Source organism: Notamacropus eugenii, chromosome 2 (assembly GCF_028372415.1).
Source record: "Notamacropus eugenii isolate mMacEug1 chromosome 2, mMacEug1.pri_v2, whole genome shotgun sequence".
In the NCBI taxonomy this organism is placed as follows: Eukaryota; Metazoa; Chordata; class Mammalia; order Diprotodontia; family Macropodidae; genus Notamacropus; species Notamacropus eugenii.
Genome location: NC_092873.1, coordinates 349,643,340 through 349,714,442, shown reverse-complemented (window position 1 = coordinate 349,714,442; position 71,103 = coordinate 349,643,340). Strand labels below are relative to the sequence as shown.

Genomic DNA, 71,103 nt, shown 5'->3' with positions numbered 1-71,103 from the left:
CTAATGTGTGCCAGGCATTGTGCTATATAAGCTTTTACAAATACTATCTCATTTGATCTCATGCAGAACAGAATTCAAAAAGAGGATTACATATGAGATCATGAATGTCCATTTCCCATGCTCTCTTTATAAAAAGTATGTGATAAATCCCTCAAGTTGCTTTTAAAACTATTTATATTGTGTTTCCTTCTGAACTTCCTTCTGCTCTTTTCTATGTATTTAAAAAAATGTTTCAATGGTTTTTATTTTTGTGGCATTCATTCAACAAGTATTTTATTCATAACTTCAGCAAAGTTGCAGGATATAAAATAAACCCACATAAGTTTTTGGCATTTCTGTATATTATTAACAAAACCCACCAGGAAGAGGAAGAGGAAGAAATTCTATTTAACGTTACTACAGACAGCATAAAATATTTGGGAGTCCACCTGCTAAGAAACACATAGGAACTATATGAACACAATTGTAAAACACTTCACACAAATAAAGACATCTAAATAATTGGAGAAGTATTATTTGTTCATGAGTAGCCCAAGCCAATATAATAAAAAATAATGGTACTACCTAAATGAATTTACTTAATCAATGTCATGCCAGTCAAATTGCCAAAGAATTACTTTATAGAGCTAGGAAAAAATCATAACAAAATTCATCTGGAGGAAGAAAAGATCAGGAATATCAAGGGAGTCAATAAAAAAAGAAAAAGAAAAGCAGCTCAGCAGTAGCAGACCTCAAATTGTTTTACAAAGCGATAATCATTAAAATAATCTGGTACTGGCTAAGAAGCAGAATGGTGGATCCATGGAATAGATCAGGTACATATTACACAGAAATAAATGACTGTAGTAATCTAATGTTTGACAAATCCAAAAGTTCAATATTTTGTGACAAGAAATCATTACTCAACAAAAATTGCAGGGAAAATTGTAAAGTTTGGAAGAAACTAGGTTTAGTCTAACATCCCACGCTGTATTCAGAGATAAGGTCAAAATGGACACATGATTTAGACATAAGCAGTGATGTAATAAGTAAATTAGAGAAGCATGGAATATTTTACCTGTCAGGTTTATGGATAAGAGAAGAATTTATGATCAAACAAGAGAGAGAGAGGCCTCATGGGATATAAAATGGATAATTTTGATTACATCCAAATAAAAAGATTTTGTACAAACAAAACCAATACAGTCAAAATTAGGAAGAAAACAGGAACCTAAGGAAAATTTTTTTTGCAGCTAGTAGCTCTGATCAAGGCCTAATTTGTCAAATATATAGAGAACTGAGTCAAATTTATAAGAATATCCTTATTCTTATATTGTCATTCCCCAACTGATAAATGGTCAAAGGGTATGAACAAGCAGTTTTCAGAAGAAGAAATCAAAGCTAGCTAGGTATGGTGACATGAAAAAATGCTCTAAATCACTATTGATTAGAGAAATGCAAAGTTAAACAATTGTGAAGTACCACCTCACACCTATCACATTGGCTAATGTGATAAAAAAGGAAAATGACAAATGCTGGGAGGAATGTAGGAAAACAGGTACACTAATACATTGTTAATGAAGCTGTGAATTAATCTAGCTATTCTGGAAAGCAATTTGGAACTATACCCCCAAAAAACCTACTAAACTGTTCATACCCTTTGAACCGGTGTATGGAGTGTTCAGGGAGAACTATCACCTCTGGGGTGAAGGCTTGCTGAGCCCTCTTCAGGACTGCTCAACCATCTTTGGTGTTTACCTTACCCAGGTGTCACCTGTGACTCCAAAAAGCTGTAGCAAGTACAGTGGCCACACCTCAGTAAAACTATCTCAACAGATGGTCTAAATCAGCTTGAGTATATCCAACAGGCCTCAGACCTGTTGGTGAGTTAGGGGGATATCTACCCCAAGTATGTGAGGACTTCTCCATGGGAATGGGCAGGTGAGAGCAATGTGTTCCAACAGCTATGAAGGTGGCTGAAGCAGGCACTTGGAGCACTTAGAACTTGGTCGGAAGATGCCAAGGTCATTCACTGCATCCTGGGTCATCTCCAGTCATCCTGACTTTTATCTTGCCACTGGAACTTTGATGACTATGGAAGACAGGGTGAGGCTGATGACTTTGTGCAACTCTGCCTCACTTAAATCCAAATCACCCTCCAATGAAGACATCACCCCATGATGTCACTGATCCTTTTCAAAACCAAAGACTAACAACAACAACCCTTTGAACCAGAAATATTGCTACCAATACCTATACCCCAAGGAAAGTAAAGAAAGAGGATAAGGACTCATATATACAAAAATGTTTATAGTAGCTTTTTGTGTGTGATGGCAATGAATTGGAAACTGAGAAGATGCCCATAAATTGGAGAATGGCTAAAGAAGCTAAGGTATATAAATATGATGGAATATTACTCTACTATAAGAAATCATGAAGATAATGAAGAATGATGGAGATAAATCTAGAGAGACTTATATGAACTGATGATACAAAGTGAAGTGAGCAGAACCAGAATTAGTAATATTATTATCAACTGTGAAAGAGTTAATAACTCTCATCAACACAATGAGCGGTCACAATTTCAAAAAAATTCGTGATGAAATGTGCTTCTCACCTTCAGATAGAGAACTGATGGACTCAGTGATGATTGATGCAAATATTTTTCTCTTTCTTTCTTTTTCTTGATTTTTTTGGGGGGAGGGGAATATGGCTAATGCAGAAATTTATTTTGCAAGATATTATTATATTATATTGTATATTATATTAATATATTTATTTTTATATATTATATTTATATGTATTATATTGTGTTATAATTATTATATTTAAATATAAATATAAGATATATTTAAATATAATTATTATATTTATATTATTGCAAATACAATATTATTTTATTTGTAATAGGACTCCTCATTTCACTGTCTCCTATTAGTCTCTGAAATTAACTCTTCTTGCAACACAATAATTTTCCGTTACATTCATATACTGAAACTTGTTCAGTCAATCCCTAGTTGGTGGGTATCCCTTTTGATTTTTAGTTTGGTTCTCTTCTCCTTCTTCTTTTCTTTACCTTTCACTGCCACTTTCAAGATATTAAAGTTTATTTTGCTGATGACTATTCTCTTTCTGGTATTATCCTTCCTATTAATCCTCCACATCCACCCATGATTGCTTCCCAGTTGAGTTTCATTCTGTCAAACTGTGTATATGTATATTCAACTTTTCTTTGTCCTTTTCAGATGAGTGAAGTTCATCTGATGCTCACTCCCTTGATTTCTTCTTTCATATATGCATATTTCTTTTGTTTTCCTGGACTTTAATTATGAGAAATAGCAAGTTTCATCTTTTTTTTCCTCCTTCCTACAGTAATGTATTTTTTTAACCCTCCCTTCTCTTTCTTCTCTTAAAACCTCAGAACAAAATCCATTCCTAGGTTCTCTGTTTTTCTTAATTCCTTCAATAGCCTCTGAAGACATTAAGGTTTTGAAAGAACATTTGTTTTATATTCCTCTATCAGAATATTAGTACTACATCATCCCATTGTTTCTGCTTAGTCATTTTCAGCCATGTCTGAGTTTTCATGATTCTTTTGGGGTTTTCTTGGCAAAGACACTGCAGTGGTTTGTCATTTCTTTCTCCAGCTCCTTTTACGGATCAGGAAATTGAAGCAAACAGGGCTAAGTGCCTTGCTCAGGGTTGCACAGCTAGTAAATATCTGAGATTAGATTTGAATTCAGGTCTTCCTGACTTCGGGCTTGGAACTCTACCTACTGCACCATCTAGCTGCCTACATTTACATATAACCCTTTTCAATTGCTCAAATTTACCATTTTAGGTTTCTCTTGATCTTCATGTTTGTATTTCAATATTCTTGTTCAGTTCTTGTCTTTTTATCAGATATGTTCCAAACTCCTCTGTTCTATTAAAAATCTATTCCCCCCTCCTCCTAGCTGCAGGATTATACTCAGCTTTGCTGGAAAATTGTTCCTGATTGTAAGTCTATGCCATTTGCCTTTTAAAATATTGCATACCAAGATTTCCTTCGATTTTTAGTAGAAACTGTCAGGTCCTGACTGTGGTGTCTTGGCATTTGAATTGCTCCTTATTGAATGCTTGTAGCATTTTTCCTTTGACAAAGGAGCTTTGGATTTTGGTTATGACATTTCTGGGATTATACTTTCCAGGCTTTTATTCTGGAGGTGATTAATAGATTCTTTCTGTCTTACATTGTCCTATGGTTTTAATATATTTGGAAAGTTTTCATTTATGATTTCTTGAGAGTACAGACTTTTAAAAGTCATAGTTTTCAGGGAGTACAATTGTTCTTAGATTATCTTTTCTTTGCATCTACTTAAAACTGTGAGTAAGCAGTATCTGTAACAGGGATAAGCTAGAAGCCTTTCCAATAGGATCGGGAGTGAAACAAGGATGCCCATTATCATCAACATTTTTAAATATTGTATTAGAAATGCTAGCAATAGCAATAAGAGAGGAAAAATAAATTGAAGGTATCAGAATGGGCAATAATGTCATAAAACTATTTTTATAAATGATATACTTAGAAAATTCTAGAGATTTAACTAAAAGATTACTTGAAATAATTAATAATTTTAGCAAAGTAGCAGGATATAAAATAACCCCACATAAATCATAAGCATTTCTATGTATCACCAGCAAAACCCTGCAAGAAGAGATAGTAAAAGACATCTTTTTTAAAATAGCTATAGACAGTGTAAAATGCCTAGGAGTATACCTGCTAAGATAAACCCAAGGACTACATGAACATAATTATAAAAAACTTTTTATACAAATAAAATCAGATCTAAATAATTGGAGAAATGTTACTAGGTCATGAATACACAGAGCCAATGTAACAAAAGTGACAATTCTACCTAAACTTATCTACTTATTCAATGCCATCTCAATTACATTACCAAAAAAAATATTTTATTGAGCTAGAAAAAAACAACAAAATTCATTTAAAAGAACAAAAGATAAAAAATATTGAAATAATTTTGATAGAAAATGTATAGGAAGGAGATTTAGAAGTATTAGATCTTAAACTATATCCCACATGTACAAAAATATTTGTAGCAGCTCTTTTTTATGGTGGCCAAGAATTGAAAATCAAGGGGATGCCCATCAATTGGGGAATGGCTAAATAAGTTGTGATATATTAATGTAATGGAATACTATTGTGCTACAAGGATTGATGAGTAGGTGGATTTTTTAATATTAAAAACAAATTTTATTTTTTCATAAGAACAATTTTACTGCCAAAGTGAGTCAATGATATCAAATGAGTACTGTCATCTTCATTAAGAAAATTCTATTTCTTGGAAGAGCTGTCCGCAGGTGACCTCAGAGTATATATTAGTACCTTTATCTGGAAACAATTTATCAGACCAGAAGCCATGGGTTTCCTCTTTCTAGATGTACTCTTGGAGAGCCTGAGCTATGAAGAGTTTGCCCAAGTTCTGTGCAGTGAGCTCTTTGATGTTTTGGTAGTAAGTATTAATTTGGCCTCCAATAAGGAGTGAATCCCTCCTAGCAGGAAGCTGAGAGGGATTGAAGAATTTGGACATGTCCTCTTCAGGGAGAGGAGGTTCTCCTCTGCTGTAGCTTCTCCTGCTGACAGCGTTGCTGCTTACTGGTGTTTCACATATAGGTGTTATATTTAACAATATCCTAGCTCATTTCATCCACTCTGTCCTTCAATAATTGCAGGCTCTTCCCCAGATGATTACTGCTGACTAGACTAAGCAATTCGTGTTTATCTGCCATAGCTGATTTCTTTTCTAGTTCCCACATTAGTACTTTGATCAGATGTGAATTTTTAGTTATAATCGGCACTTCTTCAAACATGCTCAAAGGTGATATTTGCCTTTTTCAATGCTTCAGGAGAAAAATCTTTCTCTTTACAAACTTCCATCAGTTTAGGAGTCAGCCTGTATGCCTTCAATGATAGAGACCCTTGAGCAGTTTTGATGGGATCATAAATGAGAACTACAGGCTCTTCAATTGCATGTTGGTAACTGAATTCAGAATCCAGGAAAGCACGGGTGACAAAAGAGCCATAGTATATAGACTGGTACCAACCAACATGAAGATGACCAATATTTATGCAAAGAAGACTGTGCATCATTTCCATTTGATATTGGACTGCATGAAAATCGGCATCATCCTCTGCATGTTGGGGAAAGGGAAAACAATTGGTGATTTCAAGTCTGTCTTCCACCACCAGACCCAGAAGTACTCCCTGGACAACTTCATTCCCCTAACCTTCATCTTAGTAATGTTTAATTATTTTCAAAACAGCCAGGCTGTCTATCTGCACTTACTTTACAGTAGACTCTCCCAGGCTCCCTTTGCCTTTTCCTTTGCCCGAGGATGTGCCAGTTGTAGGAATCAAACTGGTGGAACCAGAGTTGGTACTTTCTTTATGGGATGCTATCTTAGTGGAAGGACCAGAGGAAAGAGTGAGCAGGTGGATTTTAGAAAAACATGGAAAGACATAAACTAATGCTAAGTGAAGTGAGCAGAACCAGGAGAACATTGTACACAGTAGCAGCAATACTGTACAATGATCAACTTTGATAGACTTAGCTCTTCTCAGCAGTACAATGATCTTAGACAATTCCAAGAGACTCATGATGGAAAATACTATCCACATGCAGGGAAAGAATTGATGGAGTCTGAATGCAGATCAAAGCACATTATTTTCACCATTTTTTTTTCCTTTCTCGCATTTTTTCCCTTTTGTTCTGATTCTTCCTTCACAACGTGACTAATATAGAAATGTTTAATATTGTTGTACTGTATAGCTTATATCAGATATCTTGGGGAGGGAGGGAGAAAAAAATTTGGAACTCAAAATCTTATAAAGTGAATGTTGAAAACTTTACATGTAATTGGAAAAAAATTAAATACTATTAAGTGTGTGTGGGGGAAATGAGTTGGTTGATTTTAGAAAAACATGGAAAGACTTGCAAGAAAAATGAGCAGAACTAAGAGAGCACTGTATACAGTTACAGCAATATTGTTCAAAGAATAACTGTGAATGACTAAGTTATTCTTAGTATTTTGAATGCTCAAGTCAACTACAAAGGACCTATGAAGGAAGATGCAATTCACCTCCAGAGAAAGAATTGATAAATAGAAGTATACATAGAATGGTTTTATACACACACGTGCACATACACACATATTTGTGCATGTGTGTGCATGTATATATACATATACACACATATACATACATATATACATTCATACATGCTTACATATGTATGTATGTGTGTGTATATATATATATATATATATATATATATATATATATATATATGTATTTGTGTCAAATGGTATCCTTCTCTATTGCAGGATGGAGAGGGAGGAAGAAGGACTGTTCAGAACTTAAAATGTAACAATAAATAAAAAAATTTTAAATTATCTTTCCTTGCTATATTTCCAAGTCAGTTATTTTTATGTCATATATCTAAGATTTTCTTCTATTTTTTCAGTCTCTTGAAATTTTCTATTATTTCTGGCTATCTCATGAATCATTGATTTCTGCTTGGTCTGTTTCTAGTTTTCAGGAATTCTTCTACTTATGCAAGGCTTACCACTTTCCCTTCTAGCTATTTATTCTCTTTCCAATTCTTTCTGCCAGAGTTTTTATTTAATTTTTAATCTCTTGTTTAATTTCTTCTAGGTATTCATGTGGTACTTGTGGAAAATCCTTGTTTTTTCCCCCTTCTCATTTTCTGCTTGTAGTTCTTATAAAGTTACTATCTCCTTTGAGACTGGATTTTATTGCTGTAGAGGACAATATCATCCTCACAGTCCCTCAGGCTTGCAACCCAGGAGTCATCCTTGCTTGACTCCTCACTATTTCTCACCTCTATATCCAATCTTGCTTAGTCCTATTGATTTCACTTTTGCAGCATCTCTCAAATATTCCCCCTTCTCACCTCTGACACTGCCACCACTGTGGTGTAGACCCTCATCATTTCAGTTCTGGACTATTGCAGTTGCCTGCTGTTGGGTCTGCCTGCCTCAAGTCTCTTCTCACTCCCATCCTGCATTCAGTCACCAAAGTGATTTTCCTAAAGTGTAGGTCTGACCATGTCAACCCCCTACTCAATAAACTCCAATAGTTCCCAATGTGAGGAACCAAAGAAGGAATTCTATTTCTATAGGATTAAAGCTACTCCCAGCTTTGAGAGATAACAGGATGTAAGTGAAAGGTGACTGGTTCTAATCAGAGCTGTGACCTAGCAGAGCCAGGTTTCTGATTAAGTAAAAGGTCAGAAGCTTATATGCATGCTGTTTGAGGGGGAACATATCAAGGAGGAAAACAAGAAGTGGGAAGTTCAGGAGGTTGCATCTAGCCAATGGAAAGCAAGGGGGAAATTTGAGTTGGGAACTGCATAAAAAGCACTGTGTTTGTCTGAGCAAGCTTCCTCCATTAGAGAGTTCCCCATTCAGAATGAATGTAAAATAAATCTAATGAGAGCTTTTCTGGCTTCACAATGAGCATTTTCTTTCTAAAGCATGCATGCTTCTCACACCAATTACCTCAAATACAAGTACAAACTCTTCTGTTTGACATTCAAAGCTCTTTATAACCCAGCTCTCTCTTACCTTTCCAGTCTCTTTATGCCTTACTCCTTGCCACATTCTCTTTGATCCAGGGATATTGACCTCCTGGCTGTTCTATGAACAGGATATTCCAGGTATTTTCTTTGCCTGTCCTCTGTACCTAGAATGCTGTCCCTTCTCAACTCTGCTTACTGACTTCCCTGGCTTCCTTTAAGGGCCAACTAAAATGCCATCTTTACAGGAAATCTTTCCCAACCCCTCTAAATTATAGTGTCTTCTCTCTTTTAATTATGTATTTACTATTTATTCTTTACATAGATTATTTGTATATATTTGTTTTTGCTTTGTCTCCCCTATTAGATTATGAGCTCATTGAGGGTAGGAACTGTCTTCTGCTTCTTTCTGCATCACTTGCGCTTAGCATTGTGTCTGCCACATTTTGAGCATGTAATAAATGTTTATTGATTGATTGATTGATTTGGGGGAATCTTTAGAGCTACAATACCTTTGGTGCTGCTTGGTATTCTTCCTCCTCCTCTTCTTCCTCCTCCTCTCTTCTTCTTCCTCCTCTTCTTCTTCCCCTTGAGAGAACTTTCAACCATTCAGTCAGTCAGCCACCTGGGAGACAATTGCACTAACCTGTCTTTTAGGCTCACCAGCTATGTTGTCCTGGACCTTTCTGGCTTGGTGATTTAAATTGTCTCTAAGTTCTTCTAGAGATTTCTTTAGAACTCAGTTCCTTTCCCCCTCTGGCCAGACTCCTCTACCTGTTCATCCTTCATCACTTCAGCCTTGGAACTCATACCTCATGAGACCTGCTGACCCTGTAGCCTCTCCTTCCCTCAGGTTGGAGGGTGGAGAGTTCCTCTCTTGCTGTTCATTGAAGCAGAGCACCAGGACATCTCTCTTTCTTCCTTTTCCACACTCTTCTAGACATCTCCATCATGCCTCCCACCAAAATTCTTTCTGAGTGTTGTCTCCTCCTATTAAAGATCCTTGAGTGCAAGAACTGTCTTTTGTCTTTCTTTATATCCTCAGCACAACCCTCCGGTGCTGCCCTGTCCTTGCTAGGACCAGATGCTTTTGTACTGCTCAAGAGAGTCACTCCCAGCTTTTGCTATTGTTGTTCAGTCATTTCAGTCCTATCTGATTGTTCTCCATTTGGAATTTTTCTCAGCAAACAGAGAGTGGTTTGCCCTTTTCTTCTCCAGCTCATTATTACAGATAAGGAAACTGAGAAATATAGGATTAAATGACTTGTCAGGGTCATACAGCTAGTAAGTGTCGGATGTCAGATTTGAACTCAGGTCTTCCTTACTTCAGTCTTAGCTCTCTATCCACTGCTCCACCTAGCTGCCTCAGCTTTAAGGGATTTGTATTTGTGTATGAATGAAGAAATGACTGTTTGGTTTTGAATGACTTTTTGGAAATAACAGAGCAGCTGAACCAACAATCCTCAGTCCTATAATTGTATATGGAAATAGACAATCTGTTGAGAGCTAGCATGAGGCCACCATAAGAGAATGCAAACCAATCAGTCAGCAAACATTTATTAAGTGTGTACTATGTGGCAGGCACTATAGTAAGCACTGGAGATACAAAGAAAGGTAAAAGACAGTTCCAGTTCTGAAGGTGCTCTCAGTCTAATGTGGAGGACAATATGCAAAAATCTAGGTCCAAGCAAGCTGTATGCATGATAAATTTGAAATAACCAACAGAGGGAAGGCCCTAGAATTAGGAGGGAGACTTCTTGTAGAAGGTGGGATTTTAGCTGAGACTTGAATAAACCAGGGAATACAGGAGTGGAAATGAAAAGGGAAAGCATTTCAGGTCAGAGAAAATAACCCCGAGTCAGGAGCTGTATCCTGTTTGGGTTTTGTTTATTGTTTGTTTATTTGTTTATTTTTTAATTTAGCATTTGAAAAGTCAATCAGAATTTTGCCACATGGACTCTGTTGTGGTTTTTTGGTGCTAGCCTTTGGAGGAGGCACTTGGAAGGTCAATACTTAATTCTTCTCAGGAGCGCAATTTGCTGAGGATAGGCAAGCATGCTACATTATTTTAAAATGTTTCCACTCTCACTTTAAACTGAACTATAACTCTTAATTTCAATCTCTCTCTGTGTCTCTGTCTCTCTGTCTCTATCTCTCTGTCTCTGTCTCTGTCTCTCTCTTTCTCTCTCTCCCACTCCAAGCTCAGATCCCAGGCACATTCTCCAGCCTCAGGTTTTGTCATTGTTGGGTGGGGTTTTTGGTTGTTTTTGTTGTTTTTATATCCTGAGGATAAGTGGGCACCCCTGAGCTGGTCATCTCTAGACTTTGTGGCAGCCTTGTGAGTTCAAGTCATCAGCAAATCTTGGACCCCTCAGTGGTTACTGACTAGCCAAAAGAGGAATTTCTTGCATTGGAGAGGATGATCCTTGACAAGAAGGGAATCCTGAGCCCTGACATGATTGTCCAAAATCTTTTGGAGTTGCCAGATCCATCCATTGTGGTAGGTCCTGACTTCATACACACAGGTGGAACAGCTAAATGCAATGACACCCTGGCCCACTTGGACCCAGCACAAGAGGGCAGAGTCTTAGCTGCACCCATAGTACTTCTGCCAAGCACAGGACAGCAGTCTTTTTTAAAAATTAATTTTTATTTTTTCTTCAATTACATGTAAAAGCAATTTTAAACATTTTTTTTAAATTTTGAGTTCCAAATTCTGTCCCTCTTTCTTCTCCCCTCCCTGAGACAATAAGCAATCTGATATAAGTTATATATGTGCAAATAAGTAAAACATATTTCTATATTAGTCATTTTATGGAAGAAAACTTGAACCAAAAAAAAAAAAAGAAAGAAAGAAAAAGGGAAAGAAAGATAGTATGCTGTGGTCTGTATTCACATTCCATCAGTTCTTTCTCTGGAGATGGATAGGATTTTTCATTATGAGTTCTTTGGAATTGCCTGTGTTGCCAATATAATGGATCATTATATTGCTGAGAAAAGCTAAATTATTCATGGTTGATCATTGTACAATATTGCTGTTACTGTGTATAGCTTTCTCCTTCTTCTGCTCACTTCACTCTGGATCAGTTCATATAAATCTTCCCAGATTTTTCTGAAACCATCCTGCTCATCATTTCTTATAAAACAATAGTATGCCATCACAATTATATACCACAGCATTTTCGGCCATTCCCCCATTGACGAGCATTGCCTCAATTTCCAAATCTTTGCCCCCACAAAAAGAGCTACTAGAAATATTTTTGGACATGTAGGTCCTTTTGGAGAGCAGAGTCTAAGCAGTGCCCACAACACTCCTGCAAAGCACAAGGGGGCAGCCACACTGCTGCAACCATCTGTATAAGAGGACAGAATCAGGTTCCAATAGTGACCACACATGGTGCTCAGGTCTTCAGAAACACTCTAACAATGGCAGTTGTTCTATCCTGACACATAGGGTAACAATTGACCTTGACAGAGGCAGGGATGCAGGCCTTAGTGGTAATAGCAGGGGAGATGGGGGTTGGAGGTAGGGAGACAGTGAGTAGGGATATGGACCTCAATGGCAGGAGACAGTTGAGGAAATAGCTTCCAGTGGCAGACCAGGGGCAGAAGAGGGAACACCAGCTTGTGCAGTGACAAAAAGCAGGCCCATTGTAATCCATTGATTCGTATAATGTACAATTGATGGGCCTCTCCACAAGACTTCCAATACAACAAGCAGGGATCATTGAACAATTCCTCCCCAGGGAGGACCAAAAGGTGGCATTGTTGGGAAGATGTTTGCTTTGTGGCAACAAGGAGTGATGGAAACATCTAACCAGTCCCCACAGATGAAGGGAGGGCATTCTCTCAGAAGCCTCTCGTTGAACAAAGAGATGTGCGCTCTCCCTCCCTTTACTTCCCCCCTCCTTGATTCCATGGGGTTTCCTGGAAGGGGAAGGCCCTGGCTGGTGAGCCAGTGAAACTAAGCAGGTGGCAGTCTGGGGCAATTCTCTCTGCTCCTTCATAGTGACCAGGCAGGAAGTGTCATCATCTATGCTGTAGCCTTAATGTCCCTGGTGCTGTTTCTAGTAATGGTCACTTTTTTTACGTTGAGACCCACTGTGAACTGCAGAAATTTGGCATCACCTACCTTATGGACCTAAATATTTAGACTTAAGATTTGACCCTTTCTGAAACTTTGGTCTCTTTGTTTTGGGTTTTGCCATATATATGTCTTAGTTTTTCTTTTTCTCTTTTTCCTTTCCTGACTATATTTTATACTTTTGAATATCAGGCATTTGGGTTGACCAATAATAGTCCTAAAGTCATTCAATTGGTAGAAGTTCCACAAGAAGACCCTAAGGACTCTACTATCAAGCAATAGATGAACCCATTTTTTCCCTTAAAATATATTGAGATCATCCTTGAGATTTGTGATTGGTTCAACCCAGACTGTTGATACCATGGCCTGAGGGAGCCAGGACATGGTACAAAATAGGCAGAGGTAGCTCCCAGAATCCTCTTGGATGCCTGGCTGGTGGATCATAAAGGGCAACTTAAGCAAGGGAATTTCTCTCAGCTGAATAACCTGAGGTGGCCTCAGTACCTATCCTTGTCACATAGCCTTCTACTTTGACCAAAGTGAATGTCCTTTTGTTAATTGTTCAACTACAAATGCCTTGTTTTATTTCAATTCTGAATCTACCTTATCAGTGGATTGATCTGAGTTCAACCTACTCTGCTCTTGCTTTTCTCTCTCACAACTTTCCCAACTTGGGATTCTAAGATTTTGGATGTGTAGAAAAGTGGGAAAGCAGACTGAAGGAATATTCATTCTTTCTGGTATCCACTATTGCCAAAGGGGATAAAGAAAGAGGAAACAGACTTACTTTGCAGCAAGAGAGAATTAGGTCATATACGTCAGGTACTATTAGAACTAGAATGGGAGATGAGTATATTTGCTCTTGAAGAATATGATGACAGACCCCAGCTGTAAGTCTAAAAGCAGAAGTACTTCCTAGGGTGAGTTAGGAGTTAAGAAAGGTAAGGAGATTGGGAGGCCAGGCAGGATCTTGGGTTTGAAACCTGGAGTCAGTAAAGAACAAAATCTAAGAACAAAAATTCTTTCTGGCCATAATCATAGAATCATAAAAAGGAGCAGGGTTGGGGGCAGTGCACAAATTGGAGTAGAACATTGAGGTGGAACAGAGAGACACTTCTCTTCTCCCTCAATCAAAGTTTCTTGGAGGACAGAAGTACCAGGCAATCAGTGAGCTAGGGGAAAAAATGGGGGAAGAGAATGAAGTTTCTGGGTGAGCGAGAAGGCAGGAAGGTGGTGGGTAGATGGGAACAAGGGTAATGTGAAAGCTGTTTAGAGAGAAGGTTGTGGTGTCATGGAAGGAGTGTGGGGAGGCGGAGAGTTGGGGAGGAAGTCAGGTTTGTGCTTTAATTTCCTCACATCCCTGGGTGAGGGAGACTATGATCAGCTGGCTGGGGCCCATGTGACAGGAAGGGCCCAAGTGGCTCTGTGCCCAGTTTATGGCCTTACTCAGAGCTGGCAGATGGCACGGGGAGGCACACTCTGGCAGTGGAAGGGTTAATGCCAGTCCCCATCTGGACAGTTGGCCCTGCCTTCCATTGGGGATGCTGGGGGTGTGGGTGGGTGGGGGAGTCAGAGAAGCTGGTATCTAGGCTGGCACCCTCTGCAGATATCCCAACACGTAACTAGCTCAAGAATGACCATGACCTCCCCCACCCCCGTGTTTCTCTGGCTTCCTCCTGCAAACTGCAGGGACTTGGATCTAGTGCTATCCTTCATCCAGAGACCAACAAACAGATCCGGCTTCTGCGTTTCCTTGGGACAGACAGGTAGGGAGAGATCAGATAGAAAGATGTAATATACGAAAGGGTATCAGGTCTCCTGGTCAAGGTTCAGAGGCCGAGAGATGCTCAAGGTCAGGTGGTAGAGATTAGAGGAGCTAGAGATACCAACTCAGAGACTGGAGATCACAGATCGTCCCCGGGTTAGGATGTGGGTTGTGGCCATTAGGCTCCTCCCCTCTTCTGCCCTCTCCCCATCCCCCTCTTCGCCCCCCCCCCCCCCCACTCCCCCTTTCCCGGGCCGGGTGAATTGGCTACGTAGCTTTCCAGTCTTTTCAAGGGCCCTCTCCATGCTCGGCCCTGGGCCTCCCTTCTTCCCTAACACCCAAACCCTGCACCCCTCCTCGGATTGGACCCTAGCCTGTCGGAGGGCGGGTCCTGGGGGCCCTTACGTCATCGAGGGAGGAAAGAGGTGGAGCGGGGACCGGGAGGGTTGGGGGTGGGGAGGGGGAGAACAGGGCGCAGGCAGGCTCAGCACCACGGAGAGCTCCCTCCCCGGACCTTGTTTTGCTGCGGAGCTTCAGTCACTTGGGGAGAGAGGGGGTGGGGTGCCGGGGGCTCTCAGTGTGGAATCAGGGGGATGGCTAGGGAGGGGAAGGGGGATTGGGGCCGGCTGAGAGCCCAGCCCTGAGCCGGTAGGGCTGCCAGGGAACGGGGTAAAGGTAGGGGCGGAGGGCCTGGGAAGCAGGGAGGCGGGGGACAGCGGAGGCAACACACAACTGGATGGAATCCAGCTGCGTGCAGTCCACCATGGCTCTGGGACTGTCCTCTAAGAAAGCGTCTTCTCGAAACGTGGCCGTGGAGCGGAGGAATCTGATCACCGTTTGCAGGTGAGGAAAGGCGAGGGGAGGGTGGTTGCTAGGGCCTAAGGGGAGAAAATTAGACCATGCAGGGACAAGATAAATGGAAAGAGCTGGGGTGGAGAGAACTGGCGGTGGGGGGTGGGGGAGAGCAAGGCTGTTCTATTCTGGGATTTATTCTGAGTACAGGCTGGGCTCCTAGGATCGGGGCAGTTGTGGACATAAAGCATTCGACCGAAAGCAAAATACTTGAAGTAAATACCAAGCTTGCTTACTGGTCAGCCAAAGTGAGGAAGGAAATGGAAGAGGCCTGTCCCTCACCCTTTTAGATGTTTTCCAGGGTCGGTGCCCAGCTTGGGGACAAAGGGAGATTCCTCATTTGGCGTTAAAGCTTCCTGTAAAGACAAGAAAGTGCCATTATAGCTGGAGAGAACTGGAGGGGGAGGGATGGGAAGAGTTGGCACCCTGGGGAGGGTGGGTATAAGGAACAGTTACATACTAAGAGTGTCAGCCTGATGGATGGTGCCTATCACACCCTCAGCACAATCCTTCCCCTCCTACATGACTTCCTTTCACTTCAAGAACAGAGAAAGAGGGAGACACTTTTCCTTGCTGGCCTAGACATCTCAAGCAGACTCATCTGTGGTGGGAGCATGGACTTGCAAACTCTCCTCACTAACATCCCAGGATATGAACAGTGCCCCATCATCCTTGTTCACATATTCTACAGTCTGGGCTGATTGCTTTGAATGATAGGGGAAACTGGGCACCTAAATCTTTTCAAGTCCTGAAGGATGTCAAAGGGCACCAGTAAGAACTGTCTGCCTGTGAGACCCAAGCCTAGGGTGGAAGGAAGGTTAGAGTATGCCCATTCTCAGATCATGAGGGTCTCTCTCAATCCATTTCATGCTAGGAGGAGGAAAGAACATGTTGGTAATTTTGAAAAAAGTATTTCTTCCCAAGATACTGTGGTTTTGAATGTCGGAGGCCTAAGTGTGGAGGTGGGAGGTGGGTGAGGGGGAGAGAGAATGGAGAGGGGAATGAGGCTGATTAAATTGGAGGAGACCTAGAGACCTAAGAGTCATAGGGGAAGTGCTGCTACTGGTCTGAAGGGATGTTACCTCCTCTCAGAGCTTCCCTTCTTGCCCTAGTGTCCAGGGAATGCCCCCTGCACAGGCCTAGCATTTTGGTGACTCAAATACTTCTGACTCCATGCCCAAAATAAACCCTGCCACCAGCACCAATTTCACACTTTGGGAAACAGAAAAGGCTTAGAAGTGAGCCACCTTCTCCATCCTCACATCCTACCCCAGTTTCCCTCCTTAGATCTCTTCTTATCTGTTTTCCCATCACACTTATGCCTGCAAGAAGCCTCAAGATACCATTCTGGAGAAGAAAGCATATCTGAGGAGAGATGTGGCTCCCCTAAGGCAAATCTACTGCCATGTCCAGGAGTCAAGGCTATCCCCTGCCACACACACTATTGACATCTTTCTAAATACAGGCCTTGGTTAGAATTGGAATCTATGGTGACCAGCTAACTGGGCTTCAGTCTCTGTTGACATTGTCCTGGGGCCTTGACATTTATGCAAATTCACTCATGAGCCCCAAAGTACAGGCCCCTGTCCCCCCAGTCCAAATACTTTCTGCCTCTCTAAATGTGCTTGTCCCTATACCCCATGGTCTTCTCATCCACCTCCTAGGTTCCCTTCTCATTCCCTTTCCTCTTACCTGTCATGTGACTATCCACTTTTAGCTTCATCTTTTCCCCTTCTCTACATCTCAAAATCTGTCTTCATGATCCCCCATTCTCTCTTACTTAGCTCTAGTCTCTAATGAAGAGGTAGACGTTCTCCTTGCTAAGACCAAAACCTGTTTTGGATTCCGTTATCTTCCAGAAAAAACTTACGATCTCAATCATCCCCTCTCTCTCATCTTCCATTTCTCTATCCACTAGCTGCCTCTTTGCCACCTGCAGACATATCCACATCTCCTCTTTTGCATCCCTCCAAATGACTGTCTTTTCATTTCAAAGCCAAACTCCTAGAAAGGCTTGTCTGCATTCAAGCTTTTATGTCCTCACCTCTTCCTTGCTTCCTTCCAGTCTGTCTTCTGCTCCCACCACTCTCCCAAAGGTTGTCCTTGATCTAACACTCCTGTGAGACCTTGGACAGGTTACTTAACCTCTCTGGGTCTCTGTAAAATCAAGGTGGGGGGAGAGCTCACATTAGGTGACCACTAAGCTCCCTTTTGGTTCTACATCTATGATCCTATAATCTCAACTACTAAATCCCATACTTGGCCTCTCTGGAGTCTTTGACACTGTCCACCACCCCCTTCTCTTGACTACTCTCCTCTCCCTGGGCTTCCATGATGCTCTTCTCTCTTGGTTCTCCTCCTACTTGTCTGACTATTTTTTTTCTTTGCTGGATCATTCTATAGCTCCCACTAAATGTGGGCATCCCCCAAGGCTATATTTGAGTTCTCTTCTCTCAGTAAAACCTCTCAGTGATTTCATTGGCTCCCATGGGTTCAATTACCATTTCTACAGATGACTCAGAAATCTAGGTATCCAGAGCTAATCTCCCTCTTGAACACCAGTTCCTTATTGCTACCTGGACTTCTTCAGCTGATTGTCTCATAGGTGTCTCAAACTCAACATATAGAAAACAGCTCAATTTCTATTCCCCCCTCCCCAAACCCATCCTCCTTCAAACTTCCCAGTTTCTGCTGAGGGCATCACCACTCTTTCCACTTACCCATTTTTGAGTTATCCTTTATTCTTGCCTTTTCATCACGGCCCCCACCCACTATATCCAATCAGTTGCCAAGGCTTGTAAGTTTTACTTCGACAATATTTTCCACATTAATCCCCTCCTTTCTTCTGAACACAACCACACCCCCTCCCCAGCTCAGGCAGGCCCCCATCACCTCTTACTTGGACTATTACAAAAGACTCTGAATTGGCCTGTTTTCTAAACCCATCTGTTACATGTCTGTCAAATTGATGTCCCTAAAACACCAATCTGACCACATCACTCTTCTACTCAAAAATCTTCATTAGCTCCTGGTTGCCTCTAAAATAAGATGCAAAATCCTCAGCTTAACATTTGAAACCTGCCGCAATCTGGCTCCCACCTCTTTTTTCTGTCTTGTTTCATATTATACACTCTCTGTTCTAGTAAAACTAGCCTGCCAACTGTTCCCCTTGCATGAAATTCCATCTCTCACCTCCTACCTTTGCATGGACTAGCTGTCCTCTATTTTGGGAAGGCACTACCTCCTCATTTTTTCCTCTTAGATTCCCTAATTTCCTTCAAATCACAATTGAGGTGCTACTTCCTGGTCCATTCAGTTGCTAGTACTCTTTGCCCAAATCCTTTTCCCCCAAATTATTTCATCTGTATGTTGTTGTTGTTCAGTCATTTTAGTTGTGGCCAACTCTTTGTGATCCCATTTGGGGTTTTCTTGGCAAAGATACTGGAGTGGTTGGCCATTTCCTTCAACAGCTCATTTTACAAGTGAGGAAACTGAGGCAAATAGAGTTAAGGGACTTGTCCAGGGTCACACAGCTTAGTAAGTGTCTGAATCTGGATTTGACTTCCTGACTCTAGGCCCAATGCTCTATCCACTGCACCACTTAGCTATCCCATATATGGGATATCTCTTCCCTCCTCTAGAAGAGCATTATCTTCCTGAGAGCAAGGGCTTTTTTCACTTTTGTTTTTGTATTCCTAGCACCTAGTACCTTGTTCATTTCAAAGAATTGTGAAATAATTATGAAATAAGAAGTGAGTGTTGAGTTGAATGTGGACAAAAATTACAAGAGGTGGGAATTGGGTGGGGTCTCCCTACCTCACTTGAAACCTCCATATAGTTAAAGAGATAATAAGGATGAAGAGCTGGGAAAATGGGGTCAGGAGACTAGTAGACACTGACTATATGGGCTTGAAAACCAGTATGGTTCCTGAAACTCCATTATTGTAATGGAGTTAATTTATATTCTTAACCTCCCTTAGTAGGGCTTCATTTTCTCCATGGCCTCCAGTGCTCCACAGTCTCATAAACTGCCATTTTATCTAAGCTTTTTAAAAAACATCTATTATGGTTTCTTTTGTGGGTGGAAACCATTCTGTTTGTATCTTGGGCCTGGCAGTTCCCATGGAAATTTATGTGCTTGGGAGAAATTTGTCACTGTGGTTGCCATATTGACCCCAACCCTAACTGTATACTCAATCCCATTTATTCAGCTTCAACTAAGACCCTTCTGCCTCAACTAGAAATCTTCATTTTTAAATTTAAATTTTAAATTCAAAATTTCATTCAAGAAACCCAGTCCCATGAAAAGTAAGAGAGTAACAAGAAACAAAGGGGACATGAAAGTCCAGTTAGAGATCTATACTCATAACCCGAGCCTCAGAGCCAACTCCAACCATGCTTTCCTTGGTAAAGTGAACTCCCAGATGAAGGAACACCCTTCAACTGGACTTTTAAAAACAATCATCCTTAATCCTCAAAGAGAAAGCTTGGCATGGTGGATAGTAAGCCAGGAAGACTTCAGGTCCTTCCAGTGACACATCTGTGACTGTGTCATCCTGTCCTGGAAGCTCCCTATTCCAATGAAACAACAAATCCAGTCCCTCTAAATTCCTAATAAAATCTTGATCGATCAGAAAATCCTAATCCTAGCCCCAATTATTTTTCCCCAAGAAGAGAGTGACATGGCAGAACTTGGGACACTGCAGTGCAGTGAAAATACACTGTGTCTGTAGTTAGAGAACCTGGGTTCAAAGCCCACCTTTAACATATGCTACCTATGTGTACCTAAATTAGTTAATTAAGCTCCTTGGATTTTGGTTTTGTAATCCATAACAGGAAAGGTTTGGACTAGATGATCTTGAAAGTCCCTTCTGGCTCTAAATCTGAACCAGAATTGGCTTTGAGTCCTGACTTTGTCCCTTATTAGCTGGGCAAACTTAAAAGAAGTCATACAGCTTTTCAGGTCCTCAGTTGTCTTATCCTAAAATCAAGGTTTAGACTAAAGACTTTCTAAGCTCCGACATTCAGTGATTCTTTGAAAGTCCTGATTCAAGCCCAATGCTTGTTCAGCTCTGCAGTCGGTCTAGATCTTGACCACAAAACAACTCAAACTCTAAACCAGTCTTAATGCCACTCTTACCGACGTTTGTGCCAGTCTTTTTTGCAACTTTTATCCTAAGCAATCACCCAAAACCCAACCTTTACCCAGCTCAATGTCTTATCTCAACCTCAAATTTTACCCCAATTAACTCTACCCTATCTAAACAGTGATATTCTCATGCAACAATGTCAGTCATTATCAGTTAGCCAGGTGACTCTTGTGGGCTCCACAGAGTCAGGCACAATATAATAATTGTGATACAGGAATCGGGCACTGGGGAACTACAGGTTCACTCAGTTCAATTCATTACAACAAACATATTGAATCTCTACCAAGTGGAAACCAGAGTGCTGTGGACAGAAAAGGAATATCTTATCACCCACCACAGAATCTTTACACAAGTTATCCACCACATCTAGAGTGCATTTCCTTCTTATCTCTACCACTTAGAGTCCCCTATCAAAACACAACTTTGGAGTCACCTCAGACAGGAGGCCTTTCCTGATCCACCCACTTGCTCATACTCTCTCCTTCCTAAGATTTACTTTTGTTATCAATTGATCGACAAAATTTAATCAACATTAAATGCCTACTGTTTGCCAGGTACTATAGTAGACACTGATTATACAAAGAGAAAAATGAAATCCCTTGCCTTAAGGAACTGACACAGTACTAAGTGAGGCAAGTAAGAAGGCAAGCCACAGAAAATAAGAGCTGGCCCCGGAATCCAAGAAGGCCCTGGTTAAAGACCCAACTCTGGATGACTATGCCAATGGGGTCAAATCACTTAGCCTCTCAGTGCTCTAGGCCAGTATTGACTGCAGGCTGCATATTGATTCAGAAAACCACAAAATAGCATTATCTCTGTTGTATTGTATATTTATTTTGTTAGCATTTCCCAATTACATTTTAATCTAGTTTCAGCAAAACTCAGGAGTTTTGCTGGCTGCTTGAGGTTGATACCTCTGCTCCACTCTTCTACTCCCTAAGACAATAAATTTCAGAAAAGGCATTCCTCTGCACCAGTAAAGGGTGTTTCCTCACCTGGGAGTTCAGTCTACTAAGGAAAGCACATATCTAGTTCCTATCCTTATGTGTGTGTATATACATATATATATGCATATAGAAGATAAATAAAGGTAATTTGGGGGGATGGCACTAGCATCTGGGGGAAGATTTCAAAAAAGAACTCAGAGAGGGTGATGCTTGAGTTGGGCATTGAAGGAATCAAAGGATTGTAAGAGGCAGAGGTGTATCAACTTTGTATTTACTTTTCTGTCCATATTATATATTACACATATTGCATTGCCACAAGAAAATCAAACTCATCGACAGCAGAAATTTTTTTCATTTGTCTTTGCATCCCCATCACCTAGCACAGTGCCTGGCATACAAATGGTTGTTGAATAGAATTGACCAGAGGGTATGTGACACCTACACACATACCTTGTGGTAAATGGAAAGTCATTGCAATGAGAAATATGAAGTGGGCATAAGACAAGAGACGGTAGATTAGAATGAAGGACATTCAGTTGGTTGGAAAGTCAAGTATGTGAAGGGGAGAATGGCAAGATAAAGATCATGGAATCATAGATTCAAAGCAGGAAGGTCATTAAATTCAATCACTTCCTTTTACCAATGAGGGAACCAAGGCACAGAGAGGTTAAGCTATTTGCTCAAGGTCCCAAAGCTAGTAAGTGTCCCAGGTAGGATTTGAACACAGGTCTCACACCAAGTCCAGTGCCCTATCCACCAGACCACACTTTCACTTGAGACAGGAAAGCTAGAGGGCCTTGAGTGCTAGGATGAGGAAATGTGTATTTTGATTGGTAGGAGGCTCCATTGGAAAATCCACCTGCTGCTCAAAGGCTTCCAGCTGACCATCAGTGTGGCAGCCTGACCCCAGTAGCTCATGCTCTTGGTCCGGCCCACTTGGCACACCCCTGAAAGCGCTAGCCCTATTGTCCACTCCAGGAATTAGAGCTACAACCTTCACCCCGTGTGGCCCTGAATTTTTTTGGTTTCCTCATCCTTCCTGAGGGAGGATGGTGAGGTCCTAAGGCTCCCCACCCTTTATCTTCCCCTCTCCAGAGCAATCAAGTGCCCATTCTTCTTGATTTCACTCCAACAGGTCCTCAGTGCCTCCCCCCTCCTTTTCTTGCTTGTTTCATACCCCACATCCCTCTCCCCCACTCAAATTGGCACCACTGGGGTGCAGGGCAGCTGGTGTGTAGGTGGTTGGAGCAGCGCCCAGAGAGAAAAGAGGCAAGGGATGTGGGAGGGGAGGGGAGAGTAGCCTCTGAGGAAAGAAGGGGAAGCTGGGCCATGGAGCTCCTGATCTCTGCCCTTAGAATGAATAATAGGAAACCTTAAGGAGGGAGTGAACATGGGGAGTGGCTCCACCCAAGCCTGGTGTCTATGTCCCCCACATCCCACACACACACCCTCCCACCTTCCAGCCCTCCACCTGCTGGATACTCCATTTTGACACCCCCTTGACACTCCTCTCACCCGCTGCCCCTTCCCACCCACCCAATTACTGGTCTCCCTCTCCCTAGTTGCTGCTCCAAGCTTATTCTGCACCCCACTCCTCCCAGTTACCATTCTGCCTTTCCGCCTGTCGCCCTGTGTGCCTAGGTTCTCCGTGAAAACTCTGCTGGAAAAATACACGGCCGAGCCTATCGACGACTCCTCGGAGGAGTTTGTTAACTTTGCAGCCATTTTAGAACAAATCCTCAGTCACCGTTTCAAAGGTGTGCACCTCCCCTTCCCACCCAACCCCCCCCTTCCAGGTTTCAGGCTACAACCCTCCAGGCATCTTAATCCCTGGACACAATAGCCTTGGGGGCTCCTCATAGTTTTCTTACTTCTATGGTTCTAATCCTATACTCAGGAGCCCACTCCCTTGCCCCCATCCCCATCAGATCCTGGGTGGATGGATGGGGATATTGGGGGTGCATGTTTAAATGAGCAGGTAGGCTTTTACTCATACCTTCCCTAGCTCTGCTCATACGAGACACACTCCAAGTAGCACATAATCCAGAGCACAAAGTTGCGTAGTAAAAATACCCATGCATGTACGAATATTCATTCATGTCAAAATACATGCACGTGCAATTTGTAGGTGCATATTTCATATATGTATGCATTACATGTGTGAACATATTTCTATGTATGTCTGCACCTTTCATCCTCCTGGCCTTGATGGGCCTTCCCCATGGTGTCCCTGGCCCAGTCTCATCTCTTCCCTAACCCCAGGCCCTGTCAGCTGGTTCAGCTCAGATGGGCAGCGGGGTTTCTGGGACTACATCCGGCTGGCCTGTAGCAAGGTACCTAACAACTGTGTGAGCAGCATTGAGAACATGGAAAACATTAGCACAGCCCGTGCCAAGGTGAGGGGGGAGGACTCGATGACTCCATTAAGTATCTGGGACAGGGAGCCAATGCAAACTGGGTGGAGAGAAGGGAAGTTGAAGGATGGAAGCCTGCAGCAGAAAGGTGAATCTTCTTGGCTTTGTGACCTGGCATGGAGTGTGCCAGTTTAGACTAGGCACTGTGTGGTGGGGAGGGTTAGACAACTGATCATGTTAACAGCTCTCCTTCCATGGATCCAAGAGACATTCAAACTCCTGGGTTTTCCCTAGCCCTTCCACTTCCCTTTCCACAGGCCTCAGACATCTCCATTCCCAAACTTCTCAGGGTAGGTGAGTGGAGATTTGGGAAAACAACTCAGAATAGAGAAGAGAGAACATGTTCCTTTGTGGGGGAGGGGGTTACTCCTCCACTGTCCCCTTCTCCAGGGGCAGCCTATGATGAGCTATGGGTTGTAGGGCCGAGCTTGGATCCGGGTGGCACTGATGGAGAAACGGATGTCAGAGTATATCTCCACGGCCCTTCGGGATACCCGGACCACCAGGTCAGAGCCCTGCTGTGCCCTCCTACACAAGCCCCAGGCCTCCTTAGTTCTTGCTCTTTTGGAGAATGTGCATTCACTTCCCAGCTACTTTGACACACTCTGGGAGAACAAGTCCTGGGTTGCATGGATTTCCTGAAGGTTTCTGTCTCAGGTTGCAAGGGTGCTCCAGGGCAAAAAGGGAGAGTGGCTGGGGATGAAGAGGCAAGCATGCATGCATGAAGGGCTAGCCTGTGCACCCTTGCAGCTGACCTCACCCAACCTGTTATTTCATTCTCATTCCTACATCCACACCCTCCCTCAGGAGCCTGTGAGCTAGGCTTTGGGGCTGGCAGCTTAGAGACTTAGAGGATACATCATCCCTGCATTCAGGGAACCCCTGGACTGATGGGAGTGGGTGGTGGAAGGGGACACATTCTCTACTGCCCAGTATTGAGGAGTGCACTTGTGCAGGGGCAGCCAGACAGGAAAGGCATCCTTCAATAGGGTAAGGTGGGGGTGGAGGTGAGGAGATGCCCAGGGCCTTAGTTTCATCAGCTGGAAAATGGGAATACACTACCTACTTCACAAAGTGATGAAGAAAGCCCTTTGCAAACCTTAAAGCCCTAAGTGAAGAGCTATTCTCAGAGCCTGAGGTGAAACAATTGTGGAGGAGACAAAGGGGGTGGTTAGAGCTCTTTGGGAGGAAGGGCAGGAGTCTTTACAGAGCCTTCCCCACCCCCAGAAGGTTCTATGACGCTGGGGCCATCATGCTTCGAGAGGAGTCTGCAGTGCTCACAGGGATGCTGATTGGACTCAGCGCCATCGATTTCAGGTGGGCCTGGCCAGACACCCCCCCCCCCCAACCTGTGCTGACCTCCCTCTCCTCTTCCCTGCCTCCGTGTCCATCCCTCTCCTCTAGCCCCTCCAAACACATACACCCCTCCACCCACCCTGGGATTTCTTTGTCTCAGCTTCTGTCTGAAGGGAGAAGTGATGGATGGGAAGACTCCAGTTGTGATTGATTACACCCCCTACTTGAAGTTCACCCAGAGGTGAGACATCTCCCTGCCACCTGCCAGGGATCCTGCCCATTCAATCAACCCAGGGCTGGGGGCAAGAGAAAGAGGGTGAACCAAGGCAATCAAGTCATCCCAATGGGATACAACCTTGGGCTGAGCGCCTGTCCTCTTGAGCTGCACAATCTCTCCCACGGAAAGGAGACAGATCTCAAGTAGTAAGCTCTGCCCTACCTGTAGGTGCCAAAAGTTTGTGTGTGTGTGTGTGGGGAGGGGGGGGGTGATGATGATGCCAAAGCTTTGTCCTTAGCCCTGCCAGAGGTGTGGGTATAAGGGAGGGGGAGGTACATAGCTCTCAGTCCCTTTCCTTCCAGTTACGACTACTTGACAGATGAAGAGGAGAGACGCAGCGTGGAGAGCAGCACCAGCGAGGACAACTCCCCGGAACATCCTTATATGCCCCTGGTGACAGATGAAGACAGCTGGTACAGCAAGTGGCACAAAATGGAGCAGAAATTTCGAATCGTTTATGCCCAGAAGGTGCCCAGGCATTGGGATGTGGATGAACAAGGGGGGTGGGGGGCACAGGCCTGCCTCAATTCCTCTCCCAAAACTGGCCTGAAGCAAACCGGGCAGGGTCCTGTACTGCCCTCAGGGCCCAGACTGAGCAGGTCTCCCGGGTCCCTTCTCTCCCAGGGTTACCTGGAGGAGCTTGTACGACTTAGAGAATCGCAGCTAAAGGACCTGGAAGCAGAAAACAAGCGGCTGCAGCTGCAGCTGGAGGAGGCCACCGTGCAGAATCAGTTAGAGAAGCGGGAGCTGGAAGGGGTTATCCTAGAGCTGCAGGAGCAACTGTGAGTGTCCTCTGGTCCACACCCTGCCTGTGATGACTTCCACTAACCCCTTCTGCCTCCAACCTGGCTACTGATCATCATGTTCACCCACGTTAACGACGCCTACCCAGCAGCCCTCTGATTTTCACTGCCGCCAACACTCTAACCTACGAGGGATCAGACACTAAGAACATCCCTTACCTTCCACCATCACTTTTCATCCCTGTCCCTCTCAAATCTCTTTTCACACATACAATAACTCCCAGGTGTCACATCTAACTCTGAACTCATTCTTTTATCTCTAGCCTATTTCTTTCAAGCCTCAACACCTTCCTGACCCATTCTACTAATCCTAAACTCTTCAACTTGATTCTTGACTTTGACCTGACTGCCCTCTAAGTCTGATTCTCTTTCTCCCCCAGGACAGGCCTGATCCCTTGTGAAAATGCTCCGCTAGTCCAGGTCTCCAAAGACCTCACTTCATCACCACAGTGGCCATCACTGGGGACGCTCAATGGGAACGAGGCAGGCAATGACCCCAAGATCTACCGGAGGTAACAGTATGGCCAGGTTTTCTCCCTACCTCTGGGGTTCTGGGGAAGGGTCCCTTCTTAGAACACAGGCCTGAGCATTTAGACAGCTGAGAAGGGGAGGGACAGATGACGCTGGCTGCTCCTGGTGGCCCTTCTGTAGGGCAGAGGTGGAAGTTCCTGGGTGTGAATCCTATCCACCTATCTGCCCACCCGACAGACACAGCTTTATGAGCACTGAGCAGCTGTCTGCTGAGGCCAGCCTGAGCTCTGATTCCCAACGGCTAGGAGAGGGCAAACGGGACCGGGAACCTTGGGGTCCCATTGGTGAGTCCCCTCGAAATCCCCCACCCCCAATGAGTGCTGGCCCCTCCCTTGACCCCTCAGGGGCACTGAGTCTGCCACTTCATCTGCCTCTCTCCCCAGGGAAGGACCCAACACCCTCCATGCTAGGCCTCTGTGGCTCCCTGGCTTCCATTCCCAGCTGCAAGTCCCTGACAAGCTTCAAATCCAACGAGTGCCTCGTGAGTGATAGTCCGGAGGGCAGCCCAGCCCTGAGCCCGAGCTGAGCCCAGCACTGCCCCACCAGGCTGGACATTTGGCCCTCCCCTCAGTTCTTGTGGAACCTCCAGCCATCATCACTCCTCCTTTCCCACTGAAGAGCCACAGCTGATCTGGCAGCTTGGGAGGAAGGGGTCAGACGTGAGATCAGATGGAAAAGCTACCTGGTCTGGGAAAGGCCCTGCAATACCACTGGGAATATGGGAAGGGAGGAGAAGAAAGCCCTGGATGGAGTTCACTCTTCTCCCCCATCCTTACATCAGGCTCTTGGGGAGGGGGAGAAAGAAAGGCTTGGGCACAGTCTTCTCCCCCCTCTAAAACCTGGGGAGTTGGGTTAACAGTATCCACTCCTTACCACTTGTCTCCTCTGTCTCTATGGAAACCCCTTGGGCCATCCACCCCTCCTCGAGCCCCTGGGGGGCTCAGTGGAGGGGAAGAGGCAAAAATAAAAGTTGAAGAAATGATGTGACTTGTCTGTGGGTCTGGAATGTGCACACAAAGTTGTGTATAGAAGGTGGGTCTGCCAGGCTGGTCAGTCATCACTCAACCCAGGGAAGTTCCCTCCCCTAAGGAGGGCCTGTTTGGGCCCAGGAGCCTCCTTGCCCACTGCTTGGGCTCCTGCCCCTTGTCAACCCACAAGCACCAAGAGTCAGAGCCAAGAGAACAGAAAAGCATCATTTTTGGATCTAAAGGATTCAACAAGAGGGAGATTAAGACAAAGCAGGACCAGGGACTGAGACAGATGTCCAGAGGAAAAAACAAAGGGGCAACAGCAGATTCTGTTTCTGAGGAAGGAGGGGGTGAACCAAGAGCTGGGGGCATTTGGTCTGTAGGAAAGTGGGAAGAAAATATGAAAAAAGTGGGGAGTTTTGTTCCCTGCATGGTACCCTAGTACTGCCAGGTAGTAGGGAAGGTGGAGTGGGCATGTCACTCACCCTCGACCATACAGAACAGAGGGTGACACTCTGCTTCACAAGCCCCCATGATAAGAAAGGTTTGTCTTAAGTTCCCTCTTCCTGCTGAGGGCCACAGTTGGTCTCCTCAGGAGACCTTGGAGGTTGGTAGCTTCCATTTCTCTCTCCCACTCTCCCCTCAGGGTCCCCGAGGGCATTTTTCCAGGTTCAGTCTCTGGAAAAAATTTTTGCTAAATTCATAGGTGCTGATCATGATGGCACAGGAGGGGGCTGCTTTGATGATCCGTGGGAGGAAGCCTTGGGGAAAGAGCAAAGGCAAAAGTCTGGGGTTAGGACCTGAATAGAGAGAGCTCCAAGAACCCTGCCCCTTGCTCACACCTGCATCCCTTTCCTCCTCCTGAAGATGCCCCCACTCCCCTTGATGCCCACCTGCAAAGAGTCCTCTGGCCCCAGACTCAGCTTGAATTCGTCGGAGCAGCAGCCAGGTGGAAGGGGAACGTGGGGATGTCACTGCAAAGGGAGAGGAGGAAGAGCACAGCAGGCTAAACAGGAATTCCCAAAGTACAGATGACCTAAAGGCCACAGTGGCTTGGAGGGCCTGGGCACCAGCACTGTGCCATGCTTCTGTGCTGGGTCTCTCTGAGGATGCCCAGGCCTTTCCCAGTACTCAGTAGTGTGCCTAGCACATAAAAGGTGCTTAATAAATGTTTAATGACTGACCTCTCAAGGCTCCCACACTTCCCAGCTCCATCTGACGCTGAGTTTTCACCACGTCAAAAGGTAGTGTGAGCACAGCGGCCACCTAGAAGGTGGAGGAGAAAAGCAACACCCTGCCACCAGTCCTGCTGGCACCAGGCCAGGGCCCAAAGTTCCTCCTTTTTACCCAGTCTCAACTCCACACCACCCCTCCCAGGTACATCTTTCCAGCCTCAGTCCCACCCCCTCAAAGGCAAAAGGACTGGTCTGAGAACCAGAAAATCAGGAAGATTCTGCCCCCCACAAGTTCTGCAACCCAGGGAAGTCTCCTGATCTCTCTGGCCTAAGGTTTTTCACCATCTCTACATGTGTAAAACCCCTATGATGGGCTCCTCTCAAAATCCATTCCCCTCCCCCCCCTCATCTTGGAAGTTCCCCTCCCCTGGCACTGCCCACTCACTGTTCCTGAGAAAGCTCCAGCCACAAAGCTGATACTGACTGAAGTCCGGTCCTTGGATGCCATCTTGCATAGCCACGTCTTCGCTAACTCATAGTTAAACCAGTACAGGGCTAGAGAGGGTGGGAATGGGGCTCAGCAAGGGTTAAGGAAAGACCAAGAAGTATCCCAGAGTGGGTAAGATGAGCTCATGGAATAGATAAACCAACAGTCCTGTCATCCTTCCCATCCATCCCCAGGGCCATTTGTCCCACAAAGTCCCCCATGCTCCAGCTCCCCATTTCATTAGTACCCCAACCCAGCCTAGATTTCTGCCCCTGGACCTTCTATTTTACCCCAAATCCCCAGGGTCCCCAAGCACCTGAAAAAGGCACATCCCTCAATGCAGTGGCACCCCAGCCAAGCCACAGAGAGCGCCAGCCACCTTGGCACACTGCTGCCCTGACACAGGCCCCAAGTTCACGGTAGGACAGATGCTGGGCCTGAAGTTTTGTTCTCACCAGCTCCAGGGGGCTGATCACAGTCACGGTGCCCACTGCCAGAATGGTGGGAAAAGGGTGTCAGGGCACAGGTGGCCAGAGGAAAAGCAGCAGGTGGCCCCAGGGATTGGACAGTGATGAGGGAAGCTGAGGTTCTGAGGGACTAGGGGCCTCAAGAACCACCAGTCAAGGGGCTGGGAGGGGAATGAGAGGTTAGGGGGTTGGAAGGATCAGTATCGAAGATGAGGAGTCAAGGTTATGAGGTGTGGTGCTACTTGGCCTCCTCCTTCCCCCCCTCACGGTCTTGGGCTGGGGAACAGAGACACTCACATCGGGCCATAGCTCCTGCCACCATGGGTGCATAAAGGTCTGAAGTAATAGCTCGGCTGCATAAGAAACCCTTAAGCTGGTCATAGGTGGTAAAGTAAATGGCGGTGGCAGGCACTGTCATCACTCTGTTGGAAAGTTATAGGAGAGCTGCTATGGCAGAAGGGTGGTATAATGTCTACTCATTCTAGGTCCTGCCCCATCCCCTTGACTCCCACTGAGGAAGCCAGTGAGTGGGAGGTTTCAACCATCCTCTATGAGGTACCCAATCCAACCTCCCACTCCCACCCTAGAAGTCAAAAAAAAAAAAAAAAAAGGGGTCAGGCAGTAGGAAAGGACCAAGGCAGAAGAGCCAGGGAAAATCCTCACAGAGTTGCGGGAAGGCCACTCCACAGGGTCCTGGCACCTTCGTGCCGAATAATCTTCACAAAGGCATCCTGGGCAGGAAGCAGGAGGAGAAGATGGGATTATCAAATGGTGGAAGGTTGGAGCTCTGGCCCCCTCAAACAGACACATAGACACTCCAAGGGAGAGCAAGAGGCTCTTTCTGAGTCCAAGCAGAGATCCCATCTGGGATTAGTCCTGAGGAACCAACTTTAACCATCCTTACCCAGCCACCCCGGCCCAAGAGACCACCCCAAGGACTCCAAAGATCTGTTGTGCAGAGGCTCACCATGGTGCCTGTGAAGTAGGCAGGATGTTGGTACCAGACAGCACATCGAGACCCATTCTGACACAGATAGAGGGGCTCTAGAATGCCATTGCAGTAAAGCATACATTTCCCTGGAGGAAGACAGAATAGCAGCAGGAATCGGGGGTCATTAAGTAGGACAACTGCCTCTTCCTCATGAGGGCCCAGGACACAGAGGGTGGAGGTGGGGAGAAAAATAAATCAGATGGTTGAGTGAGGTGGGATGAAGTTGGGGATGGGAGCATGAGACACTTTTCTTTTGGTCTAGAACTATGATTTCATGCGTGGGGTGGGTGGACTCCTGGTGTGGAAATTCCTTCCACCACTGCAGACTGGCAACCATCTGTAACTTGTGGTCCTAAAAGAGGTTTCAGGGAAATGACTTGGCCAAAGTCACAAAAACAGCATTTGTCACAGGCAGACCCATGGATGACCCCTTTCCTTTCTCTATGCTTATGGTGCCTCTCAGGTCCTCCTAGTGACTGAAGAACCTCCAACGTCCACTGGCCCCAATCCTAGACCTAGTTTGCTGATTGGACAACCACTTATGGAAAAACCAAAATGTACTTACATTTAGTATAGGGGATGCTCCAGGATCCCTGGGACTGTGCCAGCCCTAGAATGTAAAACCCACCACCATTGGGCAACTTCTTCCAATGCTATCACCAGTCCCTATGATTCCCACACCCACTAGTTTCCCTCTACTCCACCCCTACTCAGAACTAGGATGGGGGGAAAGGCACTTGGAAGAACAGATTCTCCTAGGCCATCCTCCCCCCACCCCAGTCCAAGTAGGCACTCACCATTGGTGGGAGAAGGACGCTGGGACTGTAGTCGGACCTTTACCACATCCAGCGGGGTCACTGAGAGAACAGGGACAACTTTGAAGACACTGAACTTGACCCCAATCCCACAACCCCAAACTCCAGTTCTCCCCAAACTTCCTTACTAAAAATGGAGGTAACAAGGGCCCCTGTGCCTGATGCCACCATCTGCTGCAGGGGGCTAATGCCCCCAGGTGCCTTCTCTGCCATTACACTGTCTCTTGCCTGTAAAAGATCATTGAAAACATTAGGGTATCACAAAGAGTCCATAGGGTTGGGGGTGACTTGCACCCTAGTTAGCACCTGCTGCTTTCACCTGCCAGGCCCAAGAGTCTCACCTACAACCCTACACCTTCCTAGGTCTACCAGACATTTCCCCTCCTCCCCCACATACGCAGAAGTCAGTCAGAGGGGTGGGAGGTACAAATGAGATACAGGGTTAAAGAAGTATGAATGAAAAAATGCTCAATATTTGCATTTTGATAGAACTGGCCATAACCTCCTGCCATGGACCTATTCTATCCTCTCCCCTGCTCCATACCCAGTGTCACACTTCTGGAATTGGGGCAAAAGGTGGGGAGAGGTCCAGAAAAAGAAAAGATCGTAGATTAAGAACTGGGACTTCAGAGATCATGTAGTCCAACACCTTCATTCTACAGAACGCAGACTGAGGCCCAGAGATATTAAATAACTTGCCCAAAGTCATAGTTGACTAAGAAAGGGACTAAGCATTTATTAAACTCCTACTACGTGCCAGGCACAATGCTAGGCACTGTACAAATATTACCTCCCCCTCCCAAAAACGCCAAGTATGAGGTGGGTACTATTATCATCCTCATTTTACAGTTGAGGAAACTGAGGCAGAGCTCAATGACTCGCCCAGGATCACACCCACACTAAGGTGTCTGAGGCCACACTTGGGCCCCTGGCCGCCCCTGGCAGTAAGAAGTAAACACTCCCTCCCAAGGTACCCACGTGGACAGACACCCAAGCCCCGCATGGTCACTGCCTTGTCGCCCTGGGCTCGGTCGGGAGCGGTCCGGCCCCCTTGGGAGGGGTCCTCACAGGGCAGACCAGGATCGATCCGGCTTCAGGACAGCAGAAATGGGGGCTTGGGGGGCAGGACTCATCTCACACCACCCCAGGAAACAGTTTGGGAAATACACACCCAGAAAGGGGGCAGCCCTGGCCACGTGTTGAACCCCCAGGACAGAAGACAGATGACATGGGGGGGCGGCGAAGGGGCGGAAAGGATGGGAGGTAAGAACCTGCTCCTGGTCCCCTGGTCGGGGGAGGCCCTAGGGCACACAGAGGGCCCCCCGCTCCGCCCTCTCCTCCCCCCTCTCACCCCCACTCACCGCGCATACAGTGACCTAGAGCCTACAACGGTTAGCCTCCCAGTATAGAGGAGGAAACTGAGGCGCCCCCGGCCCGCGCGGGCGGCGGGGGGCAGCCAGGCCAGGGCGAGGTCCAGGGAAGCCTCTCCCCGACCCTGCCCGGTCCCCGGCCCCCTCTCGGCTCCCCCTCCCGCCTCCCCGGCCCCCTCCGCCCCCACCTGCCCCAGGCCCCACGGGGGCTCCGCGTCCTCGCGCCGCCGCCTCCGCCGGGCGAGCTCATTGCCGCTCTGGGAGGGGGGCCCGCGGCTCTGGACGCCCCCCGTCCGCCCGCTCTCGCTCCCCGCCCCCGGCTCCCGACCGCTGCGCTCCCGCCCCCTCCGCGGCCCCGCCCCTCGCCCCCTGCACCTCCCCCCCTCCCGCGTGGCTCCGGCCGAACCGCCGCTAACTCAGAGGCGGCGGCCCCGCCCCCAGCCCCCGGGCGGCCTTCGGGGCGCACGCGCTCCTCACTTCACGCGTGGGTGGCCGGTGGGGAAGCGCCGGGTCCCGGGGGCGGCGAGGGTCCTCCGGAGGCCATCCCGGCCCTCCCCGGCCTCGGGCCCATCGCCAGGCGCCCTCCGCTTTAGAAAGAGGAGCCCGGGTTCCTGCTCCTCCCCACGCCGGGGATGGGCGGGGCGTAACCGTGGAGCCTGGAACTGCCCCTTCCTCAAGGTCACAGGAAGTCCTGGGAAGGGGGAGGAAGAGGAGAGGAGAAGGTGGAGGGGAGAGGAGGGGAGAGGAGGGGGAGGGGGAGGGGAGGGGAGAGGAGGGGGGGGCGGAGGAGGGGAGGGGAGGGGGGAGGGGAGAGGAGAGGGAGGGGGAGGGGCGGAGGAAGGGAGGGGAGGGGAGGGGAGGGGAGGATTCTCTTCCCCCCACTCCTCCTCCTCTCCTGGCTCCCCTCCTCCCCTCCTCTCCCCTCCGCCCTCTCCTCTCCTCTCCCTCTCCGATAGATTCCGGGGCCTCGCCTCTCCCCTTGACCTCCAGCACTGGACTGGGGGAGGTGTGGGGGACCTTCTCCTCAGGGCACGTTTCAGGCCCTCAGTGTTGTGGGGCAGTTTAGTGACCCCAGGCCGCGGACCTCTCCGTATCTGCTCTTTCGGTCCTTGGGAAAGACTGGGCGGTGACCGGGGCCGGATGGGAAACCCGCCGTACATGGCCTCTGAGGACTCGGGGGCCGAACAGCCCTTTGTCGGGGTCAGGAAGGCCGGGGTTCAAGTTCTGCCCCTGACGGAGACTCGGACCCCGTCTGGGTATGTTTCGCCAGGCTGCTCTCTAGGACTGACTAGCCCAGGAGGGGCCCGATCTGCACCAGGGGAGACTGCGTCCTCCTGGGAGTCCGGCTCCTTAGACCGGCGAAATCGCAAATCTGGGCTAGAAACAAAAACCCCTGTTAGGAAGGGGAAGGGCAGCTGGGTGGTGCCGTCCTGAATTCAGATCTGGCCGCGGACACTTAGATGTGTGACCCTGGGCAAGTCACTCAGCCCTGTTTGCTTCCCATCCTACAAGGAGGAGAAAGAAATGGCAGACCGCTCCAGTGACAGGACTGGGAAGAGACAGTTTGCCCAAGGTCATACTGCTGATGAGCGAACCTTTTATATTTTATATTTTCTTATAATAATAAAATCTAAAACCTTTTTGAATTGCAAAACATTTTGTTATCTGATCCCTACAACAGTCATCTTACTGAGGAGAAACTGAGGCTCGTAGCTCAGCTGAGGCAAGATTTGAAATAAGGTCTTTCTGACCCCAAGTTCGGGGTTGCCCTTTACACCCAACTTGCAAAGAGGCTGGGAATACCACAGACAAAAAATAAAAGTCTTGGGAGAAAACCAGCTCATACACACACCAAGCGGGGTCGTGCACTTTTAAAATAAATTCTTGTTGAGTAATAATAGATAACATCTGTAGCCCTTTGTAGACATTAGCTCTTTTGATTCTTACAGCCACCCTTGGATGCAGAGGATATGTTATCTCCACTTAAGAGACGAGCACATTTAAGCTTGCTTAGGTTCAGGTTAAGTGTTCTGAAGTACTCTGGGGCTGAAGGAGCTGAGGTCCTCCTCCCTTTAGGTTTTCCCCTGCCCATTCAGTCAGTTTCCTTACCTCTAAATTCAAATCCCTGGTCTTAGTGCTTCCCTGCCCCATGATGCTCCAGAGCCAAGACCCATTTATCGTTCAGGGGAAACAAATCAACACCCCCCACCCCCCCCAATCAACCTCAGGCTGACTTCTGTGACTTTAAGGGAGGAAGGGTAGTGGTTTGGCATTGTGACGTCACACCTGATAGACAGGGGTTGCCCTCTGAGTCCACTTGAAAGCTAAACCCAGCCTCCTATGGGCTGGCTGCCAAGAAAGCATGTGGACTTGGAGGGGCCAAAGGCAGCTTCTCTCCACTCTTACCCCACCAGTCTCTATCCCTCTTCCTGGGGGAAATCTGCGTTGGTCTGGGCTTGGCTTGATGTACTTTAAGGCGAGTAATAATGACAGCTTTGATAAGTAACTAATATATAAGCCTTTGAGAAACCCTCCTCCAATGCCTTCTCTCGGCATGGAGTTCACCACAAAGAGAATGTTTTCAGTGTGGCCCCAGTTACAGCCCGGTCTGTTTTCCAAGGACCAAAAGAGATGGAGAGGTCCACTGTGCCTGGAGTCAAGAAGACCTATGTTCAAATTCAGACACACTTTATTAGCTGTGTGAGTCCAGGCAAGTCACAACCTCTGTTTGCCTCAGTGTCTTCATCTGTGAAATGAAGACAATAATAGCACCTACCTCCCAGGCTTGTTGTGAGGATCAAATGGGATGACAATTTTAAATTGCTTAGCACATAATAAGCTCTAGATAAATGTTAGCAATTATTATTACTGGAAGGCTGACCACATGGTGATGATTATATATTATACCTGATATATTAATATGCAATGAATTATCATATATTATACAAATATAGACCCATTTGCGTAGATATATGTACATACATTTTCACTGTCTGTCCCCCATGTCTAGAATGTTCTCCCTTCTCATCTCTGTCTTCTAGTTTCTCTGTCTTTCTTCAGGTCTCAGCTAAAGGCCTACCTTCTTCAAGAAGCTAAGTGTGGGAGGGTGGGAGTTGGGAATGAATTTTGAATGTAGTAGAGAAGTAAATATTTTGAAATGGAAATGCAGGAGCCAAGATAAATATAAGAAGTCTTAATCTTAGTGCCTTTTCTCTGAGACTACTACCCCCAATTTATCCTGTATATATCTTGTTTATTCATAGTGGTTTGTATATTGTCTCTCCCCATTAGACTGTGAGCTCCTTAGGAGATTTCTTTGTATCCCAATGATTAGAACAGTGCTCATAAATGCTACCTAGGTGCTTAATAAATGCTGCTTGACTGACTGACTGACTGACTGACTGGAATAGCTGAATCATATCGGTCTTGATATTCTTGCTAGAAGTAAAACCAGAAGAAAGAAGTGTCAAAGAAAAAGAGTTTACTAAAGTAGGTTTTCTCCTACACCCAGAGGCAATTAGGAACATTATTTCAGGGGCTATTTGGTTATCACATATTACTATACTATTGATATATATATTTGCAAAAAGACCATCATGAAAATAACTAGCTTATGCTGAGGAGGAAGTTGTAGAGAAATTATAAAGACAACTTGACAAGACCCTCAAAATCAGGGCTTCTTAACCTTTTTTGAAGGCAGTCTGATGAGTCCCATGGACCCCTCCTTAGACACTGTTGAAATACAGTTATAAAAATTGAAGAAAAAACCCAAATACCTCAGGTCAACAGCCTGTGTTCTAAATTAAATCTGAAACATAAACTGATACCTAGCAAATGTGGGAAAAGGTGAGAATGGGAAGAATACATGGAGATTTCCAGTTAAGATGGCATAGTAATTAAATAGTAATTGTTTCTCTTATACTCAGGAACCCTTCCCCTCCCAGACTGATTTTATTATTTTTTTGATTAAAGGGGCCATCCCTTGAGTAACTTAAGGAAGCCTGTTCATTGAATGGGTGTATCTCATTCAGTGAGAATGTGCTAAGACCTTAGCCTGAAAGGACCAGGGGTTCACATTGCATCCCTGGACCATTTCTAGTTGTGCTGATGAATATCAGGCCACTGGACCCAGATGGCTCAGGAGAAGAAAGTGACCTTGGTGATCTTGCTCAGCCCTCCCTCCCTCAAATCAAAGTCAACTGCAAGTCATATCATTATCTTGATGTCATGATCCTCTCCAAGAACGAAGGTCAAATACAGTGTGTGTGTGTGTGTGTGTGTGTGTGTGTGTGTGTGTGTGTGTGTGTGTGACTTTGGAAAAACTGTCTGCAACTCAGGCAGAAGGAAGAAGCTGATGGAATTAGAGACTTCAGTCATTCCAGGGAAACCAGTATGACCTTCACCAAAGGGACCTGACACTAGCCAGCTCTCTGAATACTGTGGGACTATAAGCTGGAAAAAAAGTTAAATAAGAAAGACATTAAGGATATGAATAGATTTTGAGAAAAGTTAGATATGATAAATCTCTGGCAATTAGTGAATGGGAATAGAATGGAATACACATGTTTCTCAGCTGTGCATGGCAATTTTGTAAAAACTGTGTACTTGTGCAAAAAAACCTTATTACAATAGTAGAAATTAAACATATCCTTTGCAGACCACAAAATAATAAAAATTATAGATAATATAGGGCCTTTGAAGAAGGGATTTGAACTTAAAAGGAGAATGAATAATTTAATCCTAGAATATTTATGTGTCAAAGAGCAAACCATAGAAACAAATATTAGATAAGAAGATGGTGGCATACTGAGACATAGAGGAGCCCAGGTCCTGCACAAAACACCTCAGTAAAACTTTTAAAACGCACCAATTAAAAAAAAAATAAGGAAAATAAACTTCACCTAGGTAGGGAAGCATACATAGCAAGACCAATGGAATTCTGCAGAAATGTAGACAAGCCTGGTTATATGGAAAGCATGGCACAAAACAATTTCAGGGCAATTTGAAAGGAGTTCCTGATAAAGTCACAGGCCAGGAGTCCAATGATGTCCAGCATTGGGGGGAGGGGGTGGATGACCCCAGCCCGGTAGCAGGAGAAGGGCAAAGACCAGTCCTGGGCTAGCTGCCCTGTAATTGATGCCCAGTATGGGTGGGGTGGGAATATCAAAGGTGCTGGGGAGAGCCTAATGAAGAAGGAGACCCTAGAACTTGATAATGTTTAATATAAAATTTTGGAATAATCTCTTTGTTCTCTCTGAAGTAAACTCAGAGAATGCCTCTTCCTATGTCAGCAAAAGCCAGCCAAAGCTGACTCTGCATTCCTTGGAGACCTTTAACCTATGACATATCTTGAATAATTGGACTTTCCTTTGTATCTTATTATCTATAGACACATACTATGTTATGGCATATTAATGATAAGGAAAAAATAGGCATCCTGGGTTTCTATTGAACATTGTTTGCCCTTTCCTGCATCAGTTATCTGTTTGGGGCAGGAAGCCTGCCACTTGCTAGTGGTGGGATTTCCTTCCTTCCTTGTCACCGAGACATATGTTTACCCAGCTTGGAATCCCAACATTTGATTGACATTGCTTTGTTAATTGTCTTGTCTTACTGAATTTATGATTTGCTTAGTTAAGAGAGTTTCCTCCTCATGGCAAAATGTATATAAGCCAGAGGATTTCTGCACTGGGTAGCCAGAACATTTCTGGCTCCATAATGCATTATGTAACTGTTTTCTTTATGGGGAATTGATCAATTAATTAATTAAATCATAAAATGTATGCATTTAGCCATGTTGCCTTTTCTTCAACAAGTTTTCAGGTCAACAAACTCTATGGCAAGAGGAAAACTCTAGGCAGAGCTTAACATGGTATTAGCCCCAGAATCCCTTGAAGAAGGGTCATAGCTTCAGTCACAACACAGGGGATCAGGAAGGCCTGCCCCAGCCATTCAGGAGTACTGGAGTGGGGCTTGACACAACACAGGATCCCCAACCGAGACACTGAAGGTGTTGAGACGAGTAAAACAAGGAAAGCATTGATATTATGAGGAAGCCTGAGAGCTGCCTATGGGGTAAACTCTGCAGAGGAAGACCCCATTAGAAGTTCAAGTAAAGCCTCAGACAAAAAAATGTCCTGGCCATAGGGATTCCAAGAGTACCTGGAAGAAAGGAAATGAGAGATATAAAATAGAAGTTAGGCAAGAAATAATGACAAGGAGAACTGAGACTTTAGAACTGAAACCTTGTTGTTCTTATTCTCATAGATAACCAATGACATCAGGAGGGCGATGTCCTGACTTGGAAGTGAATTAGATTTTAGTGAAGCTGGGCTGCGCAGTCATCAGCCTCACTCTCTCCTCTAGAGTAATAAGAGTCCAGTGGTAAGGATGACTCCCTCAATGCAGTAAAGTTCTTTGCCAGGTCTCAGTTTGTCTGAGGCAACACCCATTCGGTGATTGAAGGTTAGGTGAAAATTGAGGGAAAAGATAGCCTAGTTTGACTTCCCAAAGGAATCCTTCAGGGAAGGGAAGACCCTCTGACTTCTGGCTAGAAATCATTGTTATTTACACTCAAAATCCAAACAATGAGCAAGTGAGATTTGGGCTGGAACCTATTATTGACCTATCAGTGAGAGCCAGAGTGATTTGGGTTTAAAGGCATAAGCAAATAGCTCCATTTGAATTTCAATAGACTTTATCAAGTCTGGTTTATCAGAGCTATATTTCAAGAAATTATAAATGAAAACTACATGAGACAAAAGGGTTAATTGTTTCAGTTTTTCAGGAAAATAAAAATATAATGATAGAATAAATATATAAGGAAGAAAAAAATCTAGCCCCCAAATCCCAAAATATCTTGGGAATTATAAGCGATCAAAATTTATGTTCCTTTGGACAGAACACCCACATATACCCTTGTACTACTCCCCACATGGACAGAGGGAGAGGAGGAGGAGGAGGAAGAGGAGGAGGGAAGAAATAGCAGCATTGCCCAACTGGAACTGACCAGTTGGGTCCTGCGGGGGGTTTGGGGTGGGCAATTACTACTCCTCACAGATTGTTGTGAACTGAAACCTTAACCTAGAACTGAATGTTAGCCCTGAAAATTACAATAAATCAAACAGAAATTAAAAACTCAGTGAGACAACAAGAACTATTAAAACATTATCCAAAGGTTGAAAAAAAAATGGATGAAAGAATAAGAACTATAATATAAAAAAAACAAATAACCTGGAAAAGAGGTTAAGGATAGATAAACTAAGAATTATCTGACTATATTAGAAAACAAAAAAACATGGATACCATATTTTAAGAAATTACCCATGAAAACTGCCCAGAACTGTTAGAATGAAAGGGCAGTATGAAAATAGAAAGAATTCATTGGTCATCTCCTGAAAGAAATTCCAAAATGAAAACTCCAAGGGAACAGCAAAACCCAAATCCAGAAGTTCCAGGTCAGAAGAAAAATACTATAAACAGCCCAAAAGAAATAAGCTAATATACCAAAAAATCACAGTAAAGATCAAACAAGTTTTTTAGAAGCTGCCAACATATAGGAGAGAAAACTTTTTAATCAGATATTTCAAAAAGTAAAAGATAAAGGCTTTCAACTAATCATGACCTATCTAGCAAAGCTAAGTATAATCTGAAAGGGGGGGAAAGGTGTTGTTGGTGGTAAGAGAATATTCCTGATTCTTGGAACTGAGTATTTTGAAGTGGAAATGCAGGAGCCAAGACAGACAAATAAAGGCACATGGAATTGTTCATATGTTGGGATAAATTGTTTACAGGCTAATGGAGGGATTATTAACAAATGACTTCTCAGAACCCTAATATTTTTAAAGTTCATTAAGGCAAATATGAAAGAGAGCCTGTGAGTGGGTTCCGTCCCCCCCATACCCCTATCTCCATCCCCATTTTGATAACCTCAGGAGAAGACCAAAAGTATGAAACAGGAGCCTATATTGGGGGGGGAAAGAAAGAAAAAAGGGAGGAAAATCACTATTACATAATTGTTGTTCAGTCATTTCAATTGTGTCTGACTCTTTGTGACCTCATTTGGGGTTTTCATGGCATAAATAGTAGAGTTGTTTGCCATTTCCTTCTCCAACTCATTTTACAGATGAGATAACTGGGGCAAACAGGGTTAAATGACTTGCCCAGGGTCACAAAACAGTACATAATATGAAGAGTGCTTAATCATAGAGAAAGGCATAAAGGGAAACAGGTATGCCATGAACCTCATTCTCATCTGAATCAGATAAAGGAAAATTGAACATAATTACATAGACTCTGTGTGTACATATATGTACACATATGTAGTATTGCTCAGTAGTGTCTAATTCTTCATGACCCCATGGAACATAGTATATTTGGCCCTTCTATCCTTCATTATTTTCTGAAGTTTTTCTAAGCTCATATTCATTGTTTCTATCACATTTCCATGATATGTATGTGTGCCTGTGTGTATATGTATATATATACATACCTACACACATGCATATATGTGTATAAAAATATATGTATATATAATACATACACACACTCAGAGAAAGTCTGTAACTGTTCAATCTTCTTTTATTCAATTCAGATGAGAGTGAGATTCATGGAATACCTATTTCCCTTTATACCCTCCTTTCTGTGTATGTGTATATGTATATGCATATGCATATGCATATGTATATGTTAAGGTATCTTTGAAGCTAGGTAGCTCAGTGGATAGAGTGATGGGACTGAAGTTAGGAAGACCTAACTCAAATCCAGCTTCAGATACTCCCTAGCTGTGTGATCCTGGACAAGTCCCTTTACTCTGTTTGCTCCATTTCCTCACCTGTAAAATGAGTTAGAGACGGAAATGGCAAACCACTCCTGTGTCTTTGTCAAGAAAACCCCAAAAGGAGTCACAAAAAGTTGGAAATTGCTGACAACAGTAAACAACAATAACTACAACAATGTGTGTGTGTATTTGTGTGCAAGTCAAGAAATTACCCTGCTAGTGTCATTGGTCCCCTTCGAGAATGAAGAATGAACAACATTTGTGTAGATGGATATAGCTATTTTTTATATGTACATATGTATATCTATATGTATATATATATATACACAGATATATGTACATATTCATAGATTGATAATGATATAGAAATAAATTACATTCAAAGGGAAAATAGGAGGGAACAAGGACATGAGAAGGGGAAGAGAGAGAATTAAGAGGGAGGGCAGAACAGGTAAGCAAACAGTCATAAGTAAAGCAAACTTAAATGTCAGGGAGATGAACATAAAGGAGAAATTAAAAGGAAGGGAAGAAAGTAAAAACATGGGATCAGAGGCAGGGAAAGGGGAAGAGAAAAGTCTTAAGAGAACAGAACAGACCATTTAATGCATAGATCACAAGTACCTGGCAATCTCTGTCCCTCTTAACACTTTGTAAAAAGTTGAGTGAGAGCAAAGAGAGGGAAAAGTACAACAGGAAAAGGATGTAGACATATACAAAATTAACAAAGATAATCATACACATGAATGATATGAATGTACCCAAAAAATATTAGAGAGACCAGAATGTATTAGAAAACAGGATCTAATAGTGTGCTATTTACACACCATTACAAGAAACATACTTGTAACCCAAAGATTCACATCGAGTTAAAATGAGGAGCTGGAGCAAATCTAATAATATGCTCCAGGCAAACTAAAAGACAAGGGTATCAATCATAACTTCAGATAAGGCTATGAAATGAAAGATGAAAAAACATAATTGAAAGAGATAAGAAGGTAAATTGCATTATACTCAGGTGGAGCCAAGATGGAAATCAAGCAGGGAAAAGGACAACCAAGCTCTATCCCACAGCTCTTCCAAACAAATCTAGAAAGCCCATCAGAATGAGTGTGATTGGGAAATCCAAGAAAAAAATTTTTAGTGAGTCATTTTCTAGCCCAGTAGGACACAGGGAAACAGACAGAGAGATTTTCAGGCCCTGACAGGTAGATCACTCCAATGCAGGGAGAAGCTGTGCACTAGCGCAAGAAAAAGTTCTAAATATGACACAGTGTAGTTAAAATTTATATAGGGTGTAAGAACAGGTACCAACCAGAAACTCAGCTAGCACTGCCCATTTCTAGATCACCGATTGAAGAGGAAACTTGTGCCTATGAGAGGCATTCAAAGATGAGAGAAAGGACTGAGGTTGTATGCAGAGCAACGAGCAAGTTCAGACTTCAGCAGTAGAGTGAGGTCTCAACTCCAGCTCTCAGCCCAATCTGAAGCCTGCAGTGCAATAACCAGGACAAGAATCTAAACCAAAAGGGAACCTGCAGTTCTGTCACTCTGAACCAGCAGACATATCCAGATAGTGGTTGAGTCCAGAAGTAGTCTAATGGAACTTCAACCATGGGCAAGTCCACAGATGTCACTTAAACCCAAATCCAGGTCAGGAAATTGCAGAGTTCAGATGAGGAGGGCAGTAATAAGACTTTGCCCTGGATCAATCTATTTTTGGAGTACTAAAAGCATGCAGGTTTCCAGGCTAAGTTTCCTTGGAAAGCCTATGGTAACGTAACAAGCAATACCTTAAGAAAGCATCAGTAGGAACCTAAATGACACAAGCTCAGCCCAGATGTTCCCTGCAAAAGTGTATAAAGTCTGTTTCAGACTTTATACTATAAAGTCCAAAGTCAGTAAGCAGGATAGAAGAATGAGGGGGAAAAATTCCACTATAAAAACTATTATAGTGACAAGAATATTCAAGGCAAAAACCAAGATGGAATGACTCCAAAACATCTACAAGTAAAACCCTAAAGAAAAACACAACTCAGGCACCAATTCAACTAAAATTTCTGGTTTAGATGAAGCAAATCTTAAAAAAAAATTTTATAAATGGAAACAATAGAAAGGAAATTAGAGTTAAAGAAGATAAAACTAGAACAGGAATTAACAGCTTGGGACAAGTGGCATAAAACCTTACCCAAGCAATAAACTTGCTGAAAATTAGAATGGATCAAACAGAAATAATGACTACATAAGATGACAGAAAATATTAAAACAAAGTCAAAAGAATAAAAAAAAACAAAAATGCAAAGTATCTTATAGCAAAAACAACTGACTTAGAAAACAGAGGCTAGATAATTTAAGATTCATAGGACTATCTCAAAGGCATGACCAAAAAGAAGCCTAAAAATTGTATTTCAAGAAATCATAAAAAGAAAGCTACCCAGACCTCTTTATTTGAGGTAAAAGTAAAAATAGAAAGACTTCATCTTCTGAAAGAAACTCCCAAATGAAAACTCACAGGAACATTATAGCCAAAATCTAGAGCTTCCAGGTCAAAGAAAAAAAATACTGCAAGTAACCAGAAAGAAAGAATTCAAGTACCTAAGAGTCACAGTCAGAATCATATATTATTTAGCAGCCACTACAATAAAGAATCAGAGAGCTTAGAATATGATATTCCAGAAGGCAAAAGATGTAGGCTTACAGCCAAGAATGCTTTACCCAGAAAAACTGAGTGTAATAATCCCAAAAGGAAAAATGTATTTTTAGTAAAATAGAGGACCTCTAAGCATTCCCTATGAAAAGACCAGAGCTGAATGGAAACTTTAAAAAACAAACACAGGAGCCAAAAGAAACATTAAAAGGTAAACATAAGCAATTGTTGTTGTTTAGTCACTTTAGTGGAATCCAAGTCTCTTGTGACCCCATTTGGGGTTTTCTTGACCTTAAAGATACAGCCATGGTTTACCATTTCCTTCTCCAGCCCATTTTGAAGATGAACTGAGGCAAACAGGGTTAAAAGACTTGCCCAGGAACATGTAGCTAGTAAGTAACTGAGGCCAGATTGGAAATATAAACAATAACAAAGAATTAAACAAGGATAAGCTATTTACATTCTAACAGGGGAAATGCTGGATTTGTCTCCACAGAACTCTATTTTCATCAGGAATCATAGAGGGAGCCTAATTAGGCAGGGGTGGTTGTGTTATGTTTTGGTGATCTTAAAAGAAGAGTGGAAAAGGGAAGGGAAGGGGAAGAGGAATACAGTTGAGGGGGGAGGTCAGAAAAAGAGAAAGAACGGGGAAATTTCTCTTATAAAAGAGAATGTATGTGTACAAGTAGAAGTCTATACAAATAAGAAGAAAATGGAAGAGGAAACAGCTGACACTTGAAACTCACTCTTTTGTGAACTAGTCAAAGGAGGGAAGAACACATACATATAGTTGAATATAGAAATACATTTCACTCAACAGGGAAACAAGGAAAAGGGAAGAAGGGAGGGAAGCGAATGAAGTGGGAAGGGGGACGTAGATTGTATCAGTCCTAAGCAAAACAAACTCTAAGCATACACAAAAATATTTATAGGAGTTCTTTTTGTGGTGGCACAGAATTGGAAACTGGAGGGGTACAGGATGGTGAAACAAGTTATGGTATATGAGGGTGATGGAATACTTTTATAAGTAACAATGAAGGGAATGGTTTCAGAGAAACCTAGTAAGACTTGTATTGAACAGAATAAGTTATACAAGGACAATGATGTTATAAAGAAAACCAACTTTAAAAGACTTAGAAAATCTGATCACTGTGAGGAACAACCATGATTCTGGAGGACTCATGATGAAATATGCTGCTTACCTCCTGTTAGAAAGGTGATGGACTCAAAAGGGCAGATTGAGATGAATTTGTTTGGATGTAGCCATTGTGAGAATTTGTTTTGTTTAACTATACATTCTTATGATAGAAATTTGTTTTTCTTTCTCAATTAGGAAAAAGGAGGTTGGAAGGAACTAAGATGGGTTTTCATTGATTAAAAATTTTAATTGTAAAAATTACATTATGTTTAAAGGCACCATAAATAATGAATCAATGTCAATACTTAGTATATATATATGTATCAAATAGCATATCATCTCAATATTTAATGGAAAAATTTATCAAACTGGAGAAATAAAGTAAAGCTAAAATAATGGGGGACCTCAATATACCCCTTTCAGTCCTAGATAAATATAATCAGAAGATAAGAAAGATAAAAGTTATGGACCTGAATAGAACTTTAAATTAAGGACAATAGATTGCTGGTAATTATTGAAAGGAAATGGAAAATAATTTACATATTTCTAGCTTGGTGTTTGGGAGGTTCTGAAGGAAAGTATGGGAGAAAAGATGTATTAGACTGACTACCAACATGAAGGTCTACAGAGTCGTGCTGACCTCATTGCTGTATGCTTGTAAAATCTGGACAGTCTACCAGCACCATGCCAGGAAACTGAATCACTTCCATTTGCATTGTCTTAGGAAGAATCTGAAAATCACTTGGCAAGATAAGATAGCAAACAATGAAGTCCTTTCTTGAACTAAACTGCCAAACATTCAGACTCTACTTCAGCTAGTGCAACTCTGATGGACTGGCCATGTTGTTTGAATGCAAAATGTATGTATGCCAAAAACACTATTTTATGGAGAACTCACATAGGGCAAGCATTCACATGGTGGTCAGAAGCAGCAATACAAGGACACTTTCAAGGTCTCTCTTAAGAACTTTGAACATATGCGTGTGACATGGAAGACACTGTCATGAGACCATTCAGCATGGCATGCCCACATCAGAAAAGGTGCTGTGCTCTGTGAGCAAAGCAGAATTGAAATAACTCAAAAGAAATGCAAGATGCTCAGATTTAGAGAATCCACCCCAAATGTTCACATGGACTATTTGTGCCTGATCTGTGGTAGAACATTGCGATCTCATATTGATCTGATCAGCCACAGTTGGGCACACTGAAATTTGACTCTAGTGTAGTGATATCATTTTGGTTCTCTTTGAGAACAAAGGATAACAACCAGCAACTTTATAAAAATGCACATGTATTGGGGCATAAAGTTCTTACCAAATATGCAAAAAAGCAGAAATATTGAACGTATTATTTATGGATTACAATGCAACAAAAACCGTATTCAATAAAGGGCTTGAAGAAAGAACTAAAAATATAATTGTCAACTAAATAACAACTCTAAAGAACTTGTGGGTCAAAAAATTCATTACAGACATAATAGAAAATTTTATCCAAAAATGAGAATAATGAGTCAACATTTAATGTAGCTAAAGCAGTTCTAAGGGCGAAAATGCATCTCTAAATCTTCCATGGGAGAGAGAGAGAACAAATCAGTAAATTAGGCACGCAACTAAAAAAATTAAATGACAACAAATCAAAACCCTCAACTAACAAAATTGAAGTTCTGCAAATTAAAGAACCTAGTAGAATCAAAAGAAAAATTAATTCATAAATAAAACTAAGAACTCTTTTTTAAAAACCTACCAATAAAATAGATGAGCACCTAATCTGATTAAAAAGATAGAGGAAAACCAAAATGTTCATATAAAAAATGTAAAAGGAGAATTCACAACAACTGAAAAGGAATTAAAGGAAATCATAAATTATTTTGCACAATTATATGCTAATAAAACTGATAACTTAGAGGAAATGGATGAATACTTTAAAAACATGAAATAGATTAACAAAAGAGGAAACAGATGATTTAGATAACCTAATATCAGGTAAAGAAATTGACCAAGCCACAAAAGAACTCACAAAGAACAAAACTCTGGGGGCAGATGGATTTACAAGTGAATTCTATTAAACATTCAAAGAATAATAAATTCTAACATTATATAAATTCATTTATAATTATAGGAAAAGGAGGAACCTTTCTAATCTCCTTTTATGATGCAAAAATTCCATTTGGTCTATATGAAAATCTCTGGGATTGTTTCTGAAGATTTCTAAGGAAAAGATGCCAGAAGACAAGGAAGAATGGGGAGGCAGATTTGGGGGGTTTGGGCCACCTCCCTTTTGAAATCATTTGCCTAGAGGCTTGCCCTTCCCCCAGCTCTTTCTTTGAGAGAGTAGGCTGAGCTGCTAGCCTGCAGCTGCAGCAGGTGTTGCTACGCAGTAGACAGTAAGTCAAGAGAAAGACTGAGACCTTTGGCCATTGGCCAAGAACGATGAGGTACTACTGTGCTGAACAGATCGGGTCTGGCTAGGATGCTCCTCAGAGACATCCATCCTCCTTTTCAGGGCTGTATTAATTGGCCTCTCTCCATTAAAGCAGGAGTCTCCTTGCAATCAGAAACTGGCTGTTGTTAGATCCACATACTATTTTATTTCTACATTACTACATTATTTTATAATATAGTACGATATTGTATTGCTAAATATAGTATGTTACTATATATAGTAATATAGAATATTACTATAATACTGTATTATTTCCTGTTCTTTCTTTCTCCTCTTTATTACCATTATCATATAAGAAACATATATCAGTAGCCACTAACCCTTATCCTGTGTTTAATGTTACTTGCAATGTTAGAGGTGAGAGAAAGTGTTGGTTTGAAAAAAGTGCTAGGTGCCTCACATTACTCACCCAGTGGGAGAGTGAGGAAATGACCACGTAATGAGCACCCCGCCCCTCATCCCTCTGGAGGGTGCTGCCTGCCATAGTTTTCCTTAGCAAGCCTGAAGTGATAAGCATGAGAAATAAAAAGCAGGGAAAGAATAGGAACTCTGAAAATCAAAGACATTTCCCCCTACACCAATAGATGAGACATTTTGATAGAGATGAGAGAGTCATTTAGGTAACCCCCAGCAATGTTCTGTGGAACTTCTATGTTCCTTCTCTCAGTGCTTTCCCCCATTTCTTATTATATATGGGGTTATATACACATATATATGTGTGTGTGTATGTATGTATATGTGTGTATACATACATACATATACACACATGCCCATTATATATACATATATGTGTGTATGTATATATGTGCATGCATACACACATACACATATACACAATATATTATATGTACATATAAAACAGCAATATGAACAGAATAAATACAAGGCAATTAAATACAAAATGGTTTGGAAGGGAGGACCCTAGCATTTGGGGGAATCAGGACATGTGTCATGAAAAAAAGCGATATTTGAGTTGAGTATAGAAAGAAGAGAGAGATCCTATAAAACCAAAGTGAACAGGGAATAAATTCCAGAAATGGGGCAATGCAAAGGCAGAAAGAAGTCAGAAACTGAGTGTTGTGTGTGAGGAACAGAGAGTTTGGCTAGACTACAGAGTTTGGGAAGGGGAGTAATTAAGCTGAAAGGTAAGTTGGGCCTGGATTTGGAAGACTTTAAAAGCCAAAGGAGTTTTTATTTTATTTTCAAGACAATAATGGGAAACCAATGGAATTTATTCAGTAGGGGAGGCACAAATCGGATCTGTGAATAAAGAAAATAATTTTGACAGCTGTGTGGAGGAAAGACTAGATTGAGGAGACATGTGAGGCAGGTACTTATGAGGAAACTATTGCAATAATTTACGTGAGTGGGGATGAGGGCCTGAGTAACTGAAGGCAGTGATTTCGTGAATAGACAGAAGGGGAATGGATTAAAGAAGTGTTGTGAAAGTAGAAACTGTAAGATTCAGCAATTGATTATGTGGGGTTAAGGAGAGTGAGGAGTCAAAGACGATACTAATGTTATGTAATCCCTATTCCAAGTCTCATTAGTATGGGGCTCTCTCTTTATTGGTGAAGATGAAGGCCTGCCTTGTATGAGGACAGAATTGGGAAGGGCTTTGGTTATTAACTAGTTGCCTTTTGGTGTTCTCCAATAAAGAGTCTTCTTTGAGAATCTGTTTGGCTTTCAGTTTCAAGAGAGAGGATGGAGGAGGCCAAGCCCACTTTAGGCTGCTGAAGGAAAAGACTCTGAGAAGACATGAGAGGAGCTGGCAGTCTCTATCATGTTCCTGTCTCCAGCTTGCTATTCTGGAGACTTTGGGAAGTTTACCCTTGGTTGAGGTCCAGGACCCTCTCTCGGTTAAGTTGAGTTACCTCACACCCAATGGAAGTGCTCCTGTACTTTGTATTGTCTGGTATATGTTCTCATGTATACTTTCTCTGATTTTGGTTTTGCTGTGTTTTGGATAAGTGGGTTTCCTTTGCTGTTCTCTATGTATATTTATTGTGGAATTTGTATTAATCAGGAAAGGGGTTAAGCCTTGTTATAGAGCTTGGGGCTTCTCCATCTTTCTCCAAATGACAAAACGTTCCAAAGTTAGTGGGTGACACAGTACTAGAACTCAAATGAGATAATTAAGCCCATGGGAGTTGATGAGGTGAGACAATGTAGAGAGAGAAGTCCCAGGGCAGAGCCTTGGGGAGCATCCATAGTTAAGGGGCAGGATCTGGATGATGCTCCAGTAAACAAGGCAGAAGGAACAGTACAAAAGGTAGGAGGAGAATCAGAAGAGAGGAGTGTCACAAAAGGGATTCATATCTCAGCTCAGCTAACTCAATGTATGACTCTGGGCAAATAGCTTCTACTCCAGAGATTTCAGTTTCTGCTTCTATAAAATGAGAAGTTGGATGATATCAGATTAGAGGCAGTCAATCCTGCTTAGCAATCCTAATATTCCCCTCCAAAATTGGACAAATGGAAAAAGAGGCACAAAATTTCACTGAAGAAAATAATTGTCTAAAAATTAGAATTGGTAAGTGTAATAACTCCATGAGACATCAAGAAACAATTTTTAAAAAGTCAAAGAATGAGGAAAAACGAAAATGTGAAATATCTCACTGGAAAAACAAGTGACTTGTAAAAATAGATCAGGGAGAGCTAATTTAAGAATTATTGGACTGAAAGCCATGATCAAAGAGCCAACACATCATATTTCAAGAAATTATCAAGAAAAACTGTCCTGATATCTTAGATTCAGAGGATAAAATTGAAACTGAAAGAATATCAAAATGAAAACTCCCAAGAATATTATAGACAAATTCCAGAACTTCTAGGTCAAAGAGAAAATACTTCATGTAGCCAGAAAGGCACAATTTAAAATTAATGGAGTCACAGTCAGGATCACACAAGATTTAGTGGCTTCCATAATAAAGGAATTGGAATATGATATTCCAGAAGGTAACCAAAAATAACCTATACAGAAAAACTGAGTGTAATCCTTCATGGGGGAAAATAGATATTTAATGAAACAGAGGACTTTCAAGCATTCCTGAAGAAATGACCAGAACTTAATAGAAAATTTGACATTCAAACACAAGACTCAAGAGAAGCATAAAAATATAAACATGAAAGAGTAACCATAAGGGGATCAATAAAGTTAAACTGTTTACCTTCTTATAAGGGAAGATGATCCATGTAACTCCTATCATTATTAGAGCAGTTATAGGGAGTTTTCATAAATAGAGGGGAAAATGGGAGGAGGAGGGTGGCAGGCAATGTCAGAACTTCACTGTCATCAGACTTGGTTCAAAGAGGGAAGTATACACATATTTATGTGACTAACCCAGCAGGGAAAGGGGAAGGAAAGGAGATAACAGACATGGAGTGAGGGAGAATGATATGAAGGAGGGCAGGGCCTACCTAGGAGGCAGTGATCAGAAGCAAAACAGACTTTTGAGGAGGGACAGGATAAAATGAGAGAGAAGGATAAATAGAAGAAAATGGAATAGAGGGAAATACACAGTTAATGATCATAACTGTGAGTCTAAAGGGGATAAACTCAGTCATAAAATGGAAGTAGATAGCAAAATGGATTAGAAACCAGAATCCAACAATATATTGTGTACAAAAGACACACTGGAAACAGAAAAACAGTCAGTTTAGAAAATAAAGGGCTGGAGCAAAACTTATTATACTTCAGCTGAAGTTAAAAAGATAAGGTAGCAATCATGATCTCAGACAAAGTAAAAGCAGAAACAAATCTAATCAAAAATAAGAGCTATTCCCTAATTGATAAATGATCAAAGATAATTTTCATAAGAAGAAATCAAAGCTATCTATAGTCAGATGGAAAAAATGTTCTAAATCACTATTGATTAGAGAAATTAAAATTAAAACTACTCTGAGGTACCACCTTACACCTATCAGAAATAACAAATGCTGGAGGGGATGAGGGGAAAACAGGTACATTAACAAACTGCTGGTAGAGTAGTGAAGTGGTCTAACTACTTGAAGATCATTTTGGAACTATGCACAAAGGGCAATCAAATTATACATACCCTTTGACCCAGCAATACCACTACTAGGACTGTATTCTAAGAAGAGCAAAAAGGAAAAGGATCCACATGAACAAAAATATTTGTAGCAGCTCTTTTTGTGGTAGTAAAGAATTGGAAATTGAGGGCAGATCCTGTCAATTGGGGAATGGCTGAACAAGTTGTGGCATATAATTGTGATGGAATACTATTGTACTATAAGAAATGATGAGAGGAATGGTTTTAGAAAAACATGGGAAAAACTATATAGTTTTTTTTTGCATTTTACTAATGCAAAGTAAAGTGAGAAAAACTGGGAAATCATAGTTTACAGTAACAGCAATGTAACTATGATCAGCTATGAAAGACTTAACTACTCTGATCAATACAATGATCCAAGACCAAATCCAAAGGACTTATAATGAAAAAATGCTATCCATCTCTAGATAAGGAACTGATGAGCTCTGAGTGCAAACTGAAGTATAGTTTTCTCTCTTCATTTTTCTTGCTTTGAAAAAAAAATACGGTAAATACGGAAATATGTTTTGCATGATTTCACATGTATAACTCAGTGGGTGTGGGAGGGGGTAGGAGAGGAGGAACTTGAAACTCAAAATTTAAAAAGAAAAGAATGTTAAAAATAATAAACTTTTGATAAGTAAATGTAAAATAGAATGAAAAGTTGGATCCGATTAATGTCACCCAACGATTTTGAAAATTTATCCCAAGTCAGATATCAATGGAACATTTCTACTCCAAGGATTAAAAGGAAATGACAAAGGATGGATCAATGCTCTTACTAATATGGGTACTTGCCCTATCACCACCTGTCTACAACTTTCCATCCTGTGTGAATTCTTTTTTTTAAATATACAGTTTATTTATTTTTCAGTTCTTAACATTCACTTCCACAAGAATTTGAATTCAAGATTTTCTCCCCATTTCATCCCAGCCCCACCCCAGGACAGCATGCACCCCATCCACCCCTTCCTCCATTCTGTCTTCCCTTCTATTATCCACCCTTCTTTCATCTCCCTTCCCCTCTATTTTCCTGTAGGGCAAAACAGATTTCTATACACCATTGCCTGTATAGCTTAATTTCCAGTTACATGCTAAAACAATTTTTAACATTTGTTCTTAAAACTTTGAGTTTCATATTCTCTCTCTCCCTCTCCATTCACCCTCATTGAGAAAACAAGCAATTCAATATAGGTCATACATCTGCAACAATGCAAAGCACTTCCATAATTGTTACATTGTAAAAGACTAACCACATTGCCGTCTGTCCTATCCTGCCCTTCATTTATTCCATTCTCTCCCTTGACCTGTCGTCCCACAATAGCGTTTACTTCTGTAAACACTATTATCCCTTTCCCCAAATTGCTGCCCCTTCTATTGTCTTCCCTCTCCTATCCCTTCCTCCTTGCCTTCCTGCAGGGTAAAATAGATTTCCATATCCAACTAAATGTGTATTATTCCCTCCTTAAGCCAAATCCCATGAGAGTAGTCTCAATCATTTCCTTCCATCTTCTCTTTTCCCCTCCATTGTAAAAGCTTTCTTCCCTCTTTTATGTGAGGTGATTTGCTACATTCTACCTCTCCCTTTCTCTTACTCCTAATACATTCCATTCAACAGCAAATTTTATTTTATTTTTTAGGTATTCTCCCTTCATATTCAGCTCACCCTTTCAGCTCACCATATATATACATACACATATACCTATGAACATATACATACCTACACATATATAATATACACATACATACATATCCATACATACCTATATCTATATCTATAGATATAGATATAGGTTTAACTACCCTAATACTGAAAAAGGTCTCATGAGTTACAAATAACATCTTTTCATGTAGGAAGGTAAACAGTTCAACTTTAATGAGTTCCTTAAGGCCTCTCTTTCCTGCTTACCTTGTCATGTTTCTCTTGATTCTTGTATTTGAAAGTCAAATTTTCTATTCAGCTCTGGTCTTTTCAACAAGAATGCTTGGAAGTCCTCTATTTCATTGAAATTCCATTTTTTTCCTGAAGTACTATACTCAGTTTTTCTGGGTAGATGATTCTTGGTTTTAATCCTATCTCCTTTGACCTCTGGAATATTATATTCCAGATCCTCCAATCCCTTAGTGTAGAAGTTGCTAAATCCTGTATTATCCTGATTGTATTTCCACAACACTTGAATTGTTTCTTTCTGACTGCTTGTAATATTTTCTCCTTGATCTGGGAACTCTGGAATTTGGCTACAATATTCCTAGGAGTTTTCCTTTGGGGATCTCTTTCAGGAGATGATCAGTGAATTCTTTCCATTTCTATTTTACCCTCTGTTTCTAGAATATCAGGGCAGTTTTCCTTGATAAATTCTTGGAAGAAGATGTCTAGGCACTTTTTTTGATCATGGTTTTCAGGTAGACCAAAAATTTTTTAATTATCTCTCCTGGAACTGTTTTCCAGGTCAGTTGTTTTTCCAGTGAGATATTTCACATTGTCTTCTGTTTTTTCATTCTTTTGATTTTGTTTTGTAATTTCTTGGTTTCTCATAAAGTCATTAGCTTCCATCTGCTCCATTCTAATTTTTAAAGAACAATTTTCTTCAGTGAGCTTTTGAACCTCCTTTTCCTGTGGCCAGTTCTGCTTCTTAAAGCATTCTTCTCCTCATTGGCTTTTGGGACCTCTTTTGCCATTTAGGTTAGTCTATTTTTAAAGGCGTTATTTTCTTCAGCATTTTTTTGGGTCTCCTTTAGCAAACTGTTGACTTGCTTTTCATGATTTTCTTGCATCACTCCTCATTTCTCTTCCCAATTTTTCCTCCACCTCTCTTACTTGATTTTCAAAATTCTTTTTGAGCTCTTCCACAGCCTGAGACCTTTGCATATTTTTTTTTTGGAGGTTTTGGATGTAGAAGCCTTGACTTTTATATCTTCCTCTGATAGTATGCTTTGTTCTTCCTCATCCAAAAGGATGGAAGAAAATGCCTGTTTACCAAGAAAGTAATCTTTTATAGTCTTATTTTTTCCCCCCTTTTTGGGCATTTTCCCAACAAGTTACTTGATTTTTGAGTCCTTTGGCAAGTGGAGGGTATACTCTTGGAACCCGTAAGTTGTCAGTTCCTCCAAGGTGACACAGTCAAGGGAGAGGAGTTTACTCCTCTCCTGGCCTGCGCTCTAGTCTGGGAGCAACCACAAGCACTCTTTTCTGCCCTGGATCTGTGAGTAGGATTCCCTCTCCACAGTCACCACCAGCTCCATCATACCAGTCTTCTTCCTCATCCCAGGACCACCACTCAGGGCTGAGACCCAGATCAGGTGCTCGAGTCCCCCAGGATCTTTAGGCCTCTGACTCCAAAAGTGGATGTTGCTGCTGCAGTGGCTGCTGTCACCCTGGGGCTGGAGCTGAGACCAGACCTCCCTCTCACCCAGGTGAAAGATCTTTCTAATTGACCTTTGAAGAGGCCTTTGGCATTTGTGGGTTGAGAAATCTGGGAACTGCAGTTGCTACCTATGATTCTGCACCCTGAAGCCTATTCCAGTCTTGTCCGCGTAGTGCCATACAACAAGGCTGGGCTGCACTCTGCTCTGAGCCCCATGGGATAGACCTTTCTTATCCACTTTCCAGGCTACCTTGGGTTTGAAATCTGTTTCACTTTGTCATTTTGTGGCTTCTGCTGCTCTAGAATTTGTTTAGAGTAATTTTTTACAGGTATTTTATGGGCTGTGGAGGGAGTGCTAGAGCAGATCGGTCTTTCTGCTCCACCACCTTGGCTCTGCCTCCATCCTGTGTGAATTTTGTCCCTGTCCACTGGTCAGGGAGGTCCATTTTCAGGGTTGCTCTTTCCTCAAGATCTCTTGACATCATATGCACACCAGCAGAGCATTCCAGTCATCCATCAGTTTTCAATCACACAGCCAGCGCACTTTTGTCTCCAGCCATGACTCGTTGATGACATCATTTAGCTTGTCTGATACAATTTTTAATTGGCAATATATTGTAGTCTCCTCACACCCACTACTTATTTATTCATTGCCCTTTGGGTGATCTTCAGCTTAATTATTCAGTGACTGTAGTATTCCATGACTGGAAGCCATTCAACATTGTCAGAAGAATATTGTTAAAATGATAGATCTCTAATTTATTATTAGCATTGTACAATTTCTCAATGGCAATGCAGCTGCTCTCCTACTGTTCTCTTCTGTTTTTGCAAGATGTAAAGATATTGTTCAACAACCCTCTGATTATCAATATCAATAGAATCTTGAAGCAGGAAGATGTAGGTTCACCAAATGTGTTGATGATCTTCACGGAGAATACTTATAAGGAAGAGGGATTCCATAAAGATGCTGAGGTTCTCCAGATGCTCCTGTTTGTAAATGGTATCATGCTGGTTGTATCAAACCCTAGACCACTGCAGAATCTTCTGAATTAGATCAATAATTACTCTAAAGAATCCTTCATAGCTTTCCACATATAAAAAACTAAATAGGCAAGAACTGCCTCTCATTCAGATTATGAAATTGGTTGGACAACACACGGATCTTATCCATTAATACATATATCTTGCACAAATATTGAAGATGGACAATAAGCTGGGTTGTTCAGTCACTTCAGTCACATCCAGCTCTTTGTAACCCCATTAGGGGTTTTCTTGGCAAAGATACTGGAGTGGTTTGACATTTCCTTCTCCAGCTTATTTTATAGATGAGGAAACTGAGGTAAATAGGGTTAAGAGACTTGCCCAATATCACACAGCTAGTAAGTGTCTGAGGCTGGATTTGAACTCATGAAGGTGTGTCTTCCTGACTCTCCGCCTGGTACTCTATCCAGTGTACCACCTAGCTGCCCCCTGTGCTGGGACCTGAATTGAAAATAGCAGGTTTTAATACACATACACACACATGCATGTGTGTGTGTGTGTTTGTGTGTGTGTATGTAAATATATATACGTGTGTATATATCTCTATATAAATATATATACATGTGTGTGTATATATATATATACATATATATACACACACACACACACACACACACATATATATATATATATATATATATATATATACACATATACACGAAATTCAAGTATAACGATAAGAATCACAGAAGCCCGGGGTGTTGAAAATAATTCTGGATAATGAAAAAGAAGCTATATTATGAAATTTACTTCCTTTTTTAGAATTCAGGCAGGCGGGAGTGTTTAAAATGTTGGCTCATATTAAAGGTGTCTTTGGTAGGTAGAAGTACTCTGGCCACAGCCCCCATCATCATTACCTGGATGTAGAAGGGAAAGAGGCTAGCTTTGGACACTTCTCTTTCCTTTTTCCTTCACCACCACCCCATGTCTTCTTGTTCTTACCTCTGTAGCACACCCATCTTATATTTAGTTAGGAAAAGGGAAATCTTATTCTTCAGAGGATCTTCCCATGGGTCTCTGTGGACCTTAGTTTGAAGACCTATGAATCAGTACTCATCAAAGTAGGGTACAGGAAAATTCAAGCATGACCTGAAATAGTCTGTGAACAACCAATCATAGTGATACCACCCTCCTCAAAATGGTCCATTGTGGGTATGTCTTCAAAACAATTAAATCACTCCCTACACCTATTTTAACTCTACATTCCTCCACCCTTCCTGATCCCATTGCTAGCCTCCTTTGGCTCCAGCAGATGTCTGCCCCATAGACAGGTACTCTAAAGGTTCAGTAACTGTATAGGCAAGATACTTTGACCCCACATCTCCATCTCTCAAAACACCTAACATATGGATTATTAACTTGGGATCTATGAGCTTGGTTTTTTTCAGTTTTTTAATAATTGTATTTCAATGTAATTGACTTAATTTATAATCCCATGCATTTTATTTATTTAAAAACATTTTAAGAGGACCCTAGGACACTTTAGCTAGAGGAAATGAGGGAGAGGCTTATGGGATTCCCTAACACCTCCTTGTCTCCCCATGGCTATGTTTCATGATTCTTGTTTTTGCCTTCTTCTTGAGTAAATTTTTTTTAATGTTTCAGAGTTAATGTTGTCATTTTGTTAATTTTCTATAAATGGGATGCACACTGGTTAGGGCTTAGAAGCTGGAGTAGAATGTTGAGTAGTATATTACCTTGAGAGTTTGAGTTAACTGGTCACTAATTCTGGGGAAACAAAACAAAGCCAAACAAAAACCCAGACCTGCCAATATGAAAGCCAGTTGGAGTGAGTGAACCAGCCCACAGAGTTCAGGGGTTCTGTGGGTGCCACACCTTGAATTCTCACTCAACTGAATCTATTCTTTTATCAGTGATTTTTTTAAATTGCCATTTTTTTACTCTTCATCCTTTTTAATCCCTCAGCATATTTGGTATCAATGTCCACTCTCCTTTCCTCTGGAATACTCTGCTATACTTTCCCTTGATTTTCCTTATGCCTAGATGATCACTTCTCAGTTTCATTGATGGATCCATATCACATCCCCTAACTACGAATGTAATCCCAAGGCTCTATCGTGTATCCTCTTCTTTTTTTCTCTATATTCTCTCAGCTTGTGACCTCATCAACTTTCCTCCAATTTTTGTATCTGATAAATGACTGCCCGATTTCTATATCCAGGCCTGCTCTCTGTCAAATTTTAGTCCAGCACCACAAACTGCCTATTGGAAAATTTTAAGTGGATGTCTTACAAATAGCTAGATGTTGTAGTGGATAGAACACTGGGCCTAGAGTCAGGAAGACCTGAGTTCAAATCTGAACTCTTACTAGCTGTGTGACCCTGGGCAAGTCACTTAATCGCTATCTGCCTCAGTTTCCTCATGTGTAAAATGGGGAAAATAATAGCACCTACTTCCCAGAATTATAGTGAGGATCAAAGCAGATAATAACTGTAAAGAGCTTAGCACAATGTAAATTCTATTTAAATGCTAGCTATTACCTATTTCCTATAGGCATTTCAAATTCAATTTATAAAACACAATTCATCATCTTTCCTCCCAAACTCATCTCTCTTACAGACTTTTCTATTTTTGTTGAAGGTGTATCAGTAAGCACTTTGATATACGCAAGGGGCCCTACTAGAACAGGTTCTTAGATCTGCATTCATAAAAGGAAAGGCAGCTTTTGAGGGGTTAACAATCTCCTTTAATCAAGCATGTGTATCATTCAGTTAGTTCAGGGGAAAAAAATCAGCACCCTCACCTTCAGAGGAAATACAGATGAATCAAAAGTCAACAGACATGCCTCCAAATGTCTGACCATTAACATACATACATCTTTACCAGAAGGGGAAGCACCAACATCTGGGTTTTCAAAGCCAGGGGGCTGCTTAGCAGCTTCCCAGAGTCTCATCTGGCACACAAACCTTCTAAACCCCAAAGTAAAACCACACCTCAGAGTCTTGATACATGTTTTAGAGCCAGAGGGCATCACATCCCTTAAGAACCAGAGCCTCATTAGAGAAAAGTATGGACCTTCCTACAAATCTTCCTAGGCCCAGCAATGAGTGGGAAAGATCCTCCTTAACTGTATTATTCAGAGGCATTATACTTCTTGATATAAACAAAAACAGCAAAAGATCTACTTTGCTTGCCCTCACAGAAGGTACCCCTGAGTTTACCTTACTACGTTTGCAATTTCAGAATCATCCTCAAGACCTCATTCTCCCTCACCCCATGAATCCATTAAAATTGCCAAATCTTGTCAGTTTTGCCTGCATTTCTGTGAACTGCTCATCTGTTTTTGCTAAGAGTACAACACTTTCAGAGGCAGCTAGGTGGCGCCATAGTGCACAGAGCACTGGGCTTGGATTCAGGAACACCTGAGTTCCAAGGCGGCTTACTAGCAATGTGATCCTGAGCAAGTCACTTAGCTGCTCTCTGCCTCAGTTTCCTCATCTGTGAAATGATGATAAAAATTGTGAGGATATAATGAGATAATATTTGTACTGTCTTTTAGAATCACTAGTTTTCTTCAAAGCCCAGCTTGGATGCCATTTCCTACATAAAACCTTTGCTATACATATACATATATATGTGTACAAATTGTCTCTCATAAGCTCCTTATGAGTAGGGGTTGCTTGGTCTTGCCTTTGAACTCCTAGAGCCTCCCTATTTACCTGGTGCTCAGTTACATCATTATTGCTTGATTGACCAAGTCACCAGGCTACCCCTCCAAGCAGAAACCAAAGTCTTCCTTTAAGAATAGTGGGCAAGATTCCTTCAATTCTATCAATGCCTCCTCACATTCAATCAGCTCGTGAATATATGGAAAAGTTACATGAGAAATACATCTTACCTGTGGCAGCCCATTCACAGGAATATGGAAATAATTTCTGTTCATCTGTTTTACAAGAAATGGCTTTAAAAAAAACCCCAAATTCTGGAAACCTCACTTTTTTAGTGAAACATTCCTTTCTCCTCATCCCTTGTGAACACCAAGGGTAATTCTGTACCCCTTTCCTTAAGTCAACAAGCATTTATTAAGAGGTCTCTATGGGCCAAACACCCTGCTAAGTGATCCTTTTTCCCTCTGAATTTCTTCATGGGAATCTAAAGCTTTTCCCAGTAAGCACAGGAAAGTTTGTTGATTGTTCTTTGTTTAAAATGTGTATTTTGTCTTGATTATTGAAGATTTCAAACATTCAGTATGGCAGTATCTATTGAAATATTAGTGTTAGATCCCGGCAGTTGTGGCCAGTAATTCTGTCCAATATGTGACTCTGCTTATAGTACGTGTCACTTGTTAAATTCTCAAAGATATCTTGGGGGTTTGTGCTTGTAGTACAGGGTCTGTCATTTATTTATAAAGGATGGTAAACTTCTAGGCTGGTGACGAATGCACCCCACCCTACCCCCCGTGATATGTTGAACAGTTTCTTGTTATTTCTGTGTATTATCTACATTGATCATTTAAGTTCAGCCTACTTTGGGATTATCTTTCTCTGATTTCTGAGGCAATGATCCGGTCCTCCATGGCTATCATACTGCTTTTCCATAAACAGATCTACATGAAGGCCATTTGTTTGATGCTTTCCTTTTTGTTCACACATTATTGGTTGAGTTCGTGTAGATTTGTTGTTGTTTCAATCATATCTGGCTTTTTGTGACCCCATTTGGGGTTTTCTTGGCAAAGATACTAAAGTGGTTTGCCATTTTCTTCTCCATCTCATTTGCTGATGTTGCCCCAACAATGAACACCAAGAAAACACAGGTGCTCCATTAGTCACCACCACACCATCCATACGTGGAACCATTGGTTACAACAAATGGAGAAGTTCTGAATGCTGTGGATAATTTCACTTACCTTGGTAGTGTACTTTACAGGGATGTACATATTGACAATGAGGTTGATGCACGCATTACCAGAGCTAGCTCAGTGTTTGGGAGGCTCCAAAGAAAAGTTCAGGAGAGAAGAGGTATTAGATTGCCTACCAAACTGAAGGTCTACACAGCTGCTGTGCTGACCTCATTGTTATATGCTTGTGAAACATGGACAGTCTACCAGTACCGTGCCAAGAAACTGAATCGCTTCCATTTGAACTGTCTTAGGAAGATTCTGAGGATCACTTGGCAGGATAAGGTACCAGACACTGAAGTCCTTGCTCGAACTGAACTGCCAAGTATTCAGCCATGTTGTTTGAATGCAAAATGTACTCTTGCCAAAAAGACTATTTTATGGAGAATTCACATGGGGCAGGTGATCTCATGGTGGTCAGAAGAAGCGATACAAGGACACTCTCGAGGTTTTTCTCAAGAACTTTGGATTTGATTGTGCGACATGGGAGACACTGGCACAGGACGCTAAGCATGGTGTGCCCACATCAGAAAAGGTGCTGTGCTCTATAAGCAAAGCAGAATTGAGACAGCACAAAGGAAACATAAGATGCGCAAATTTGGAGTAACCACCCCAAATATTCACACAGACTATCTGTGCCCAATCTGTGGTAGAGCATTCTGAGCTCATATTGATCTGATCAGCCACGATCAGACACACTGACACTTGACTTTATCATGGTGATATCATTTTGGTCCTCTTTGAGAACGGACAACCATGAACCACAGATGAGGAAAGTGATTTTACTGATGAGTCAGATAGGGTTAAATGACTTGAATGGGGTCACATAGTAAGTGTCTGAGGCTGGATTTGAACTCAGGTCTTCCTGACTTCAGGTGTGGCACTCCATCCACTCTGCCACCTAGCTGCCTTTTTCATGTAGATGGTGCCCATGAAATGACTTTGGATTCCGCTCTTGCCATCTTAGCCATTTTCTAAGTTCAGTCTTGAAATAAATCACTTTTAGCTGACAAATGCAACAGCTTGTTTTGTCCTTGTTTTGAGCCTTTCCTATTTTCCTGTGAAATGAGGTCAATTTGTCCAAAAGTTATCTTATAAATTCTTTAACCTATTCATTGTGTGTTCTGAGAACGTCATCAAACCTCTTGCTCCTTTTTAAGAGCCCCAAAGACTTATCTAGAACTTCCTTCAGGTCATGAGCCCTGTGTTTCCATAGCATTGCACAGGTTTTTATTTTGTTTGAACACCTTCTAAGTTCATTGTTGTCCACTGACCCATGCCAAGATTCTATGGTAAGCCTGGTATTGTATAAGTGTTAACTGCTTTAAATGTATTCTTCCCCTTCACTTGTGACGTTAGGATATTTGTTGATCTCTTAACACACATAATCTCAATCTTTCTCTTTGGAAGTCTTGCAATTCACTGGAAAGGACGGAGATATTTGTCTGTATATATCACCTTTATGCACTGATCCAATTTGGCCTTCCAATTCAAGCTCAAAACCTTTTGTTTCTAGTCTTCTTTGATATACATGAAGAATTCTACACTTATTTCCAAATGATATTTTAATAGCATTGGAGAAAGTTGCCACAAGATGAAATAGCAGTTTAATGGAGTTTTCAGTGGAGTCACATAGCTTGGTGTCATGTATATTGATCAAGTAATTAGTACCACCTTTAGTACAACTCCTTCTTTGACTTACTTAAGTCATGCTCAGTCCTGGAGTGATAGCATTCAGAACCATCTCAGGTTTAAAATGTCTCTCTAGAAGATTCTATATGTTTCATATCTGTTGTTCTTGGGCAAGGAATAAACAAGGTAATAAGCATTTCTATAGCGCCTACAATGTGCTAGGACTGTACTAAGTGCTTTACAAAAATTATCTCATTTGATCCTTACAATAGCCCTGGGAAGCAGATGCTGTTATCATCACCATTTTATAGTTGAGGAAACTGAGGCAAAGAGAGGTTAAGTGACTTGTCCAGGGTCATGCAGCTAGTAAGTGTCCAAAGTCAAATCTGAAGTCTTCCTGATTCCGGGCCGAGCTTTCTATCCACTGTGCTATCTAGCTGCCTTTTGGACATATTGGTGGCATGTTTTAAAAGGAGGCCATTTTTCCATGCCCGTGACCATCAAATACCCTAGTGTTCTCTCTATGTTTGGACTTATGTCTCTGTAGGACAAGACTAAGACATGAATATGGAACTGACTCAAAGACTTAAAAAATATTATTTTTTATTATTACTTGAGCATAATTGTAGTTGACTAATACTGAGCGGACACCAGGGGATGATGGGTTGATGACTTTTGACCTGAGCATAAACTGGATTTAAATGAGGCAGAGCTGCACAAAGTCATTGGCCTCACTCTCTCTTCCAGAGTCTTTGGAATCCAGTGGCGAGAACAAAGTCAGGATAACTGGCAATGGCCTCGGTGAAATGGATGGGTCTTGGCATCTTCCATGTCTGCCCAAGCTCCAAGAACTTCACAGCACCTGTTCCATCTGCCTGCTTGGACATTGGAACAAACTGTTCTCTTCCACCCATTTCACTGGGGGACGTCTTCACATGATTTCACTAACACATTTGAGGCCCCTTGGTTACTTTCATCTGAGGAGACAGCAAGGGCTGATACATGACAAAGAGAAAAGGCAAAACTGCTTTTTTCTTACCTTGTTTCTATCTTCTCTGAAAATGAGAATGAGCTTCACACTCTGGAAATGACAGAACTAGGGAAGTGATGCCTAAGGTAAGTAAGGAGGTAGCAAGAGAACATCTAGTTGCCCCTGTGAATTCAAGTCACCTGGCCCAGATGAACAACATCTTCAGGATCTGAAAGAACTGGCCAGTGGGATCACTGAGACCTGATTGGTAATACCTGAGCCATGCCATGAGGCTAGAGGAGGGCAAATACCTCAATTTTCAAAAGAAGGAAGGGAACAGAGTCTACCAGCTACAGGCCAGGGAACCTGACTTCAATTCCTGGGAAAATTCTCAAACAGATCATTAATGAGATAAATGCTAAATATATAGAAAGAGAAGTGATGATTAATGATCCCACCATCAGGAAGAGGTCATTCTAGACTAACCTCATTCCCTTTTCTGAGGACAGGTTTGTCACACTAGGAAAAGAGTCAGTTAATCAAGCCAGGTCAACAGTATCTGGTACGTAGTAGGAAAGCTTATTCCCTTTTCTTCCCCTTCAATAGGCTGACTGGATAGTTAAGCACTTAATCTGGGAATACAAAGAAAGGCAAAAATGGTCCCTGACCTCAAGAAGCTCCCAGTCTAATGGGGGGAAACAATGTGTAAACAACTATGAACATACAAGAAATAAATACATAAATTGATATAAATTAATAAATTATATTTTAAAATTAAATTATTTCATGAATATATAATAAATTTGTTTTAATTCAATAATTTAAATTAATTTGTTATGTTAAATAAATAAATATCGTAGATTAATTTAATAAATGTATTAAAAATAACTATATAAGCATGATAAACTGGAAGTAATCTCAGAGGGAAGGCACTCACAGTGAGGGAGCCTTGGAAAGGCCTCTTGAGGAAAGTAAGATTTGAGCTGAGACCTGAAGGGAGCTTTGGGAAGTCAGGAGGCAGAGATGGGGAGGGAAATTCAGCGGGTAGTCAGTGAAAACCTAGAATCTGGAAATAGTGTGTCTTGTTTGAGTAACAGCAAGGAGGCCAGTGTCAATGGATCATAAAAGTATGCGTAAGGAGACTAAAAAGGCAGCAGAGATTATGAAGGGCTTTAAAATCCAAACTGGGTTTTAGATATGAGCCTGGAAGTAATAGATGCCACTGGAATGTATTGAATTAGGGAAGTGATGTGTCAGATCTGTACTTGGAGAAGATCACTTTTATGACTGAGTGGAGGATGAACTGGAGTAGAAAGAAGCTGGAGACCATCTGGCAGACTAGAGTAAGCTACCTACTGCTCTATAGCCCAGGTGGGAGGTAGGAGGAGATGCTGTGAATATAGTTTATGTAGGTCTTAGCAAAGCTTTTGACAAAGTACGTCTTCCTGTTCTTGGGGAGCAGATGAAGAGAAATGGATGATATAATAAAACAATCAAAGGAATTCAGAACTGGTTGGATGGTCTCAATCAAAGAGTAGTTGCTAATGGTTCCATGTTGGCAAAGCAGAAGATCTCTAGTGAAGTGCTCCAGGGATATGCACTTGGTCAGGTGCTGTTTGATGTTATTGTCAATGACTTAGATAAAGATATAGATGGCATGCTCTTCAACTTTACAGATGATACAAAACTGGAAGAGACATGTGTTTGATATACAGTGGTTGAGAGCCAGATTCCAACAGGATCCAACTGAATCTATTTAAGAAGAGGGAGAGCTAGGTGTTGCAGTGGATAGAACACTGGGTTTGAAATTGGGAAGATTCATCTTCTGAGTTCAAATCTGGCCTCAAACACTGATTAGCTGTGTGACCCTGGGCAAGTCATTTAACCTTTTTGCCTCAATTTCCTCATCTGTAAAATTAGCTGGAGAAGGAAATGGCACACTACTCCAGTGTCTTTGCCAAGAAAACCCCAAATGGGGTCATGAAGAATCAGACATGACTGAAATGATCAACCAACAAAAAAAGTTTGGAAGAAATTCACTTAGGGATCCCTGTGTAAAGTCTTGTACTTGGGGATGAAAAAATCAGCTCCATGGCTGTTGTTCAGTTGTTCTGAAAAAAAAGATCTAGGGTTTATTAAGAGGAATAGAGCTTTCAGGAATAGGGAAGAGATGGTTCTGTTCTTTTCTATTCTTGTCAGACCTCAGCTGTATTATCATTTTCAGTTCTGGCACTGGAAATGAGAGTGATGGACTAGCAAATGTCCAGAGGAGGGCAACCAGCATGGTGAAGGGCCTTGAGTCCATACCATATATGAGGTTCTACTGATGGATACTGAAGAAAGAGCTGGGCAATAGTGGGGAATCAATGACAGGATAGCTGTCTGCAAGTATGTGAAAAGAGAGACTAAATCTGTTTAGCCCTAGTAGGCAGAACTTGGAACAGTGGGAAGGAATTTACAAAGAAGAAATTTAGGTTTGACATCATTAAAAACTTCATAATTACCCTGCCAGGTGGCATGTTCCCTCTACTTGGAGATCTTCAAGCAATCTGGACAACCATGGGTCAAGTATGTGAGAAGATAGTGTTTCTGGGTAATTGATAATCAACTTATTTATTAGGCAAGCAAGCAATCAAGAAATTGATGGTCAGTGGTCTCTCTCTGAGTAACCAAAGACAAAGATCATGGAGATTATCGAAAGCTTAAAAACCTTTGGAAAAGTGGGTGCTCCTGACAGGCAGAGATCAACCTGACTGGTAAACAATCATTAAGGGAGCGGACATTATTAATGAGGAGATGGGCTAAAAGTCTGCAGCTCCTCCTTCTCAAAACAGGACTAGATCTTGAGACTCAGTTGCTTGATAAAGGGATCCATCTCCACCAAAGGGGCAGCTAGGTGGTGCAGCGATAGAGCACCAGTGCAGGAGTCAGGAGGACCTGAGTTCAAAGGTCAGACACTTGACACTCACTAGCTGTGTGACCTTGGGCAAGTCACTTAACCCCAATTGCCTCATCCTGGGTCATCTCTAGTCATCCTGATGAATGTCTGGTCCTTGGATTCAAATGGCTCTGGAGGAGAAGTGAGGCTGGTGACCTGCACAGCCCTCCCTCACTCAAAACAAAATCAAGTGCAAGTCATGTCATCATTTCTCTGATGGCATGGTCTTTTTTGGCAATGAAGGACAAACACACACCATCTCCACCCAGACCACTTTGAACAATTGAGGATTTCTGAGGGCTGGAACCTAACGTTTTTAGGGCTGGCACCTAGGTTAGATTTTATTTACACTTTAATCAGAAGTAAGCTCTCCTAGTTGTGTGGGTTCCTGCCCAAGATTGAGAAGAATGTCTTTTAGAGACATACTAGGATGGCTTCCTGAATGAGGAAATTGAAAAAAAAAAAAACTAAATCTCAATCCTAATTTGTTATTAATATAAGAGAAAAGAATGACTTCTTCCATATATTATAGTGGGCATGCATTTCTTTCAGTGTGAGTTGGGTCAAAAGACCTCGGAGATCCCTTATAACTCTCAAATACTGTGATTCTGATTGGAATCCTAGCTCTATCCCTTCATACATGTATGACCTTGGGCTATTCCTCAAGAATTTAGTAAGCCCCCATTCTTTTAGAGGCACTGTTCTAAGTTCTAAGGATACAAAGTAATTCCTGTTCTCAAGAAGTTAATCTCTCTGGAGAGGCACCCACACCCACTTACCCACCCACACTCACTCACTCACCCATGCCAACACAATTTAAGAATAAAAAAAGCATTCCATCTGGAGGAGACTAGGAATTCAGAAAGGCTTGACACCCCCCCCCCCCCCCCAAAAAAAAAGTTCTGCCCTCAAGGAGCTAATATTCTGTCTGGAGAGATATTATATAAAAGACAATGTGTGTATGCATACATACATGTGTTTCGGAATATGCAAAAGTATATACATAAATATAAAACTTAGAGTGGGAAGGCAGAAATCAAGAGAGACCTGACAAAGACAAAAACAGTGTGCCCTCAAGGAACTTTTAGTTGTTCAGTTGTTTTCAGTTGTGTCTGACTCTTTGTGACCCCATTTGGGGTTTCCTTGGCAAGGATACTGGAGTGGTTTGCCATTTCCTTTTCCAGATCATTTTACAGATGAGGAAAGTGAGGCAAAAAAGGTTAAGTGACTTGCCCAGGGTCACACTACTAGGAAGTGTCTGAAGTCAGTGAACTCAGAAAGATGAGTCTTCCTGACTCCACTGCGCCACCTAGCTGCCCCATAAGGACCTTACATTCTGTCAACAAGTGACTACTTTTTTAGAGAGGGCAGCTAGGTGGTGCAGTGGATAGAGCACCAGTGCAGGAGTCAGGAGGACCTGAGTTCAAATCTCACCTCAGACGTTTGACACTTACTAGCTGTGTGACCTTGGGCAAGTCACTTAACCCATTTGCCTCATCCTGGGCCATCTCCAGTCATGGAGATGGTCACTGGATTCAGATGGCTCTGGAGGAGAAGTGAGGCTGGTGACCTGCACAGCCCTCACTTGCTCAAAACAAAGTCAAGTGCAAGTCATGTCATTACTTCTCTGATGGCATGGTCTTCTTCGGCAACGAAGGATGAACACATGCTTTTTTAGAGCTTCAATTTCATCATCAACCAGAGGTTGAAATAATGATCTCTGAGGTCCTTTCCAAATTAATTCTATGACCTTGTGATCCTCTAAAAGGACCATCTTTCTAGGACTATTTTCATTTTATGAAAGAGTTGTCTCCTGCGGCAGCTAGGTGGTACAGTGGAGTGAGGGAGACTCATTTTCCTGGGTTCAAATCTGGCCTCAGACACTTGCTAGCTGTGTGGTCCAAGGCAAATCATTTAGCCCTGTCTGCCTCAGTTTCCTCATCTGTGAAATGAGCTTGAAAAGAAAATGGCAAACCCGTCCAGTATCTTTACCAAGAAAATCCTAAACAGGATTGTGAGAAATTGACATGACTGAAAACGACAGAACAGCAAAAGAATGATCTCCTGCAAGAAAACAGATTTCAAAAACTTCATTGACTGATCCTGAATACTCTTGTCCCTTTGCCTTGAATCAGACGGGGCACCTGCTCTCCAGACAAGGAGAAGTAATAAGATTGGAAGATAAAACAATCCTCGGCACCATAGACTTTGGAGCTGGAAGGAACTTTGGAAACCACCTCATCCAGCCCTCTCATTATATAGAGTGGGAGTCAAACACCCAGAACGGGGAAAGTGACCTTGCCAAACAAAATTTAACCACCTGCTGCCAAGTGGGAAGTAGGTGGTGTGAACGAGCTGAGGTTAGAGCGAGGTCTTAGGCATTCCCATTCTGGGCTTGGATACTTGTTGACTCTGTGACTGACTGGTCACTCTTTCCTCCCGAGGGTTGGATTGGACCATCTCTAAAAAGAGGGCAGCATGATGCAGTGGAAAGAGGGCCTGGGCTCAAATCCAGGCTCTCCCATATACACCTGTGTGACCTCAGGTAAGTCACTTTACCTCTCTGGGCCTCCTTATCTGTAAACTGATGAAGTCTGTGAACTTTTAAAAAAATTGATAACTGTATTTTACTATCATCTGTTTTCTTTGTAATCCTATGTACTTTTACATTTTTATTACACTTGTATTTTATACCTTTAATAACATTATTCTGAGGTCCCTAGGCTCTACCAGACTGCCAAAGAGGTTCATGGCAAACGAAGGTCAAGCACCCCCGTACGAGATGAACTCTAAAAACACTTCTACCTCTACATCCATGGCCCCACGATCCTGATGAATGACTAAAAGGGAAAGGAGAGGAGCTGATAATCTGGAGAGAAAGGGATGGTTCTTAGAAGGAGAGGAAGGAAAAAGGTTGGTCCACCTGGAAGAGACAAATACAGGGTCCTAAGTCACTTGGAAACAAAATGTATCTCAACTTTCTACTGTAAGCCACAAAGTCTTCTTTTGCTGAAGTTCTTTTATTTTTCTTTTTTGTTTCATATATGCTTAGACCTGGTTTTAAATCTTGGCTCTGCTAGTTACTATCTATGAGACATTTTTTCTCCCTCTCTGGGCCTCATCTTCCTCTTTTGTAAAATGTGATGGTTGGACCACATGGTCTCCAAGGTCCTTTCTAGCTTTAAACCAGGGGTGGGGATCCTGCAGCCTCAAGACCACATGTGGCCTCGAGGTTATAGACTCTCCACTGCTCTAAAACTTTTGGCCTTTGATCCTATGGAAGTTGGAGTGAGTCACTGATTAACTGGGCAAACTGAGGTACCTCTCTTGTAACCAAAGAAGGGGCATACAGGAGTTGATAGAAATCTTTGGTTTGGGGAACCTGGCCTGGTGCAGAGGGAGAAGAGCTTGCTTGAGAGAAAGAGAAAGTCAGCCCAGGATCTTTTCACTCCTGGAATAGGCCAGAGCCTCTGGAAGTCACAGACGTTATCTCGGTCATCTGTAGACTGTCTCCCTAGACCTCCAATGGAGCCTGACGCAAAGCAGGCCCATGAACTTCAGTTGAATTGAATTGAGGACAGATAATTAGATATCCCAGGTGGGCCCAAAGGGAGGGAAGCTTCAGTTTGAACTGCAGGAGGGCAGAAGCCTCTATAAGGCTCTAGGGGAGTGGGAGCTATGAAGAAGGAATTACAAAATGGAGAGAAGACTGGCAGAATTGTAGGGGAGACTGGAAAGAGCCAGGGTTGGTTGGGGGAATCATCTCTGGCTTTTACCTGTTGGGATCCTTCCACTTGGATATGACTTCAACCTTAGCAGGCAGGTTTTGGGAAGGCCCTCATCAGCCCGAGTCTTTCCCCAAGGGGCTGTGTCCTGTCCTTTGGTCTGGTGTGAGGTTCTCAGGGTCTACCACCATGGTAACCATATTAGGACTCTTTCTCCTTGGTGTTGGTGTTCTAGTGTTCTCTTTGGATGCCAAGAAGCTGGAGTTGATGACAATGCTTTCAGATTCTACATACTTGGTGGGGGGAGGGTAGCATGAAGAAGGGGGGGGCAGTTAGAGAAGAAGAGGAACCTTTTTTTTTCCTTTCGGTCCAACCCCCACCTTCTTTCCTGTAAGGTGGTTTGAGAATATCTGTGGAATAGGAGAGAACATTGATGGAATGTCTCCTGAGTATGAATTGATTCCACAAATCAAGGTTTGAACTTAAAGCCTGGGGATGAAGCAAATAGGTGATGTAAATTAGGGAGGGCTTCCTGGAAGAGGGCTGGAAGG

The 71,103-nt window shown here is 42.5% G+C and overlaps 2 protein-coding genes, 1 long non-coding RNA gene and 1 pseudogene across 12 annotated transcripts; 2 read left to right on the top strand and 2 right to left on the bottom strand.

Annotated features, from left to right (window-relative positions):
- Positions 1-5,414: 5,414 nt before the first annotated feature.
- Positions 5,415-7,988, bottom strand: LOC140523051 (eukaryotic translation initiation factor 3 subunit H pseudogene; annotated as a pseudogene).
- A 7,088-nt stretch (positions 7,989-15,076) lies between these two features.
- RUNDC3A (RUN domain containing 3A) lies at positions 15,077-27,677 on the top strand. Of its 4 annotated transcripts, XM_072646025.1 has the most exons (11): positions 15,087-15,268; positions 23,016-23,131; positions 23,637-23,770; positions 24,209-24,294; positions 25,016-25,105; positions 25,245-25,325; positions 25,664-25,829; positions 25,986-26,143; positions 26,545-26,676; positions 26,873-26,979; positions 27,079-27,677. In XM_072646025.1, exons 1-11 carry the CDS (start codon positions 15,162-15,164, stop codon positions 27,219-27,221), a joined length of 1,320 nt encoding a protein of 439 aa, XP_072502126.1. In that variant the 5' UTR covers positions 15,087-15,161; the 3' UTR covers positions 27,222-27,677. The 4 variants fall into 4 exon arrangements, with proteins under 4 accessions (XP_072502125.1, XP_072502124.1, XP_072502127.1 ...); XM_072646023.1 differs by having other exon boundaries at positions 15,079-15,268; positions 25,664-26,143; XM_072646026.1 differs by lacking the exon at positions 26,873-26,979 and having other exon boundaries at positions 15,085-15,268.
- Positions 27,678-27,869: 192 nt separating this feature from the next.
- Positions 27,870-70,807, bottom strand: SLC25A39 (solute carrier family 25 member 39). 7 transcript variants are annotated; one of them, XM_072646028.1, is made up of 13 exons: positions 35,078-35,138; positions 33,446-33,659; positions 31,727-31,826; positions 31,581-31,640; positions 31,349-31,393; positions 30,760-30,869; positions 30,456-30,523; positions 30,090-30,214; positions 29,642-29,815; positions 29,284-29,393; positions 28,848-28,929; positions 28,557-28,637; positions 27,870-28,424 (listed from the first exon to the last, which is right to left on the bottom strand). In XM_072646028.1, exons 3-13 carry the CDS (start codon positions 31,809-31,811, stop codon positions 28,306-28,308), a joined length of 1,059 nt encoding a protein of 352 aa, XP_072502129.1. In that variant the 5' UTR covers positions 31,812-31,826; positions 33,446-33,659; positions 35,078-35,138; the 3' UTR covers positions 27,870-28,305. The 7 variants fall into 7 exon arrangements, with proteins under 7 accessions (XP_072502129.1, XP_072502132.1, XP_072502128.1 ...); XM_072646031.1 differs by lacking the exons at positions 33,446-33,659; positions 35,078-35,138 and adding an exon at positions 70,604-70,807; XM_072646027.1 differs by lacking the exon at positions 33,446-33,659 and having other exon boundaries at positions 35,078-35,182.
- On the top strand, positions 34,138-34,622 carry LOC140528304 (uncharacterized). The gene is made up of 2 exons (XR_011975137.1): positions 34,138-34,224; positions 34,481-34,622. It is a non-coding gene; the product is annotated as an uncharacterized lncRNA (long non-coding RNA).
- Positions 70,808-71,103: the final 296 nt, after the last annotated feature.

What these genes read in the sequence shown, in the direction of transcription:
- SLC25A39 (XM_072646027.1), bottom strand. Translation starts at nt 35,119, where the DNA reads ATGGGGCAGGGAAGCACTAAGACCAGGGATTTGAATTTAGAG. An exon ending in GGCAGGAGCTATGGCCCGAT is followed by an intron (nt 29,816 to 30,089) that starts GTGAGTGTCTCT and finishes CCATTCTGGCAG; the next exon opens with TGGGCACCGTGACTGTGATC. An exon ending in CTGGAGCTTTCTCAGGAACA is followed by an intron (nt 28,930 to 29,283) that starts GTGAGTGGGCAG and finishes TCCACCTTCTAG; the next exon opens with GTGGCCGCTGTGCTCACACT.
- RUNDC3A (XM_072646023.1), top strand. Translation starts at nt 15,162, where the DNA reads ATGGAATCCAGCTGCGTGCAGTCCACCATGGCTCTGGGACTGTCCTCT. An exon ending in AATCTGATCACCGTTTGCAG is followed by an intron (nt 15,269 to 23,015) that starts GTGAGGAAAGGC and finishes CTGTGTGCCTAG; the next exon opens with GTTCTCCGTGAAAACTCTGC. An exon ending in CGGGATACCCGGACCACCAG is followed by an intron (nt 24,295 to 25,015) that starts GTCAGAGCCCTG and finishes CCCCACCCCCAG; the next exon opens with AAGGTTCTATGACGCTGGGG.